The sequence below is a fragment of the Fundulus heteroclitus genome, chromosome 12 (genome assembly GCF_011125445.2).
Source record: "Fundulus heteroclitus isolate FHET01 chromosome 12, MU-UCD_Fhet_4.1, whole genome shotgun sequence".
NCBI lineage: Eukaryota > Metazoa > Chordata > Actinopteri > Cyprinodontiformes > Fundulidae > Fundulus > Fundulus heteroclitus.
The window spans coordinates 23,605,463-23,677,355 of NC_046372.1; the positions used below are offsets into that span (position 1 = coordinate 23,605,463).

Genomic DNA, 71,893 nt, shown 5'->3' on the forward strand with positions numbered 1-71,893 from the left:
CGGCCCGCCGAACAATTTAGTCCGGCCCGGTGGCTAAATGCATTATAATTATTCAAAAAAAAAATGTATTTATTTATTTATTTATTTATTTATTTATTTTTTCCCCAGTGTCCTGTCTGGCAATGTGGCAATAAGAATTGTTGTCTTAATGCCAAAAAGAGCTCATCAGACTTGACTTTCACAAGTGGAGCAGTACTGCTTTTGCCATAGTGCTCCGCTTGATTTATGAATGTGAATAGTTTAATTATGATTCATGCGGGGAATATCTCAAATGATATGGACACTACAATGGGAAAGTAGGAGAGGAAAGGAAGAACAAAAAGAAAAAACAAAAGGTGAAAGAAAGAGGAGATAAAAGGAAGAGAATGATAAAACAATTATTGAAAAAAAACATGTACTTCGTTTAATCAAAAATCTGCAGTTCCTATATTGTCCACGAGGGGCGCTGTGTTTTAATCAGCAGATGGTAGCACTGAGCTGCAGATGTGGAAAATTGATTTTAAATAATTTCTTAATTTTTATCTTTGATGTATTTTGTCATGCAGGACAGTGTTTTTAAGTTCTAAAAAATGTGAATAAATGTTTTTCAACATTGTACAATCACTGTGATCAGTTCTTATGCATAATGCACAGGTAAATGTTTAACTGAGTAAAAGTATTGTTGAAATTGCACATACTTTTCTTAAAAACACATATATTGTGTAAAAGTGAAATTAATTTAATATAAAAATCAACAACAAGTCCACTTTTATTAGTTCTATTTAATCTTGCAATGAGTTTACTCGTGTGGCTCTCTTGAGATCAGATTAAGCTGAATGCGGCCCCTCAACCAAAATGAGTTTGACACCCCTGCTCTAGGCGGCTTTCTTTCTGGTGATACGGCGGCTCCACAGGGGATCATGTTTTCTCCTTTCTTCATCATCTTTTACACCATTGACTTCAAGTCATGACACCAACAGTCATTCTTGGATGACTCGGCTTTTATGGGCTGTAGGATAGAATAGAATAGAAATACATTTATTATCCAACAGTGGGTAAATTTGGGTGCACCAGTTAATATGTGCCCTGACCTCAAGGACTTCTCCTGTGCCCTAAATCTTCTCTAAATGCTTAGACTCAATGTGCACAGCAGCTCGGTCTGAGCAGAGCGAGATGGTGTGATTCCTGAACATCCTGTTGCTCATTCACCAACTAAAGTGGACAATTCACCCGACAGGTGATGAATAAACAAAGTGATCAGTTGTATTCAGTTATGGACGCCAGAATACCGTCACTTTCATTCACCCACTGATGGGTCAATGTTACTCTACAGTTGTTGTTTTTTTTCTAATTAAGTCCTTCATCCTTCTCAGTTAATCAGCTGGTTCATGTGAAACTCCTGTGTTTGCTCCTTCGAAGATTCCTTTATATTTACTGGACTTGGCAGCGACGCGGATCCTAATTTCTTTTCTAATTGGTAGCTGCTGTCATGTGTTGGAGCGCGGCCACCTCTTAAAATAAAAAAACAAGCAAGAAAGATCCTGCAGAGGAGAACTTATAGGGACCATCTGTGAGGAGAATGAGGGGTTCCTGTTCATATAACAGCAGTGATGACAATAGCTGTAGCAACGCAGGTTACTTTAGAGCAACAAAGAAGTTCAGAGCCTGTGATGTTCGAACAAGAAAGACTTGGAACGTCTTCTCCGGCACAATAAATGTATCTGGGGCACGCTCAACCCCTGCAGATCTGAGCTTCAGGTGCAAGTCTTTTATTAAAAGGGTCAATATAACCACAGGTCTCTGATAGCAGCTGTGATTATTAACCAAACGGCTTCAACACGCCCAGAGCAGGACAAATATTCCATCATCCAATAAATTAATTTTAACAAATCCTGTTTCTTTGAGCATCTGAAGGGTTTCTAAACCTTTAAATCCCTCCTATAGTCAGTTAGTGGAGATAATGGATAATTTTCTCCCATTAAACATTTCACATTTTAAGAGTTTCTATCATTTCATCCCGTTTTTTGCACCGCGCACGTCAGGAGCTGGAAAAATGGAACCAAAAGCTGACCAATACTGGGTGTTCTGTGGTTTTTGCACAGAGGTCCGGGGAGAACTGCAGCAGGACATCCCAGGAGTTGTCCGGTAGCGAGGATCTGCAGGAGGACACCATGCATCCAAGTCTAAGATGTTTATTTCCTCCAGAGGGACAGAGAGTCCATGCTCCGCTTCAAATCTGCCGCCAGCCCTGCCTGTAACTGGTTTCTAATTGGACATAATGCTCCTGAATGCAATAACATTAATGATAGTCTCCTGTCCAGAAATTAGTAGTGTCACTTTCTTTTAAAGCCTTTGGGCTTACTCTTTCATTAAAGCTGCAGGCTGACGGGAAGTGAGCCGGTGCAGAGCTTTGCAGCTCCTTGTCAGGCAACTCTGTTTTATTGGAGCCATTTGGGTTTTTTTGCACATTAAAATGGCCCCAGAAACCTGATAACCATTACACGGAGAAGAACTGCTGGATTCTTTATGGCTATAACTGGTTGCAATTATAGAAGTGATCTCAAAGTGACTCACAGAGGGGGGTTTGTCCTTTCATGAAGAGACAATAACTCAGAAATCAGGGCTACATCTGTGGAACTTGTGTTTTTTTTTTTATTTTTAGCAGCTGCAAGAAAACATCTACAAGCATTCGCAGCATCAGTTTTTAACCAAACATGTGTTGCTTTTATGTGTATTCCCCACTGATGGCGCTTTGTAAAGTGGGGATCTGCATTTGCACAATCGTAACTCCCTCTGCGCCGATGACAAACTGCACGGCGATTTTCCTCTAAAAGCACCGTACAGCAGATCTTGCACATGTCACCAGCTGTGTTTTTGGTCTGCGGACCAAGGCGTAGATGAGTAAGCGGAGGAGGCACCTTGTAGAAGAGTCTTTAACGAGAAGATGAAGCTTACAGGCTGGCTGGGAAAACAGGAACCAGAAGCAGAAGAAAGCGGCTAGCACAGCAGATGACCTGACAACGGGTGATGGCTGGACGGACAATATATACAACATTGTAAAAAGAGCACTAAAAGTAAGCAAAATTTTCTTGAAATTTGTGGATTTTTCTTGTTTTGAGCAGCTAAATAAGACTATTTGCCAATGGAATAAGACTTTTGCACTTAAAATAAGAACAATTCATCTCCATCGTCTTATTTCAAGTGCAGGATATAAAATTATCTTATTTTAGGGGTGGAAATACTCACGAAGAGTGGCAGGTGGCACTACTTACACCGGTGAGGAGAATGAGATCTAATTAGCAGCAGCATAGGGGAACATGAGGCTCAGTCTGAATTCCCTTATTGAGCAAGGACTGTGTCAGAAGTCGGCACAGCCGCCCAAAGCTCCGTTCCATGACAGAGTTCTTACTGTTGACCTCATAAAATGTCAAGAAACATAAGATAAGATATTCTTTATTGATCTCACATTGGAGAAATTCACTTGTCACATCGGCTCAATAGTCAGTCAATAGTCAGTCAATAGTCAGGAGTAGGAAAGGGTCCATCAGTTATGTACAGTTTATCTTCCTATATACAGTGGATCAAAAAGAAAATGAGAAAAAAATAGGAATAAAAAATACAAAAGGAATCGGAGTAGGCAGATGATGTCATGTGTACTTCCCGGTTATATACACACACACACACACACACACACACACATATATATATATATATATATATATATATATATATATATATATATATATATACAAAAGCTAGAAGCTGTTATTAAGTGTTTTTGAATGGAACCTGAATTTAGAAGGAAACAGGATGATGGGAAATATCACAAAACTAGGAAGAAGCAAATCTAACTTCTAATAAATCTAGATTTCTAAATCTAGAAATAATAAAAACCATAAGCTAAAACAGTAGATTAATGCAGAACAGAAATTATTATTATTATTATTATTATTATTATTATTATTATTATTATTATTATTATTATTATTATTATTATTATAATTGTGTGTGAGTATGTGTGTCCTGTCTGGTTGTGTAGCTTTAAGAATTGTTGTCTTAATGCCAAAAATAGTCTAACAGATTTTACTTCAACAAGTGGAGAATCACTGCTTTCACCATAGTGCTCCGCTTGATTTCTACATGCAAAAAGCTTTATTAGATTTTATGCTGGGAGTATTTCATGTTCAATGGACACTGAAACAGGAAGGTAGAAGAGAAAGAAAGGAAGAGACAAACAGAATATCCTAAAGGGAAGAAAAGGTGAGAGAAAAAGAGGAGAGGAAAGGAAAAGAAAAGAGCAATATAACATCCTCTGAGTCTGCTTCTACACCTGCAAAGAGATATATAAAGAACAGCAGAACCAGCTGATAAAGTATTACAGGTACTAACAACCAATGCCTTGATACCATGACTGAAGAATATACAGGATTAATTAATAAAACATGTATAAAGTGACAGCTAAAGATAATAACAGGTGTTTTCTGTATAGAAGTGAGTCTGTAAGCACCTGTAGGTGTTTGTGAGAGTGGACTTGTGTCTGTGAGGTTTATCCATGAGAAAAATGTTAAATTCAGAACAAAAATTAAACTATAGGAAGACAAGCATAAAATAAGGATCTCCTGCAGACTCCTAAAAGTGAGGTGAAGCTTCTCCACTGTGTGCTAATGTATTCTGAGAATTAACTTTTTTTTCTTTTTTCCTACAATAAAAAGGTTCACAAGCATTTTCCTTTTCTAATTCAAGTCACTCGAGTCTTTTATCCCAAGTCTCTAATGAGACTGAACGTCCCCCCGGCATTTAAAAGCTGTCTTGTCTGCTTAGGACACTATTTCTGTACTTTATGAACTCAAAAGAATTTAGTGGCGTTAATACGTAAACAAACTTCCCTTATAGGATCATGTGGGGGCTGATGGCTGTCAACGGTCATTGGCCTCGCCCAATAGAAATCTAAAGGCCTCTGCAAGAAAACAGAAAGACAAAACGGGATGAACTAAAACTTATGCACAGATCAACACAGGAGCTCAGCCTGAAGCCTGCAGTCTCTCCAGTCTGCAACGAGATCTCCAGCTGGTATCTCCAATAAGCATGCATAAATTGGATCATGTTAAAGTGGCATGTTACGGCTCCACAAGTTTGTCTCTAATCATAAAAAGGTGTTACCTGACTCCGCCAGATAGATTTGCTCCGCATATCCATCTGGAAACCTTCCGTTGAAGTAACTTTGGGAAGGGGCGAAAATACTGGTTAGGTGATTGGCCTATGTTGGTGATAGACGGGCCAAATAAACCAATCAGATTTGTCGTGGCTCTGTTACGAGCGACGACGAAAACACAACCACAAGCCAAGCTACTCTTGCTGCTGCAGGTAAAGGCTCGTTAGCTCAGCAGAGAAATACTCTGTAATTCCGATAAAACTTGCTCGATAGCCACGCTAACGCTAGTTTCATCGGCTGAAGCCGCCATGTTCTTTAGACTGAACTGACGCTCCTCGTTGCGTCACACCTCAACCCGCCTCAAAGCCAACGCTGATTGGACGTTCGTTTGGTGAACGGCTCCAAATTTTCTTTAACGGAGAGTAGCCAGACTGATCTGCGAGTGAAATCTTGAAAGCTCGCGAGATCAGGATGGTCTCACGAGGCTAAAAAAGGTGCTGCTCCAGGCCTGAACATGGTCCACATGAACTCAGGGAGGCGAGAACAATTACGCACAACAAAAAGGTAAAAGTAAAAGTAAGTAAAACTTTCTTGATATGAGCAGGTACATAAGATGATCTGCCAATAGAATGAGTATTTTTACCTCTAGAATAAGATAATTAGATATACTGCGCTTGAAATAAGACGATGAAGCCGTTTCTATTTTAAGTGTAAAACCCTTATTCCATTTTTACTTACTTTTTGCAGTGTAGACATTTTTTCTTTCTGGCCAGAAGATTTTACACCTCGCAGGAACTCAAGAGCAGAACAGCCGGGAAGTCTGCAGTAATCCCTGCTGAATCAAACTTCTATCCAATCACACAATATTCATCTGACAGCACACAAGAAAAAGGGTTCTGCTCAGAATGTGTGGGGAACCGGCTGCAGGAACTCTGAAGGACGGAAGGATACCTTTCGCTTTTTTGCGGCCCTGGGAGACACAATAAATGACTCTGTTCCCTGGAGTATGTGTCAGCTTTGGGTCCCAGAGGAAATTAAAGAGCAGCGGTTGCTTCAGGCTGAACTCAGGTTCAGCATTCAGGTACAAATCCAATGTTTTCACTGGAGGTTTTGTGGTTCTTCTCAGAACAACAGAGCTGCAGAAGAACCCTGTCAGCAGAGTCCTGTTTGCTGGATCAGCATGTGTGATTAGGTCGCGTTTACATCTATCATACTACATCTTCCCACAGCAGACGTTTAGCTCTTATTTACTCTGAACAGGCCTGGCTCGGGATGCATCTTCACAGGAATGTCCTGTTTACAGGTGGCAGAAAATTATTTGGACCTCAACAATTATGAGAGGGATTCCAGAGAATCCTTTATCTGTGAGGCATCAGTCAAAGCTATAACGCCTAACAACCTCTCCTGTCAAACACAGGCTATAAAATCCTTAAAAAAAATAAAAACTACAACATCCAGCTTTTATAACTGTGCCAGAAATCGTTGCAGATCAAAGGTTTTGGTGTCATTGTCACAATGTAAAATAAAAATAAAGTTGATTCTTTGGATCAGAAGTACAAGAATTTTAGAAAACATTTTTTTAGAAGGAAACTGAACTGCAGTGACACTCATCTTTTCATCCATCCACTGTCTGCAGTGCACTCACTTCTCCTTGCAGGGTCGCACCGGGAAAGCGAGGTGGTGGGCTGGTGCCTCCAAAAGTTGTTGGTTCAATTCCAGGTTCCTACTGTTTTATGTCAATGTGCCCCTGGGCACTCTTGGATCTCTGTTAGTCTTTAGTTAGAAGTTGTTTTGTTTATTGTGTGTTAGTTCCACTCCCTTTGTGTTTATTAGTCTCCCTCCCTCAGCTTCCCTGCTCATATTCTACCACACCTGTTTCACATCTCCTAGCTCATTTACTTTTTCCATCCCTCCTTCAGTATTTAGGCTCCTGGTTTTTCATTGCTCCTATCTGAATTTATCCGTTACACCAATCGTTTTCCTGTCTGCGATCCATGTACTGTTTGCCCTATTCAAGACCAGTAAGTTGGTCATTCAGTAAGAATGGTCTTTCCAAAAGCCTAACATCTCAGTCTGATGGAAGATGTATGGAGTGTGCCTAAAGGCTGTCTCTGTGCCAGAAAATCTAACAATTTGCAGAACATGTAACTGGTTGGTTCTCTGGCATAGAGACAGTCTTTAGGCACAGCCTATATATATATATATATATATATATATATATATATATATATATATATATAGCCTTAGATGCTTCATAGTCATAACCAGACATTGACTAAACCTATGTGAAAGTCGATGATGATGTCATGGCAATGTAAGCTTCTGATTACACAACATTTGAATCAAACGGAGACACACCTGTGGATGACTTTTAAGGCAACACTGTTACTACTCTGCTACTCTGTATCATGGAAAAATCTAAAGACCAGACGCACAGAGAAAAATTGTAAGCCTAACTGATTCTGGTTCGTCTATAATGCCATGCTCACCTGTTCAAATAACTATATGTATATAAAAGCTATTACCATCTAACATAGAAAGTACTCCTGGGTCAATGTGAGCTTCTGTGCTTTCTGTGTCTCTGCTCTGTCTTCTCTAAGCCCCAGTGGGTGGAGGCAGATGAGCGTTCACACTGAGCCTGGTTCTGGTTCTGCTGGAGGTTCTCCTCCCTGTTAAAGGGGAGTTTTCCTCTCCACTGTCGCTTCATGCATGCTCAGTATGAGGGATTGCTGCAAAGCCATCAACAATGCAGACGACTGTCCACTGTGGCTCTACGCTCTTTCAGGAGGAGTGAATGCTGCTTGGAGAGACTTGATGCAACCTGCTGGGTTTCCTTCCTAATCTGTATAATCTGATTAAATCTGACTTTGGAAAGTGCCTTAAGATGACATGTTTCATGAATTGTCGCTATACAAATAAAATTTAATTGAATTTAATTGAATAGAAAAAGTGTAATGTCCAGCCATCTTGACGTTTGGGAACGAGCCGGGTTTTGCGTCCCAGAGTTGAAGATATTTGTGTCAAATGTGCTTATTCACTGCAAAACAGAAGCAAAAGACCCTGTGAAGAAGCTGCTGAAGCTGGTAACAGTTTCTTTAACGTCATACTCTGTATAAAGACACTGCAGCCACGGCTTTATGTTTTAAGCTTTTTATGACTTCCTCCACCAAGGAAACAATGAGACAGGCTTCCATCTTCTGGAGTCAACTGTCCCTCCAGCTTAGCAGTCTCCTGGCATCCAGCTTGCTTCTGCATATTAAAGTGGAGAAACCCATTTAGAAATCCAGTCCCTGCCCACCATGACTTAAAACAGATTTCAGACTGGAGGACGAAAAGCTGTGCAACGACTATAATAAGCAGAACAGCAGCTCATCCTAAATATTACATGCCTACCTCAAACCCACAAAGATTAAAATGCAGCTGATTTTCTGACAAACAACATTTCTAAATTACAAATAAGGCAATTCTTTGAAGGTGCATTTAATTATGTGCAAAAAATATATAACAAGTATAATGCTGCTTGTTTATTTTATTTTTTTTAAAATAAGGGTTGGGAAAATATTCAAAATATCTAAAGTTTTATAACGGTGCAGACTTTACAAATCAATAAATGTGAAAACTAGATGTAAGGAAGAAGAGTTAATGTCTATGAAAAACGAATAAGAACATTTTATCCCCACTGTCGCTGACTGTAAACAATGAAAATCTTCGCTTCATAAAGGAAAGTTTAGACAATCTGCATCTCTGTGGCCTGGTTGATTTTTAGTGTGAGCGGCTGGGCTGCTGTGCCAGATTGTTCCAGGTCACGTCGTGCGTCACGGTTTGTGTTTAATTCCTGAGATTTTTCTAATTCACTGGTATTTAAGGACCGTTTTTTCCTTCATTCAGAAGTTTGCGCTGCAGAAGTCGGCATTGAAACGGTTAAGAGTCACATGGTAGCGGGTGGTATTATCAGCCCGGGGCTGCAAAAAAAAAGTGGATGGGAGAAAAAAAACTCCAGGGAACAAAGAAATCAGAGTGTATTTAAGGGGAGGCCGCCTCGGATCCTGGAGCTGAGACTCTCTGCACCGCACCGCTGCGCCACAACCCTGCCTGCCCGCCTGCGTGTGCGCCTCCATCCAGCACGGCTCCTGACGGACGGCGCTGAGGATGCGGACCTCTCTGGCCGTGTGCTTCTGCGTGTTTGCGCTGCAGTGTTTGCAGGGCACGCTGTGTGCTCCAGTGCGCGGAGCCGGCAGGTACAAAGCGGCACCGGTGAGTTTCTGTCTCCTCTTTAACTTCCTGCAGGTTTATTTTTGCTGTTTTTATCGTGGCGCAGAATGAACCGGAGGGTAACACCGGTGCACGCATGGGGGGAAACTTTCGACTTGCTGCAGACTTTCTTTATTCAGCTGAACCCCCTCCACGCCTCACCCCCTAAACACACACGCATGCATGCGCATTCATGCGCAACAGGTTGCGGTTGTTTTAAGATTTGGAGCAGTTTGCGCTACGATTGTCGCTGTTGTATGAAACGTTAGTTTGCATTCCACCTATGTACACCTTTTGCTTAGAATAATCAGGACCAGCGTCTCTAATGTAATTAAGAACATTTTATTTTAGACCCCCCGCTCCTGATCTATCACAGTAATAAAACTCCCAAGCTGTTCAGAGCAATGACTACTATCACCATTCATTTGTTCTCCGCGTATAAGCAGAAACATGCAGAGCTGACTTTGTGGGCATCTCCAGGTATGTTGCAAATGTAGAATGATTATGGAGGCCCTAAACTGCCAAAAGTTTAAAATTGATACAGAAATAATGCCTCAACAAAGCATTTAATGTTAAAACAACAGCAATAACTAAAATAACAGGTAATTAACAAATTTTTTAGAGTTCACTATATGTCATCAATTTATAATTGCATTTTTTCTTTTCTTTCTTTTTTTAGCTTGCGATATTTTTTTTTGATTTTCACAATAACTAATTTTGTTCTTATTTTCTCTTATTTTATATATTCTAACATCACAACACTGACTGTTGGAACAGTGAAGAAAAAAAAATATTAGTTGTATGAGTCTAAGAAACTTTAGCCTGTTTTTACATTTCCTAATATTTTGATTTAACCATATGTTTTTATTTAATTTTTCCATTATATTTTAGTTATTCAGTTACTTATAAGTTATTTTATGATTTTTTTTAAAGAGACATTTATTTCTATATATTTTCTAACCCCTAAAATGGTTTTATTTTCAAAGTCACATTTTTTTAGGGTTCTTTTTGCTGTTTCTTTTTTACCTTTGCATTATTATTATTATTATTATTATTATTATTATTATTATTATTATTATTATTATTGCTCTTTTGGTTCTCCATATTACAGTAGAGTATTGTGATTTTGCTGAGCTCCACTGCAGGCTCGGCAGGAAGCTGTAATAACAGGCCTTAAAGGCATTTTGTCAACAACACCATAAAACCGAAGAGGTCCAACATTAGGAGGAGTCCTGCTGGCGGCAGTTGGTTGATTGTCAGATTAACTCATTTCTACCTTTAATCTGCTCCTAAATCACATGCTGTAGAGATTATTCTATTCTGTCATTACAGAAGTCTTCTGTGTTTTCTTTTACCCCCCATCTTCCATCAAATTACAACTTCGCTGAGTAAATATTTGAGCTCAGTTTACAGAGAGCGGATTGTCTGGTATGCAGAAGAATGTCCTGTTTACAGGTAAACAAAAACAAAACAAAAACGCTTCGTCAGAAGAAGCAGGCAGTTTGCATGCCTCAGAAGAACACAGTTGTTACTGCGAATGATTGTCATGCTGCAGAGGAACGCTTATCTATTTGATTTATTTTGCTCTGAAAAGCTCACGCTCAGCAGGGGGTGCGGCCTGCATAAAAGCTGCAAGGATCCTGACAAGAAAAGCCGTAAATTCCTCCCGGCTGGAACATCTGTCGGCCGTGGCAGAACGAGCATCGGGTGATCAGAGGGGAGAGATGAACAGGGACAGAGCAGGAACCGTCACCTGGAGCTTTTCATCTGCTGCTTTCACTGGATTTCTATCCAGGCCAGGGCGTGCCTGGACGAGCCCGACAGCGTCTGACTTTTCCGTTTGTGGGCCATCAAGTTCACAAAGTGTTTGGGAAAGATTGTTGGACCAGCGTTGGAGCGGAGATGCAGGGAGCAGCATCTGAGTTAGGCCTTTGTTGCTCTGATGCACCAGCTGTGGATGTGGCCCACTGCCCAGGGCCACATCTGGGTTGGAGAGGAATGAGCTTTCGAAGAAATATGCTCCCCAGTACGACTTTATTGTTGCTTTCCTTCATGTTCGCTCAACGAGGAGAGAGCCGGCCAACATGGAGCAGGTGCAGCATCTCATATAGTTTCATGTAGTTGTGTAAAACCCTCAAAAAAATTTAATAACCCAATCAACACATTGGTTTTTGACTCCAGGCTGATCGTCACCATCAGCCACAGATTTTAAAACCATCCTGGATGTGTTTTGGTTTGTGGCGGGGAGCATTCTCCTGCTGAAACAGTTTCCACTGCAGGGTGGACATGATCAGCAGTAGTGAGCTCCGCTTATCTGGAACAAACTTCCAGAAAATTGTAAAGGTGCGGAAAGCCTGAGTTCCTTTAAATCAAGATTAAAAACACATTTGTTTAGGATTGCCTTCAACTGTTCTAGTTAACTGAATCACCACTTCTTTGTTCTAATTTCTATCTACATTTTATTCCTACTTGATTTTATTCTGTTTTAATTTGCTATATTTTAATCATGTAAAGCACTTTGCATTGTCCCTGTACTGAATTGTGCTATATAAATAAATTTGCCTTGCCTAGTGTGCAGGTAGAGCTAGATGGTACGTCAGGTAAAACCAACATGAACAGAACAGAACCCCTGCAGAACGCTGCTGGCCTGCCATCTCCCCACAATGCATCATGGTGCCATGTGGTCCTCGGCTAAGCCACGCTCACACATCCAGCCGTCCATCCATGTAATGTCAAAGAAAACACGCCTCATCAAAGCGGGACACATTCTTCCATGGCTCTGTGGTCCAGTTCTGAAGCTCATTGTTGGAGCTTTAGGCAGCAGACGGGGGTCAGCAGGGGAACGCCGACTGGTCCACGGCTACGCAGGCCCATGTTCCACAATCTGGGATCTACTGCACTGACGGACACCTTTCAATCAGAACCAGGATTAACATCTTCAGCATTCTGCTCTACAGAAGCTCATCTAACCGCATTTAGCTCTCCACATGTGTCAGCGAGCCTTGGCCAAACCATGACCCTGTCACGCCACACCCAATGTTTTTTCCTTGGACCGTTTTTTTTTCTAGATATAGACTGCTGCAGACAGGGAAAACAACACAATAACTGCAGTTCTGGAGATGCTCTGACCCAATCGTCTCACCATTAAAAGGTCTCATCCTGCCTCAAACACGTCAACTTTGAAGACATAAAGTTCACTTGCTGCCCAACACATCCGGCTCAATAACAGGTGCCATGATGAAGAGTGTCAGTGGTCCTGTTGCTACTTTTGATCAGCGTATTTTCACATTAAAAAGCAAGTCCGGTTTATTTGTAGCACGTTTCAGCAGCAAGGCGGTTCAAAGTGCTTTACGTCATGAAAACATAAAAATATCATAAACACATCAGTCACTGGTTGTGAGACCAGAAACAAACATTAAATTCTATCAGGTGAAAACATAAATATGTCGGTCAGTGTTCCTGTTATTATGGCTGAAAGCAGATCTGAACAGGAGGTTTTCAGTCTGATTTAAAGGAACTCAGAGTTTCTGCAGATTTGCAGTTTTCTGGGAGTTTGTTCCAGATCAGTGGAGCATAGGAACTAAATGCTGCTTCTCCATGTCTGGTTCTGGTTCTGGTTCTGCAGAGCAGGCTGGAGCCAGAAGACCTGAGTGGTCTGGAGGGTTGATGCCCTGATAACAAGTCTGTGATGGATTTAGGTGCTAATTCAGGGATTTATAGACTAACAGAAGGATTTTAAAGTCTATTCTCTGAGATCCAGGGAGCCATGGAAGGACTTCAGAACCGGGTCCATGTTCTCTACGTTCTTAGTCTTAGTGGAAGGACTTCAGAACCGGGTCCATGTTCTCTACGTTCTTAGTCTTAGTGAGGACTTCAGAACCGGGTCCATGTTCTCTACGTTCTTAGTCTTAGTGGAAGGACTTCAGAACCGGGTCCATGTTCTCTACGTTCTTAGTCTTATTGGAAGGACTTCAGAACTGGGTCCATGTTCTCTACGTTCTTAGTCTTAGTGGAAGGACTTCAGAACCGGGTCCATGTTCTCTACGTTCTTAGTCTTAGTGAGGACTTCAGAACCGGGTCCATGTTCTCTACGTTCTTAGTCTTAGTGAGGACTTCAGAACCGGGTCCATGTTCTCTACGTTCTTAGTCTTAGTGAGGACTTCAGAACCGGGTCCATGTTCTCTACGTTCTTAGTCTTAGTGAGGACGCGGGCAGCAGGTTCTGGATCAGCTGCAGCTGTCTGATTGATTTTACTGGGTTGCAATAATTCCCACATTTGTGCAATTTGTGCTTGTAAAGGAAAAATATCTGTTGTTTAGCTTGAATTATAAGTTTTGACCAGAAGTGCTACACAGGAGTGGTGACAGACCAATACCAGAACAACAGCAACATCTCTTTGCAGCTGTTTAGCTCACAGAGATTGAAGTAGCACTCATAACAGAGATGATGCTGCTCAGACATCCTGGATATCAGGAAGAACAGTAAAAGAAACGGACGATTATGGATGAATCAATCAACAAAAAGCATAAAGACATTAAAAATGAATATCCAGTCAAGATGCACAGCTGCTCCTAGAGTCTTGCTGCTAATAGGGTAAGAGGCAACTCTCACCAAAATCTGCTAAAAATCATCGACTAAACCCCCATACATGAGATCCTGGATACAAGACTCTGAAATAACTTCCATCTGTAGGGAGGCTGGGCTCATCCTGAGAGACGCCATCATCTGGTTAGAGCTGCTGCTCCTCACTGATAGGAGGCATCTTAGGGGCCTCCCTATGGATGGATGGATGGATGGATGGATGGATGAGAGATGGATGGATGGATGGATGGATGGATGGACGGACGGATGGATGGATGGATGGATGGATGGATGAACGGACGGAGGGACGGACGGACGGACGGATGGATGGATGGATGGATGGATGGATGGATGAAAGATAGATGGATGAACGGACGGAGGGACGGGTGGACGAATGGACGGATGGATGGATGGATGGATGAAAGATGGATGGATGAACGAACGGAGGGACTGGCGGACGAATGGACGGATGGATGGATGAACGGATGGACGGATAAACAAAATGATGGATGGATGGACGGACGGACGGACGGACGGACGGACGGATGGATGGATGGATGGATGGATGGATGGATGGATGGATGGATGGATGGATGGACGGATGGATGGACGATGGACGGATGGACAAAATGATGGATGAACAAAATGATGGATGGATGTACGGACGGACAGACGGATGATGGATGGATGGATGGATGGACGGATGGATGGACGCATGGATGGACGGACGGACGGATGGATGGATGGATGGATGGATGGATGGATGGATGGATGGACGGATGGATGGACGGATGGACGGATGGACAAAATGATGGATGAACAAAATGATGGATGGATGTACGGACGGACAGACGGACGGACGGATGGATGGATGGATGGATGGATGGATGGATGGACGGACGGATGGATGGACGAAATGATTGATGGATGGATGGATGGATGGATGGATGGATGGATGGATGGACGGACGGATGGATGGATGGATGGATGGATGGATGGATGGACAAATGGATGGATGGATGGATGGATGGATGGATGGATGGATGGATGGATGGATGGACAAATGGATGGATGGATGGATGGACGGATGGACGAAATGATGGATGGATGTACGGACGGACAGACGGATGGATGGATGGATGGATGGATGGATGGATGGATGGATGGATGGATGGATGGATGGATGGATGGATGGATGGCACACCTGTTTACTCAAAAAGTAAACCGACCAATCACACGGCAGCAACCCAATTTTGTTTAGGCAACTAGTGGTGATGGAGACGAGTTGCTGAGGTTTAAAGTAAGCATCAAGATGAAGAAGGAAGGAGGTTAAAGTGACTTTAAACTTATTGTTGGTGCCAGTTCATAAAAACTGTTGATCCACTGAAATATTTTAACAACCATCTCTTTGGTTTATGGACAGAGAAATGATTCAATGATCTGCAGAACCGTGTCACGATCTCCAAGTGTATGTGTTTTCATTTCTTCGTCCTTTACGTTCTTCTGATCTCAATTTACGTAGTTATTTCCCCTGCTCCCTAAATGTTGCTTTATTGGTTCAGCTTCTGCTTTAGTTTCTTATGTATTTCTTGTGTTTTGTTCCCTGCATGCTCCAGATTATTATTTTCTCTCAGTTTTGACCCCCTTGGTGTCTTTATGTCTCTGTTCAGCACCTTCCCGGTTCTTAGTCTCCCCTCCTCAGCTTCCTGCTGTTCCACGTGTTCTCCTGATTACCCACGCCTGATTCTTTATCTTCATCCTGCTGCAGCCTGACATTTACTGCCATTATGTGAACAAACGAGCCTCGTTCAGGTCAAACGTCAGATCAGAACCGACAGAATGGGAGTAGGTGTTGCTAAAAATTACCTCTTGTGACAGCCAATAGAACATCATCTCTGAACACACAACATGTCAAACCTTGAAGCAGATGGACTACAGCAGCAGGAGAACACACTGGGTGCAAATCCTGTCGGCCAATAATATAAAGCCGTGGCTACAATTCACACAGGATCAAAATTAGAAAAATGTTTTCTGGTCCAATCAATTCAGATTTTATGCTGCAAAACTCAGACGGTTGGGTCAGATTGTGTCAACAGGCTCCAGTGGTTTAGAGGATTTTTTTATTGTCTCATATGCTGCAAAACAGGCCTTACTGCACAGTCTATTTTTATTACTTTCTGTTTTTATATATTTCACCTTTGTTTGAATCTGCATGTTTCGACTTGCCTCTCACTTTGCTGCTGATGCGCCTGGATTTCCTCTCTGAGGGACAATAGAAGAAATATCTATGCTATTCTATTCTTGGGACTCATTGGGCCCACCTGAGTGCTGCTTACTTTGTCCATCCGTTTATGACCCAAGTGCGCTCATCTTCTGGTGGATACTTCCAGCAGGATGGTGCACCTGGTGACCAAAAAGGTTTTATGGAGGAACCTGTCTCCAGTCAGGACGTCCTCCCCCAGCGGGGCGTCTGAATCTTTGCCAAGAAGAATTAAGGCAGTGCCTGAGAGGGTCCACCCGGGTACTAGCAAGGGGTACCTAATAAAGTGGCCAATGAGTGTAGATTTATAGGTTTAGAAGTCCTGGATTTTGTTTTGTAAAATAAGGATAGAAGAAGAAGTTGACAAAGACTCCTGGATAGGTGTGGAAACGTTTTCAGAAAGAACTGAACAAAAGTCCGTTATAAGTCTGTTTGTTGTGCCGATAGAAGAAGAAGTAATTTTTTTCCAAAACGCTGGTAGTTTACTGGCGCTGCACAGCCTTGAAGCTGGAAGGTTCAAATCCTTCAGTTCTAATCCCAGTCTGGCATCTTTCTGCTTGAAGTTGGCACGGTCTCCCTGTGCATGCATGGGTTCTCACCAGGTACTCCCATCTTCTCCTACAGTCCAAAAACATGACTGTTAAGCAGAGGTGGCTAGTAACTAGTTACATTTACTCAATTACATTTACTAGAGTAACTTTTTGAGCAAAATGTACTTTTAGGACTAGTTTTACTGCACTGCACTTTTTACTTTTACTTGAGTCATATTATTACTCAAATATCTCTACTCTTACCTGTGTAAAGTTTCTGGCTGCTCTACCTGCTGTGAGAAACTTCATGAATAAAGAACAAACTAGTTTTAACCAAAAATGCACCAGAGAGAGACACCTGGAATTTATGTTAAAGTGAGACTTCTTATTTGTACACAATCTTTGTTATTTAATGTTATTTTCTATATGCTGAGCTCACTGAACAATTTGGAGGTCAGATGAACATATAGTAAAGAGTAGATATTGTCCTTGGAAGTACTTTGCACTGTTCTAACATGCCGTATATACATTAACTGCTGTAAGTGTTGCTTTCAAGTTTAATGTTGAAAAACAATTATTTAGAGAAGTTTTTCTTCTGCCTGAATTTGTTATTCTTTGTATATATTTCACTTTTGCCTTTAAAATACCAGAATTTGCACATAACCTTATGTTTGTCTGTCAGATTACATCATTTTTAAATATTATATCGTCAGTTTTTATGATTAGTTACTCAGTACTTACTGAATACTTTTTTACTCTTGAGTAATTTCTTAGCTGACTTCTTTTTGATTTTACTTGAGTAAACAGATGTTGAAGTAGTGCTACTCTTACTAGAGTATAATGTTTGGCTACTCTGCCCACCTCTGCTGTTAGCTTGCTTGGTCTCTCCAAGTAGTCCTTGGGTGTGAGAGTGGGTGGGTGCATGGTTGTCTCTCTGTGTTGTCCTGTGATGGACTGAGGAACCGGTCCAGGTGGACCGGTTCTGTTAGCTGTGACATCATCCAGGGAAGGCAGATCATCCACTATTACCATCTAACATAGAAAGTACTCCTGGGTCAATGTGAGCTTCTGTGCTTTCTGTGTCTCTGCTCTGTCTTCTCTATGCCCCAGTGGGTGGAGGCAGATGAGCGTTCACACTGAGCCTGGTTCTGGTTCTGCTGGAGGTTCTCCTCCCTGTTAAAGGGGAGTTTTCCTCTCCACTGTCGCTTCATGCATGCTCAGTATGACGGATTGCTGCAAAGCCATCAACAATGCAGACGACTGTCCACTGTGGCTCTACGCTCTTTCAGGAGGAGTGAATGCTGCTTGGAGAGACTTGATGCAACCTGCTGCGTTTCCTTAGAGAGGAAACTTTCTCACCAACCTGGAGGATCTGATTGAATTTTACTTTGTAAAGAGCCTTGAGATGACATGTTTCATGAATTGGCGCTATATAAATAAAATTGAATTGAAATTGAATTGAATTGACTCTGCCTTTCGCCCAATGACAGCTGGAGGTACGTAGGTACCAGCTCCACCCCCACAACCCAGCAACAGTCAATTTCAACACCTGTTATGTTTTGGCAACTTTTGTGCTCCATATAAAAAAATGTGTTTCTGCAGTTTTATCCAATCACAAGTCCACCCATGGCAGAATCATGGAGCATCTTTGTCTGCGCATCAAATCTTCCAAATTTGAACCTTACGTTGCACCTGTAACGACTTTGTTTAGTCTGTCACTTTAGCCCAGAAACGTGTAATCTGCTGGTTGTTTCTTTGTTGAGTGAAGTTTGGGTGCGCAGGCCTGGACAGGCTGAGAGAGTGTGGCATTCGGGGGCCGGTGGGATTCTGTTTTCTCTGCAGCAGAGGGGGGGGGGTGGTAACAGCGAGCTGTTTGGATTCTCCCTCTGTCAATAGAGCCCGATTCCCGTGGTTTTCCCTGCCTGTTTTGTCCCGCCGTGTTGATGCCGCCGGTGCAGAGCGATTGGCGGAGGCACCGTGAGAGCAGAGGTGACGTCGGAGCCGACCCGGACTCCAGCAGAGCGGATCTGGGTCACAGCTGCGGCAGGTTGGGATTGGCTGAGAAAAAAAACCAGTGTTTGTGGCGCTGCTAAAAGGCACGTGGGCCCCTGGTTCTTAGAGTGAAGCTCGCAAATATGTAGCTGGTATTTAGCCACATTACCGGCTCATAACTTGCACTGCTGGCACCACTGGACTGGTTACAAGTCACTTCATTCAAACCCATGAATCATTCTGGGAGGTAAATGCTTTTTAGTTTAAGCATGTCTGGTTATTTGGGATGACAATATAAAGAAATGAGGACTGGATCGACACTCTGGAGCTTAAACCCTTTGGATTCTAACACAGACCCAAAATGGATCAAATGGGACTTATTTGATGAGAACTGAGGACTAATCCACAGTCTGGGTGGGTCCAGGTTGAGCGTGGACGATATTTATGACCAGGGTGTACACATGACTTACAAATCTGGAGAGGTGTGAATACTTTTGCACGTTTCTACCTGTGTGTCGACAGTTTTATGCAACCATCTGAATCCTTTGATACGTCACAAGGCAGGGCATCATGTGCTGCGGTTCAATTCCCTCAGTTTAAAAATGACTGGGCAGATTGATGTTCCTGGTTATTGTCAGCTAAAGGGGTTGTTCTCTATAGCCTGGCTGGCTAAAGTATTCACACCCATTGAGCTCACCATTACAAACACAAATCTTAATCTACTTCAGTTGCTCTGAAGAACTGAGCGAAAGTCTGCGTGAAATTTGCCTCTGAGTTAAGTCGATTGGATGAACGGCATCTCTAACATCGGTTTTCTGCCGATTCTCATTTGAATTTAGGTCCAGACTTTGACTGGGCCACTATAATACATGAATAGGCTTTGATCTAAAATAATTAAGGAGTCTATTTGGTAAAAATGATTAAAGGTTTATTCATAGAGACAACATCCAACACGTTGTTAAACCAGATGAACACAGACAAAAGAGAATTAAATAAAACGGCTTCTCAGCAAAACAAACCCAACAACAAGAAAACACAAACAGGAAGAAGCACTAAACTCAACATTTTCAGGTTTACAAAACAACAACTTAACCAAAACTAATATCTAAGTTGAGTCTTTATTTAAATTTAACAAGCTGAAAACTAGCAAGCAGACAAATGGCAGAAGGTAGAGCATCCACAATGTCCCCAAATCAATAGTGATTCAAAAAATGCTCAAACAGCACATGGGAGCAAACAGTGTTGACGGTTTAAATGCAGCTCCACTGAATGTGGCTTTCAGAGTCTTTTAAAGGGTTGAGGAAGGTCTGGATTGGTCCATGGATTCTAGAAATGGTCCACACCACAGACATGAATACGTAGACGCCGCGTCGTCGGGTGAGAGGCGTGCCGACAGAGTGGCCATCTTAGGTCAGACCAAGCTGCGCTCAGACAGAATACAAGTCCATTCAGGAAAATGTACTTTATGTTTTCAGACGCTCTGAATCCGGTGAATTCTCACCCGATTTCCAGATAAATCAGCTGACTGAAAACGTCACCCCTTTAGGGGCTACATGGGACCAATTGATTGAATTAAATGATTGTCTAACTTAATAAATAATTTCGATTTTGTATTGAAAGTAAGCAAACTTCCAGAGCTACGTCCCAGGAAGCCAGACTTTTACTCCGCTTATGGGTGCGCAAATAAAAGGACACTAGGAACCAGATCCTGGGGAATTACCTTCCATAAGTAAGATTTTATGATAGATAATTGTCATGCTTTACAGTTATAGTTTTTCAGGCATAAACACAATATGTGCTAATTGGTAGCAGTTATGGAAACAGAGAAAAGTACATTAAACACCAAAAACTAACAAAATGGTCCTAAATTACTGGATAGACATGATTTATTATACAGTTTTTGTTATGATTTTGTAATGTATTTGATTCTAAGATGCGTTAGGTTTTTTTGTTGATTTTTTTCCCCCAGATTGCGGTTTGTAATATATAATTTTTAAATGCTCTACTCTCACTTGTCTGTATATAGTTTTGCTCCTATGTAGATCAGGGCTGTTGTCTGTAGATTGGTGTCTGTGTGTATATAGCCTATACATACACACACACACACACACATATATATATATATATATATATATATATATATATATATATATATATATATATATATATATATACACACACACACACACATATATATATATTGGAAGAAAGAGAGAGATTTATGTGTGTATAATTTGTGTGTATATTAGATTAATATGTAACTGCAAAATATGTAAGTGCGTGTAAATTTTTCATCCAGTTTGACTCCAGTTTAAATAGTTTTGGTTCTGAACAAATATGTGTTATCCGTCTGAAAGGTCACGAGCATTGTGAACATATGATTAAAATGAGATCTGAGCTGCCTCCTATTCATTTTGACAGCAGCTGTCTGATCTGTGGTCTGACCCAAGATGGCCGCCCTGTAGGCACGTTGGCCTAGCGGCCGGCAGCGTCCAATGGGGCGTCTACTTATATGATGTCTATGGTCCACACAGGAGCTCAGTATGTCGGAGGCGGGTCCAATGTCCTTACAGCCAATCCCAGGCTTGTGATGCTACAGTCATTTCTGCATGATTAAATAGTGCCCTGTCTGCACTGCTGGGTGAAAAACCGACAGCCGTAACGTTTGTTTATTGAGAGAAAAGTGGAACGGAAGTCAAATTCCTTCTTTATGGGCACAAACTTTGCAAATAGGGCGGATTTGGATTCTGATTGCCTCCATCTTTACTCCTTCTGACTTACTTCTAGCTCCCTGCAGAGGGAAAGCGTCCCCCACGTTATGATGCCGCCGCCGTGTTTTATGGTGGGTTTGGTGGGAATGTGCAGGGTTAGTTTTCTGCCACACATAGCGCTTTGCATGTAGGCCTTAACGTTTATGCTCTCTGAGCAGATCTCCTTCTTCCTCACGGTTTCTGTGTCTCTTAAATGGTTTGAATCAAACTGAAAACAGAACTTCTGGTGGCTTTCTTTCAACGATGGCTTTCTTCTTGCCATTCTACCATAAAGAACAGAATATGTGCGCAACTAAAAGTTACCCTGTTAACTGTGGTTCCTCCAGACGTACCATGGTCCTCTTGGCTGCTTCTCTGAATAAAGCGACCTATAGTGATGTCCTATGACCATAAAATCACAGCAAAATCAGATATTCATCTTCAAATAAAGCAATATAAACCAAACATTTGCCCTGATAGTGTTGACATAGTCCTTTTTGAGCCTGAAAAGAACTTTGCACCAGGTCAGCAGACATAACCATCACTGTGTCATCAGCCAGCACAGCTCTGAGAAACCAAGATGGCGACAGTTGCAGCTGCTGTAACAGCCAGTGGACCGTCCTGCAATGCCTCGCAGCAAAGTCATGGTCAGAGCCCAGCCCCATTTACAGGGTTACTCTTTCTTTTTGCTCATCTGATGGACGCTGCGGAGTCGCTCGGCTCTGTTGCCTCTCCTGATTCACTCATGGCGCGCAAACGCAGTATTGTGCCTCTGCTCAGGTGGTCTTGCTATTGGAAATATACACAAAATCGCTTTCTTTATTGACAAACAGAGCAAAAACAAAATGTGAAACACTGAAATTAAATATAATAAGTCAACAGGGCATGATAATTTAATCGCAGAACCTTTGTATGCATTTAGAGTGGCGTAGAAATTCATAAACATAGTTATCTATGGTAGTTATACATCACTGTGAGCTGTATTCTCGTGTAGGGTGGTCTGCTTTGGCTACACCGAGGCTTTGTCATTGGTATACATTTATATATAAGGCTATTCTTGGTGCGCTTCTATCTTATTTATGTTCACTTCTTATGAAAAAAAGTACTGGTCATTACTCTCTTTGTTCTCAGGCTGTTGTCTTGTTTTCTGTCCCACGTGTCAGTACTGAGCTGGGTAAAAAGGCCTTTGCTTACTCTGCTCCCTTTACATGGAATTTGCTGCAAAATAACTTGAAACTTAGTAAATTTGTTCCTTTGAGTATTTTTAAGCTGAGAATGAGATTCTTTGAGTTGGACTCCCTCACATGTCAATGTTTTAATTGAGATTTCATTGTAAGTGCATATTTGGCTTTCATGTGTGTGTCTTTGTACGTATGTAATGATGTGATGTAATTTTGATGCCTATCTTGGCCAGGTCTCCTTTGCAAAAGAGATTTTTAATCTCAATGGGTATTACCTGGTTAAATAAAGGATAAATAAAATAAAAAAAATTATGTAACTACGCCTCTTTAATGCTCTCCTGGTCCAGCCTGTCAGTCCAGGTGGACGTCCATGTCCTGGTAGGTCTGCAGGTGGTCCATCCTCTCTCCAGGTGCAGATGATGGATGGATCAGAGCTCTGGGATGTTGCTGTAGAATCTGATCCTGCTGTAAACTGGACCAGAACGTCCTCCCTGACCCGTCTGCTGGGTCTCCATGATGCTGATTGTTCTCTAACGGTCTCTATCAAACCTCTGAGGCCAGAAACAGAACCAATGCATCTGCAAGGAAATACAACGACACTAAAGTGGACGAGATTTACTATTTGGGGAACTAAGGGGTAAAAGAGTAAAGGAGTTGATTTGTTTTGGAGAACTGAGATCTGGATAATCGTTCTCACACTTAAAGCCACAGGTGCAGCAAACCTGCAGCTTCATCTTTATATCTGGCATGAAACGCAGGTGTTTATCCTCTATTAAAATAACTGCTGTGCTGACCTGACCTTTGACCTCTTGTTTCATGTTTTCCATTCTGTCTGTTCAGCTGCCAATCGTAAATAACAACCAAATAACAAAAAGCGTGATTAAAGGCCAGGCTCGGTGAATGCTGAGGTGAGCTGTGATTCCCTGCGGCTTCGCCGGCATTAATCATCTCTATCAGCGATGAAATCATCAACCTGCAGGGAGACAAACAGCAGATCTGAGGTTTCAGATGTTTTCCAGGAAAGAAGCGAGCTTTAAGCAGACATCCTGGTGGTTTATATCAACTTTCTTCTACCAGGTGTTTCTGGTTTTCACCATACATCGGATCAGCAGATTAAGGGGGGGGGAAGGTAACGAGGTATTTGTTGATAAAAAAAAAAAAATTCTTGCAGATCTTTCAGATTCTTTCACATCCAGCACAGCAGATCCTCTCGTACGGTAAGCAGATTCTTTGAAGTAGAGCCCACCCTAAAGAAATGAAACCTTATCTGTCTGCAGGAGTAAACACTCAGCCATGAGTTGCTTCCTATCGCTCGGATCCGCTGATATCGGGCTGAGACTGTTAGGTATCACGTTAAAGAGAAAAAAAGCTCCCGGCTCGTCTGGGTTGTTTTATTTTTATGAAACAAACGGATCTAAACACAAACGTGGCCTGCGGTGATGTCAGCGATCTCACCAGTGTGTGAATTATTTTGCCTTTTCGTTCATTTCCTCTGTGGTGCCTCTAATTTCCTTCCTTTCCTCCCTTCGTGTGCTGCAGTCACAGATTTCCTATTGGATCTCCACAGCACATGTTGAGTGAATGCGATGCTTTCAGGTGCCGGGGCTCGTAACAAATCCATGCAATTCAGGTCATTTTTCACTAAAATTAGCAGCATGAATTCGAAATAAACATGCATTTATTTAGTGTTTACATATATTTTGTTTTCTACTTGCAATTAGATTTTAAAAAGCAATGAATTCAGTAAAAAGTCAGAGAAACGAAGCATTACTGACCTCCTCTGGGCCCGTTTATCTTGCTCCAGACTCACATGTGAAAACAACACAGATTTTAATTTGTCATTATTAGGTCAGCCATGTAGGGGCCTCAGATATTATTGTTCATGGCGGCAGGGAGACGGAGGGAGGACAGAGGAGGTTATTGCAAATCATAAAATAATTTAATTTATTTAAAGAAAATTAGAAAATAAAGGTTAGAGTTGAATATGTTCTAAAAAAAATCTTTTAAATTTATCTCAGAGTAAACGTAAAAATCTCACAGATCTTTAAAGCAAAATGTTTTAAAACCCAGAACCATCAGCTGTCTGCCATCCACACATCCCTCCGCCCGCCTCCTACCTGCTGGACCCCAGAGGCATTCCCAGGGCAGAGGTGATACGTGAGGCATGTCGACCATAATACCCTGAACCTGCTTCCTGCGGAAATTAACTACCTTAAATCCCCGCTCTCCCCCCCCAAGCCCCCCCGGCTGGTTGCTCTCTGCGTCTCCTCTCTGGTGCAGAAAAGCGCTGCTCAGGGGAAATTAATCTGAGAGCGTCGCTTCTCAACACTTCCTGTAGGAACGCAGCAGCATCAGAAAAAAAAAAAAAAATAACTGTGAGTCATGTAAAGTATTTATAATTAAGGTAAGTGATCAACCAGCATAGTCATGGTCTTCCCATCTGCTACCGTCCTTATGAACAAGGCCAGGAGCCGCCCGTGAAACTGGACACTGTCTCTCTCCCCCGTTCAGGACTTACAAGCTTCTGCGTTACATTAACACAGAGTGTATATAGCTTCTGTATATATATATATACTTAATTTTATTTTTTGTCTGCACCATCAACACCAAGTCAAATTCCTTGTAAGTGCAAACCTACTTGGCAATAAACTTAATTCTGATTCTGAATGAAGTGGAACGTAAGTCATTTATGGTTTTCAACATTTTGTTGTATAAATATAAATCTGGAAATGTGGTTCCAGCTCCTCTGAGTTAATACTTTGTAGAACCATGTTTCTCTGCAGCTCTGGTTTTCTGTCTTTTAGGGAGGGTGTCTGGAATCTTTAAACATCTGAAGGAGGACATATTTTCCCCGCTGCCTGTCTCTGCAGAAGAACAGCATCCCCACAGCATGATGTTACCACCACCATGCCTTACAGTGGGGGAGGGGAGGGGGCGGGGGGGTGATAGCGTTAGTTTTGCACGAAGGCCTAAAGGTTCAGTTTTGGTCTCGTCTGACCAGAGCATCTTCTTCCTCAGTTTGCTTGTGGCAAACTGCAGGTAGGATCTTTCGTGACTATTAGCTGTGGAACTCTGCAGCTCCTCCAGAGCCACCATGGTCCTCCTGCTTCTCTGATCAATGCTCTCCTGGTCCAGCCTGTCAGTCCAGGTGGACGTCCATGTCCTGATAGGTCTGCAGGTGGTCCATCCTCTCTCCAAGTCCACATGATGATCAGAGCTCTGGGATGTTGTGGTAGAACCTGACCCTGCAATAAACTGGACCAGATCTTTCTGCTGGACCTGCCTGCTGGGCTCGTTGGTCCTAACAGGTCCTGGAGGGAAACGAAGACCTCCCTCTCCCCAGCGACATCCTCCAGCTCATTCTGGGGGACCCCAAGGAGTTCCCAGGCCAGGGGGATATATATATATATATATATATATATATATATATATATATATATATATATATATATATATATATATATATATATATATATTAGTGCTGTCAGTTAAACGCGTTATTAACGGCGTTAACGTAAACCCATTTTAACGCCGACAATTTTTTTTGTCGCCGTTAATCGCGCGTCAAAACACACACACCGTTCCCTAATGTTTTTCTCCCCCGCCGCGCTCTCCGGACTGTGTTTCTTTTACCCTCGGCGCTTTCCGTAGTTTCAAGAGTGCTAGAAAACTGTAGCAAAACACACCCGCGCTGCGAGTGAGCGCAAAGTTTCTTTTACCCTCGGACACATGCGACTTTGGGCTTCTTTTTTCTAAAAGCGCTTCTAAATTTCATGAGTCACGGGTTGTGGTTTTTTTGGGCAGGTTTCTGAAAGTGAAATCGCTTATTAGGGCTCTAAAATAAGTGACGAAATAGGGGTTATTATGAGACCTGCCTGCACTACATTTGAGTGTATCCAGCTGAAATATCCCTCCGCCATAGGAGCCGACGGTAGTAAAGGCAGACAGAGCAACTCTGCACGTATTTTCTGCAGTTTACGGTGCAATAACCGGTGATAACTGCTGAAAGTAGATTACTTGGTGCAGAATACCATGTCTATCTTTGTTTAAGAGGCAAAAAATATACATCGGCATGAAAACAGGTATTTATTTACACATTTGTTTACACATGGTGTAAACATCAGGGCGTAATGATTGGTCATTTAGCCATTATAGTCCAGAGTTTAACATTTGGCACCAGGATGTTTTCATTCCAATTCTGAAAAGTGCTTGAAAAATAACAAAATAAAAATATTTTTTGTACAAGCATGTATTTTATTAGTGTCATTTATTGCAAAATTGCACATTAAAATGCCCAAACAGGCTATTACACTTTCAGAAATAAAAGGATAAAACATACAATTAATTTGCGATTAATCTCAAGTTAGCTATCGACATTATGCGATTAATCGTGATTAAAATTTTTAATCATTTGACAGCACTAATATATATATATACATATATATATATATATATATATATATATATATGAGGAGTTCTGGGTCTTCCCAGGGGGCTTTCCCAGCCTGGGAAACCTTCCAAAGGGAGGCATCCTGCTCAGATGTTCAAACACCTCCACTGACTCCTTTCGATGTGGAGAAGCAGCAGCTCCACTGTGAGCTTCTTGGGCTGAACCCAGCCACCCTCCTCAGGACACTGGTATTCCCACTAACTGGAAATACTTTGTGCATATTTATAAAGTGCAGCAGCACTGAATGAGTATTTGACACCCAGAGCTGCTAGCTAATGGTCCGTGCTTATCGTTCTATGTGTAGCAGGTAGTAAAGTGAGCGATGAGCAGCAGCGAGACTCCGGCGTGTTGTTGTTGAAAGCGGACCCTGTTTGGGTTTCTCGCCTCGTGGGCGGGGGTGATGGATGGGCATTGGGCTCGGTGTCGACTGGAGACGCTCTTCAGATGCAGCCGCCGTGCACCGACATGTTTTCGTGTGCAATCTGAATACCGCTGTCAGATCCTCTGAAGCGCTGTGCAGATCCTGTCATCACTGTAACCAGAAACTAGATGTGTTCATACTTGTAATGCCCCCCCCCACCCACCCCTCCATTCTTCAACCACCACACCGCCACCATCACAGGATCCTTCTCCATCCTCCAGGCCGTCAGGCTTTTTGGCGCTTTGGTGTTTTGTCTCTGACGTTCTGCCCGCTCAGCAGAAAGTGATGAGTGCGTGTGTCTTTAATCGTCTCTGTGCAGCAGTGTTGTTGTCTAGAGAAAGGTCGTAAAAACCTGTGTGTCATCTGCTGAGTTGTGGATGTGGTTCCTTTTTCATCTGAGCTTCACGCATAAACCTGTCAGAAGCACGCTGATTAAAAATTGTGAGGAGACACAAATCGGCAAATTAAACTCCTTTAAAACATTGGTTTTTTTTTGCATGCTTTGCAAAAAAACATTTCTCTGGAAAACCTGGAGTTAGAGACTTAGGCAAACTTTATTGTCATTTTGTAGACAAAATTTCGTTGCATACAGTTTACGACAATGTAATGAGATTGCAATTGAAATAAAATAATTACAATATAAAGTGCAGCAGTGATAAGAATTTACAATGCAGGAGAAAAGCAGTTTTTCTAAAAAGTGTGCAGAAGAATGTTCAAACATGTTTATAGAGCAAAGATAATGGTGCAAAAAAAGGCATTAATTTGAAAAGTTTAATATTGGCAGTGCAAAATAATAATGGTGCAAAAATGCAGTAAACGTTCAGTTGTGTACTTTTAAATTTTAATTGATTATAAAAGTTCTGCAATGTCTGCAGTGCAAAATAACGATGCAAAATGCAATTCTGTGCACGTGTGATGCAGAGTTTAGAGTTCAACAGTTCAGGCCTCCTTCAAGATTTATTGGGAATGAAGCGAGGAAAACTCTGGGGAGGTCGCACATCCATCACAGCAGCACAGAGGGAAATCTTTAGATTGACCCGTTAACAGTCATGTTTTTGGGCTATGGACATAAATTAGATTATGTATAGAGAACCGGTGCATATATGGGCAGAACATTCAAAGTCAATGCGTTGTCTGATTGGCATCTGTTTCTCTGCTGCACAGCAGAGAATTTGACTTTGAGCAGCAGCAAACCGACCAATAAAAACGGAATGCATGACGTTGATTTAAATTTTTAAAGGAGAAAATCAGTTTTGACTGCGCTGTTATTTCTTGAAAGTAGAAAATGCTGGACACAAGTGAAGTAAAATAAAATATGTAATCAAATATAATACATATAATATAATGTAAATAAAAGCAAATATTGCAACATTTCTTTGAAATTCAAGTTGATTATGGTAGTGAAAAAAACGTTTGTGCGGGAATTTGCTTTGATTTTCTTTTCATGCTTAAAAGTCAGTAAAAAGAAAAACTGGCTGTAGTTTATATTGTTACTCGGAAATAAAAACTAAGCGTATGCTGTCCTGACAGAACACCGCCTTGGATTCTAACCCAGAATCTTCTTGCTGAAAGGCATCAGCGCTACCAACACTGCAGCCAGAGGACAATCCAGTCCATCCATTGTCTGACGCCAAGTCTTTCTATGTAAACTTTGATCTGATGATTTCTCTTTAAATACTGTAATAAAAAGAGTCCAACAGCACTTTAATCATATAAAGCAGAGACGAAAGAATGCTGAATTTGAAACTTTAAATGGTTTCTAGCTTTTTGTGATTGCAATTAGCTTATATTTCACATGTTTAGCGGTAAACATCAAGGGCTTAATTACTAACACTAAAATGATTCAGGTAGTCACATAAAAGTTTAATACCAGACAAAGATAAGATGAGTGAATACAACGCTCTGTTTTCTGCTGGTGTACCGAGGATCATTTCCTCACATAAACCAGGAGTTTTTAGGATTTTCCCGGACAGCGCAGGGTTGTCCAGGTTCTGTCCATCTGTTGATGTTTTACACCAGACGTAACGAGACCTTCCAGAATGTTGCACTTTTCCCTCATCGGTCCACAGAATATTTTCCCAGAAGTTATCAAGATGATTTACAGGAAAAGTGAGACAGACCTTTGTGTTTTTTAGGACCAGCAGTGGTTCTGGCATTGGAACTCTCCCATGGAGGCCATTTTTGGCCACTCTCTCTCGTTAGTGTTGAATCATGACCTCTGACCTTAACTGGGGCGTTTAGACCTGCAGAGCTTTAGATGTTGTCCTGGGTTCTTCTGGGTTCTTCTGGATGAGTCGTCAAAGACCTTTTGGTGTCATTTTGGTCAGTCCATTCTCCACTGTTCCATGTTTTCTCCATCAGTCGTTCTTTGCATGGACCGCGGAACGCATTTCAAATTGGTCGGGCCCATCAGTCAATACTCACAATACCACTACCCATCACATACGCACGCGCCCGCATACACATAAAACACCAGCATCCCCTTAATCACGCAACTGATTTGCGTCACATGACACAAGACAAGCCAATCCATTTTTAGACACCAGAATTTATTGCTTTCTCATAGGCTGTGGTCCATGAGCATGATAAATGTGTCTGCCATGTTATAATTAAAATCGGCACCGAATTTTTATTTAACTTTTTTTTCTGACGTTCCAGCACACACGCCCCGGATTTATTTCCACTTACAATCATTATATTACAGCTAACACAATATTTACAGAATAAAAATACTTTAAAAACAAAAGTCAAACTCACCCCTGCTCTAAATATTCCCGAAAAAGTGTCTTCGTCTGTCATTATGCTGGATGAAGTCCTATCCTCAAAGCATCCACTGTGGTCAAAAGATCCCTGTGTGTGTGGGCGCACATCAAGCTATTTAGTCTTTTCTGGGTCATTGTTGATCTCAGATAAGTCTTGATACGACGGAGGGACGAGAAACACCTCTCAGCACTTGCAGTGGACACCGCCTTAAAGCTAGCTAAGCTAACGAAGCTAACGAAGTAGCGGCGGTCATAAGCAGCGCAGAGGTGGCTTGCAATTATGTGGGAAAACTTTTGTTTACATCACATGACACAATCAGCCAATACATTTTTAGGTGGGATGATTTATCGCTTTCTCATTGGAGAATGATGCTGCTGCCATAGACTACTGTGCATTTGAACAAATAGTAAAAATAATTTTATTTTATTTATATATATTATTTTACATGTTTGATCATCAAACCGGCCCTACCGTTTCCGCGGTCCGTGGTTCTTTGGACTACCAGAGCCCTAAAAATGGCTTTTTTTAATACTTCTTTCCACACTGAAAACTTTGTTTCTCTTCCATTTCTAAAATGTCTTGGGAATTGGGATCCGATGTGCACCTTTTTGAGATTGTTTATCCTGCTTCATGGTGTCAGACGGGTTCTGTTGAGATGATCAGAAGCTGATCAGGCCTGGGTGTGGCCAGGTGGTATAATCATTTAAAGGTTATTGTGTTTATCCTGGTTTTGTTTGTTTGATGATCAGAAACATTGAAACGTGACAAAAGAGGAAAAAGCAATAAATCTTTAGGGGGGTAACATGTCCTCAAGTCGCTGTGGGTGTGAAATTAGAGGAATAAGAAGAATTCCTGCCAGTGGAAGGAGAACACGTGGAGAACATTTTGGATCAGGATAATCCACTTGTTTTTGGCTTTAACCTTGAACTTTGAAGTCAGACCTGTTAGGACTGAGCGTCATTTATTTCTGTTGTGGGGTCGGACGGGTCAGCCGATCCATTTGACACCCAGTTAGGGGGGGGGGGGGGGTTCAGCTCCTTAGCCACATTTTTCTTCATCTCTGGCTTTGAAATGACGCCTGCTCCCCCGCGGTGCCCCCAGCCCTTAGAATTAGCCAGACACTTGTGAGCGTGAAAGCCGACGCCGCAGAGATTGGGATCAGGCGACGTCGGGCGGAAACGTGGGCCTTTAGGACGAGACCCGGTGACTCAAAGGTCAAACGTTCTTCCTTAACAGAGACCTCTGAAGCTTTCCAGCAAAGCCTGGCTGACGGCAGGAAAAAGACGGCAGTGTTTGTTTAACGAGGGGCTTCGTTACTTAGACTGAAGGCTAGAAGACACACCCTGGTGGTCTTTATTACTTATATAGACATGTAAAGTGCTATTTGTTTGGAATATTAGAATGAAATAACTACACTGAGAAATAGATTGAATTAAACTTTTTATTTTTCTCAGCTGGTACTGATGAAGGTATGTTCTGGGAACAAAACAAAGTGCAAGCAGTATTTAGGCTAATCTCCTAAATTATTTAAAGATTGATGTTTTAAATGTATTGTTGTAACGGTGACTTACCTCTGTGGCTCAATCTAAATGCCCTTATAGATTAAGGACTCTTTAGCCAAAGCAGAAGTGTGTCAGCGGTCGCCATGATCAGTGCTGTCTGAATAGTGAAGGCAGTGAGGAAGGAGGTAGGAAAAGGAGCCTGTATGCTTCCTGTCGCGGCTAATTTAGCCTAGGAACCTCGCAAAGTCCCTTACCGGCACTGAGAAGCCTTAAGGTATCCCACAATCCTTTGCATGACATGACGTATCAGCACAGCCCACCTCACAGAAATCAACGTAAATGTCAGGAGAGATCATGCAGGTTGTAGTTCATGTCCAGAAGGCTGTAGACCATGTTTCAGTCACGAATTTGGCACAGATTTCTGAAGCTCCTTTTCTCCCTTCCAGATTATGCAACTGAAATATATTTATTTTTTTCCAGGCTTTCTGCACATATTTAGCAGTTGCATTCCTAGCTGTGGAGGGTCCTGTGTCTTATTCTTATCTCCTTGTTAAATCTGATAAAATTGATATTTCCTGTTAAAACAGGTTAAATGCACAAACCAATGGTGATGTTTCATCTCGCTGAGGCAGTTTCCAGCTCTGATCAGGACTGTTTTTACTCGCTTTAGATAACGATTGCTGCGCCATCCAGGAGCTGAACTCAGTGCCTTTTTCTGGACGGGCATCTTCTAACCGAACTCCATGCTGTCTTTTTTTTTATTTTTTTTGCCCCTTCAGGCCAACAGGGCTGTAGATTGATGTCTTTCAGAGCTGCTTCACACCACGATAAGGCCTTTTGTTGTTGTTCTGTATGTATGTTATCAGACTCTGTTCCAGGAAGGCAGATAGCAGCTCATACACATTTCTCGCAGCACAATAACAAACCAGAAGCTTAACCACAAGCAGGTTTCCAGGGGCTGGAGACAAACCTCTCTGAGGGCTCTGTTTACAAGCTGCAACTCATTTCGCTGCGTTCATAACAACTGCAGCTAGCCGTTTAGAGCGAGCTCCGTGGACGTGAACATAAACATCCCCTCTGACATGAATACGTGCTATGTGCAGAGGAATAAGCAGCTGAAACCTGCTCTAAACAAAGAGAAACAAAGGAGCTGTAGAAGGCTGGGGGGGGGGGGGGGGTGCACGAGTTGTTTTTTTTCTGGCATTCAGACCCATCAGTCACTCCGTTTCTGCAATCTGGAGCACATTCCACGAGTCCCGCTGGGTTTGGTTCCCCATAACCTACATCAGCGACAAGGTGGAGTCCTGCGCCGTGGAGCAGCTCGTTTAAACCCAGCAAAAACAGGATTCTGGCTTCCCTCCGAGGAATATTACACTGTCCGTGCTTATTTATACGGAAGGTGATACTCTTCAGAGATCAGAGAGGTCAGCGCAGGGAAACATCAGCGCAGTGCGTCTCTTATAAATAACGTATCGCCTTACACGACCACAGAGAGAAGCTGTCACGGTGCGTGGATTCCTGCGCTGATGCTTTCATTTTGGCTCAGGTAATCTCAGACATCTGTTCTCCTGGACCGTGTTTGAGCAAAAGGTTGGCCTGTTCCACGTGTTCGGCTTTAGCTTTGCCTCCTCGTTATGGCCTTTTCTCGGTTACTTCAGCAGTAGACTCACCTGGTTTACTTATTGAGCCTCATCTGTTTATTGTGCCTGCTCGCTTTAATTTACGGCCTGTTTTGGTGCTTATCCAGGCATCAAAATGTGAATTTCTTTGCAGAGTTTTTTTCTGTTTCTGCAGGATTCTTGGTTTAGCTCCATCCTAGTAGGTTGGCCCAGATTACCCTGGACAGGTCGCTGGCTAGTGCAGGGGTCTGCAACCTGTGGCTCTAGCATGTGGCTCTTTACACCTTCAGCTTTGACTCTTAAAAATGTAGACCAAAAATGCGAGGGGGGAGAGGGATTGGTTCATGTTTCTACATGTAAAGGTAATTTAAGATTGCGAGCTTTAGGATGCATTTAATTCTGCAATATATGCATAAGATTTCCAGAAAGAAGGAAACTAATGGTGTATAAAATATTATACTATAGATGCTCCTTTATGAAGTATCTTTTTGTCAAGAGGTTGCACACAAATTGCTTTTTCATCATTTTGATGCCATTTACTATAAAAATTAAATGTCCAATTAAAGAAAATGTATTAAATCTAAACATAAAATAAAAAAATATTTTTGTTTAAATAATAGCTGTTAAACTTTAAAAAAAAAAAAGTAAAAAAATTCCCTATAGTATACTATAAAAACATGCTCTTGTTTCAAAGAGACGTGTAACTTTTGCGGCTCTAAACAAAATTTGTTTAGCTAAAATGGCTCTGCGGGTTGTAGAAGTCGCTGACCCCTGGGTTAGTGGGAGGCATCCCTGGTTGAGTCACGACAGCGGTTCTGAGAACCAATCCGGCCATTTTTAAGAACTTACACTGGCCGCAGGACCAGGTGCAGGTGGATCTGGCCTTCTGGGTACCTTCTAAACACGTCCCACGGGGAAGAGACCCCTTCTAGCTCGGGAACCCTTTGAGATCCCATGCAGCCGTAGAGTGCTGCTGGGGAGAAGGATGTCTGGTTTCCCTTCCTGAACCCGTGACTTAATATCGTATCGGCAGAAAGCAATTGATTTATCGATGTGTTCGTCCATATTTAGAAGAGTACCTGGGAGCACCACAGCGGTCTCAAACTCTGCAAGAAAATCCATAAAATAGAAAAAGTTTTTTTTCTGATACACTCTATTTCAGTGCATTTCTGAAATCATTGCCATACAGTAGTTACAAGAAATATTGAGTCCTTTTCTTTTGTGCATAATTCCCCTGAAGCTGAATTCATGCGTGTGTTTTAGAAGTATGATATGAGGACAAATCCTGATGAGGAAAAGGTCTGTGAATGAGAGTTTATGTAACAGAGCTGCTACCAGCAGACGGACAGGATCCACTGATGGAGGTAATTAGTTTCATCCCAGCACAACAAAATGATACCGTCTTCTCCCACTGGTTGTTCGCAGCGACAGCGGAAAGGGAAATGCACGTAATTTCATGATAGGAAGAGAACACCCTGCAGGTTTGTGCAGATCAGGCTTTTTTTTTCTCAGAGGGTGTGGGCCGAGGTGCCGATGGGATGGCTCCGCTCTGTAATTAGCTTCTGTGGAAATGGACGGAGTCATTTCCTTTGGATCAGCTGGGCTGGGGGGATAATGGGTCACTTAAGGACGTTAAATAGGACCAATGTACATGGCACTGAGACCTTACTGTTAGGTCATGCTGTCATTAAGCCAAATGTAGGTCAGAAGGCATAATCTCTACAGGGTGAGACGTAACGATTTCCTTTTCTTCTGCAAGAGATAAACTCATTGAACTCTGATGCAATTTAAGGTTAGCCTTTAACCAAACACAGCTCTGAGTAACGAAAACAACCCTTAGAGTCATGATGGAGCCGAGGACTCGCCTGACTCCAGGAGGATAAAACAATGCAATTCAATTTTATTTATATAGCACCAATTAACAACACGTCATCTCAAGGCTCTTTCCAAAGTCAGACTCCATCAGATCCTCCAGGTTGGTCAGAAAGTTTCCTCTCTAAGGAAACCCAGCAGGTTGCATCAAGTCTCTCCAAGCAGCATTCACTCCTCCTGAAAGAGCGTAGAGCCACAGTGGACAGTCGTCTGCATTGTTGATGGCTTTGCAGCAATCCCTCATACTGAGCATGCATGAAGCGACAGTGGAGAGGAAAACTCCCCTTTAACAGGGAGGAGAACCTCCAGCAGAACCAGAACCAGGCTCAGTGTGAACGCTCATCTGCCCCCACCCACTGGGGCTTAGAGAAGACAGAGCAGAGACACAGAAAGCTCAGAAGCTCACATTGACCCAGGAGTACTTTCTATGTTAGATGGTAATAGCGGATGATCTGTCTCCCCTGATAATGTCACAGCTAACAGAACACCAGACCAGGTGTACCTTCTATGAAGAGAAAAATGACAGAGAACAAAAAGTTAAAAGCTGAAATAACAAACAATGCAGATTGGAGAGCAGTAGGAGAACTCAGCAGAGTGAGAGAAATAGACCCTGATGTCCTCCAGCAGCCTAAGCCTATAGCAGCATAACTACAGAGGTAGCTTAGGGTAACATGAGCCACTCTAATTAGAAGCTTTGTCACAAAGGAAAGTTTTAAGATTAGTCTTAAAAGTAGACGGGGTGTCTGCCTCACGGACCAAAACTGGGAGTTGGTTCCACAGGAGAGGAGCCTGATAGCTAAAGGATCTGCCTCCCATTCTACGTTTAGAGACTCTAGGAACCACCAGCAGACCTGCAGTCTGAGAGCGAAGTGCTCTGTTAGGAACATACGGGGTAATCAGAGCTCTGATATATGATGGAACTTGATTATTAAGGGCTTTATACGTTAGAAGGAGAATTTTAAATTCTATTCTTGATTTAACAGGAAGCCAATGAAGGGAAGCTAAAATTGGAGAAATATGATCCCGCTTGTTGATTTTCATCAGAATTCTTGCTGTAGCATTTTGGATCAGCTGAAGGCTTTGAACTGCATTTTGTGGACTTCCTGATAGTAAAGAATTACAATAGTCCAGCCTTGAAGTAACAAATGCATGGACTAGTTTTTCAGCATCACCCCTGGACAGAATGTTTCTAATTTTGGCGATATTCCTGAGGTGAAAAAAGGAAACTCTGGAAACCTGTTTAATATGGGATTTAAATGACATGTCTTGGTCAAAAATAACACCAAGATTTTTTACTTTATTACCAGAGGCCAAGTTAATGCCATCCAGATTAAGTGATTGATTAAGAAGTTTATTTTTAGAGGACTCTGGTCCATAACTGAAGTACATTGTTGTTCCAGGCCTCAGAGAAGTCTCCGGACCTGAAGAAGAGGGGGAAGGCTCCTCACCCGCAGGACCTGGTGAAGGAGGCGAGTTCGTCGACCAACGCTTCGAACACATGGAACCGACCTCGCTGTGGCGTTCCGGACTCCCCCAACCAGAAGGAGGTGCGGTACCGAGGACGGAATCGCCAGAGACGCTTCGTGCTGCACGGAGGACGCTTCGACAAGACGGACCTCACCTACAAGTATTTAAAAAACGTTTATTTAAAGATGATACGACAAACCCAGTGTATCGATATGCCTAGAATGAAAACGCGCACTAGTTAGATTTAAGGCCTCAACCCTGTTATCTGAAAACACATTATAACATTAGATGGAGTCAAGATTTTAAAGACGGCCATTTAAAGGAGCCTCTTTTACTTTGATTGTTTTTACAATATTTTATTTGTGTTATAGGAAGCTCTTTAAGATTCAAATGTGAACCACATTTAGCAGAAATAACTCTTGCCAGTTGTTCTCTGACATTGTTGTGGACAGATTTTGCTTCAGTTGATTGAGGTTTGTTGGCATTTGTTTCGGCACAGATCTCTGAAGGTCCCGCCACCGGACTTTAGTCGTGTTGAGATCTGGACTTTGACTAGGCCATCGTTTCTGTGATCCAGTCTGGGCCGAGCTTCAGCTGTTGGGCAGATGGACTCACATTAGGACTCAGATAAGATAAGATAAGATAAGATAGGCTTTATTGATCTCACATTGGAGAAATTCACATGTCACATCGGCTCAGTAATCAGTAGTCATAGGAAAGAGAAGTCAAGAAGGACGAGGTGCATCAAATGTATACACAGTGTGCCCTCGTTATACCATGGATCAAAAGGAGTAGGTAAGAAAAAGAAAAAGCAAAAGGGAAAAAAAATACAAAAAGAAATAAGGCAGAGGATGTCTTCTGTACATTCACTGTGGCTTATACTATAATATGTGTATTGACACATATTCGGGTGTGGTAGCACCCAAGGATTGACACTCTAGAGCAGGGGTGTCAAACATACGGCATGAAAAAAAAAAAGTACTTCGTTTAATTGAAAATCTGCTGTTCCTATATTGTCCACGAGGGGCGCTGTGTTTTAATCAGCAGATGGTAGCACTGAGCTTCAGATGTGGAAAATTGATTTCAAACAATTTCTTAATTTTTATCTGTTTGATGTATTTTGTCATGTAGGACAGTGTTTTTAAGTTCCATAAAATGTGAATAAATGTTTTTCAACATTGTACAATCACTGTGATCACTTCTTATGCATAATGCATTTAAGTAGATGTTTAACTGAATAAAACTATTGTTGAAATTGCACATACTTTTCTTAAAAACGCTGAGGTTATTCATAATATATTGTGTAAAAGTGAAATTCATATAATATAAAAATCAACAACAAGTCCACTTTTATTAGTTTTATTTAATCTTGCAATGAGTTTACTCGTGTGGCCCTCTTGAGATCAGATTAAGCTGTATGCGGCCCCTCAACCAAAATGAGTTTGACACCCCTGCTCTAGAGGATTCTAGAGGATTGACCGCAAAGGGCCCAGATCCTTCTACTGCAGAACAAGCCCGCATCATTACCTACCACCACCGTGCTTAACAGTCCGTGTTTGGTATTCTCTAAACCTGTGGCAGTGAATTATGAGCTAATATCTTTATTTTGGTCTGTGAAGACAGTTTCTTCTTTAGCTCCTCCATACAAGCTGCATGTCCATGAGTTTTAACATTTACCTTAGTGACTGGGGCCTGTGGAGATTGAGATGGAGGTCCGGAGTGTTTTGCTGTTTCTCTGAGAATTGCATCCTCTGATCCACAGATGAATTTGCTGATGCAGCCACCGATGCTGTTTCCACCAGTAAATTATCTTTCTCTTTGTTGGATAATGCTCTTCAGATTATTTGGGAACAAAAGGTGGAGTAGTGGATAGTAAAAGTTGTCTCTCTAAGGCTGATGGCTTTACACCCTGACATTGTGTAAACACTAGGGCTGGGCAACGATTAAAATATTTAATCGCGATTAATCGCATAATTTGCCTGATTAATCATGATTAATCGCATTGTATTTACAAACTCCAAGAATGAATTCAAATGTAGTGCAAAGAGCACTTTTATTTTAATGTTCTGCTGCCATATGAACAAAAGTGTTGTAACATTTGTAGCACTTATCAGTAACACATATTTAGTGCAAAGCTCAACTTAAACATGTTAAACAAAAAATAGCAATAATAATAAATTAAAGCGTATTGCCACTGACAGGGAATTCTCTTTATGGGGAAAAAATCAACCAAAAACAGGCAATTTCTGAGGTAACAGCAGGGAGCAGCATTACCATTTTATGTTCAATACCAAAGTTTAACTTGGCAGTGGTTCCAACTAACTTGTTTCTGTCATATTCCATGCTGGAAGAACTTTAAACTGAAATGCTTGCTAACTCGATATGCTTGCGTTGCTTGCGTTTATTTGACGTTAACACGCGTTTTTTTGTTGTTGCTTTCTCGCGTGAATATAGTGAATGGCAGGGAAAAACAGGCAAAAACACATGGATACTTTGAAACGAGAAGCGACTTCACCGACGGTGTCTAAGCAGACCCGCTCCGCTCCGCACAAAACTTGTTCCGTTCGCCAACTCACCGCCTCGCCTAAGCTAATTCCTGCGGGAAACACCGCCTTCCGCATGTCGGCTTTGTTTTTTTTCCGGCCAGCACCTTTCTTCCTCTTTGAATCCGAGGTTTGGCTGACAGCGAGGTTATTGGCGCATTATCGCCACCTACTGTTCTGATTCAAACCCCTACACCGCAGCAACAGACCTTCACAAAATAAAAGCATGTGAGCAACATGCGTTAACGCGCGTTAAAGAAAATATCGCCGTTAATAGTCTAATGAGTTAACGCAAAATTAACGCGTTAACTTGCCCAGCCCTAGTAAACACATTTATGTGAGGGTGTATTCATCTCGTCTTAAGACCTTGTTGACAGCTTGATGTTTTTTGTAATCCGCCACAGAAGAAGAGGAAGACGCAGAAGGACATCAGAGGAAGGGCGTAGCAGCACCATGACGGACCATGTTCCCCTGCGCGCGTTTCTTTTTGTTGATGCAAGATTTGGGTTCTTCATTCAGAAATATGCAAGTTGGGTTATTTGGTCTCTTTAAATTGCTCTTAGGTGTGAGTGTGTGCATGCATGGCTGTCTTTTCTGGGCGTCTCTGTGTTGCCCTGTGAAAGGCTGGCGACCTGTCCAAGGTGGACCCCGCTTCTCGCCCAGTGACCTGTGAAGATAGCACCCCCCCAACCCTGCAAGGATAAGCGGCTATAGGCAGTATATGGATATAGGGTCCACTTTATTTTGTCCATGATTGTGTAATAGTGAACATGTGCAGTTTTAACCGTTGCTGTGAGCAGTGTTCTGATTAAACCCTGCAGTTTACAGACTCTGAGGTCTGCTTGTGTCCTCGCTGCTCCCGGTGCTTCCAGCTGCAGTCAGCAGATGTTTCTGAAAGTATAAAAAAAAAACTTGTTTTCTCAGGACCAAACAGCAGACAGACGGTTAAAGAGCAGAGGCGAGCCAAACAGGAGCTGCTCCAGATCAAAAACACTGAGTGACAGACTGGAGGAAAGCGGTGAAAAGATGAGAAAGCAAGATAGAGCATTCTGAAAATGAAGTCATGGACTTATGATTCCTGCAGAAAGGCGCTGGGTTTCTTTCATCTGGCGCTGTGGCACCGTCGCGGGTCGGTCGGCGTCTGCTGGCTGCTGCCTCTCTGTCTGCGTCTCCTGGGGTCCCTTTCATTGTACTCGTTCTTTAACATAACAGCATATTAAGGCACACCGAAAGAAAGCAAGATGGGGGAGGAGGAGGCAGAACCAGCCGCAGACTAATTAGATTCTGCTGGTTTTAGTCGATATAAGTGACACCTGAATGATGTGGTTGACCAGAACCACGGCAACGGCCCACCGGGACCAACTACACCCCACCCACTGCAGGCATTTTACACTGAAGCCGAGCTGTTTACCTCCCATGTTTAGTTTTATTTAGAATTGGTCACTAATTTGAGCTTTTAGAAGAAGTCTGTGCGTAAAGCGTGAAGTCATGCATGCCGGGTTTAGAGCCGTGTTTGTTTTTACTGTTTCAATGGTTGTTGAGCTGAGCTGAAAATGTTAAGGTATGCAGCTTTAGAGACGAGGCAGAAGAGGAAGTAAGACCCTGAAACACAACCTCAAGACAAACAGACGGTACAACTGCATGGAAAATTCATGCTTAAGAGAAAAAAGATGCATATTGGTTGATTTAACAGCAATTTTTCTTTTTCTGTCTCAGAAAGCCTTTCATAAACTGTGTGGTTGTCAACAGTTTTAACTGATAACTAGAGGTACAGAACATCAGAGCACAACAGCATCATGAACGCAGCAGACGGGTCAGGGAGGAAGTTCTGGTCCAGTTTACAGCAGGGTCAGGTTCTACAGCAACATCCCAGAGCTCTGATCATCATGTGGACCTGGAGAGAGGATGGACCACCTGCAGACCTACCAGGACATGGACGTCCACCTGGACTGACAGGCTGGACCAGGAGAGCATTGATCAGAGAAGCAGGAGGACCATGGTGGCTCTGGAGGAGCTGCAGAGATCCACAGCTCAGGTGGAAGAATCTGTTTACAGGACAGCTACAAAATCTGTTCTTTATGGAAGAGCGACAGGAATAAAGCCAGGAAGAAAAATGCTACAAGGGAACTTAAAAAAACATCTAGACAAGGCGCTGTAGTCACTAAAACAAAAATTAAACTTTTAGGCTTACATACAAAACACCATGTGGTAAAAGTGGGAGGCAGATCCTTTAGCTATCAGGCTCCTCTCCTGTGGAACCAACTCCCAGTTTTGGTCCGTGAGGCAGACACCCCATCTACTTTTAAGACTAATGTTAAAACTTTCCTTTGTGACAAAGCTTCTAGTCAGAGTGGCTCATGTTACCCTGAGCTATCTCTATAGTTATGCTGCTATAGGCTTAGGCTGCTGGAGGACATCAGGGTCTATTTCTCTCACTCTGCTGAGTTCTCCTACTGCTCTCCAATCTGCATTGCTTGTCGTCATTTCAACTTTTAGCTTTTTGTTCTCTGTCTTTTTCTCTTCATAGAAGGTACACCTGGTCTGGCGTTCTGTTAGCTGTGACATCATCAGGGGAGGCAGATCATCCTCTATTACCATCTAACATAGAAAGTACTCCTGGGTCAATGTGAGCTTCTGTGCTTCCTGTGTCTCTGCTCTGTCTTCTCTAAGCCCCAGTGGGTGGAGGCAGATGAGCGTTCACACTGAGCCTGGTTCTGGTTCTGCTGGAGGTTCTCCTCCCTGTTAAAGGGGAGTTTTCCTCTCCACTGTCGCTTCATTCATGCTCAGTATGAGGGATTGCTGCAAAGCCATCAACAATGCAGACGACTGTCCACTGTGGCTCTACGCTCTTTCAGGAGGAGTGAATGCTGCTTGGAGAGACTTGATGCAACCTGCTGGCTTTCCTTAGAGAGGAAACTTTCTCACCAACCTGGAGGATCTGATGGAGTCTGACTTTGGAAAGAACCTTGAGATGACGTGTATCATGAATTGCCGCTATAAAGGCAAAATTGAATTAAATTGTAATGAATCCTGTGCGCTACCTGCCGGCACGTTGCAGCTTCTCTGCTCTCCATGTCGTTCTCTCAAGCTTCCACTTGTACCTCAGCCACAAACAAATGAGTGAAGGATGCAAAAATCTGACTAATGATACTCAGGATCCTAAAAAAATGAAGGAAGTCTTGTTAAAACTAGTTATTTTCTGCATTATTCTCATCAGACAGACCGAGCCAAAAAGGGGAAACAGAGAATTATGCTTCTAAATATCAACAATTAACGTCGTCTATCGTGTTTGTTTAACCTTGACTGTCTCTATGCAACGGAGAGATTATAGCCTGACATCCTGGGGCTAAATTACATGCTGGGACGACTCCTCTGCGATTGGTCAGCCCTGCCAGCTTTTATATCACGGCTGCAGAAAAGCTGCAATTAATGCAAGCAGAGCGTGTTCTGACTGCTCCGACTTTAACCCCCGTGCTTAAAAATGTTCCCCCTGAGTTACATCACACTGGCACGTCACGAGTTAAAAACAAGACTGCCTTCAGTGCACTAACTTTTGATGTGGCTGTATCTGTCTTTACTGGAAAAAATAGTTTAGAACACTTTTTTTTACTCCTGATTAATAAAAAAACTTTAAATTTTTAGGTGTAAGTAGGATTTTTAATGTTGATTCTTATGGATCACCCCAGCTGGGTGGTTTTCCTCTGAGCTGTCAGTAGCAGCTCATCACCCCCCCCCCCCCCCCCCCCGCCCCCCCCCCCCAGATGCCATGCTTCCTGTGTTTGCATGTTGACACCTTCCCTGGTCTCCTGCAGGATCGTCCGCTTCCCCTGGCAGATGGACGAGGAGAAGGTGCGGCAGGTGTTCGCCGAGGCGGTGAAGATCTGGAGCGACGTCACACCTCTCACTTTCACCGAGGTCCGCAGAGGGGCGGCCGACATCCGCATCGACTTCTCCAGGTAAAAAACAGGAGCCAGAAAAGAGACGTTGGAGTCTTTTCTGACTTTTTACATTTTACTACAATGAATCAATCTTTCTTGCACTAAAACATCCCTTTTTAATGTTTAATTTCCTTAAATTAAAGCCCCAACTTCAGCTTCTGCAGCACAAGCGGTAAGCTAGAGGCAGATTTGTATCTGTGAATCCTGGAAAACAGGAAAGAGATGTTGAGTTTATTAATCCAGCCGTCTGCTTCCTCCTACCTGAGATCGGGCCGTCGGGGCAACAGGTCCGGCATCCCAAGGCGTTCCCAGACCAGACGGGATATATAGTCCCTCCAGTGAGTTCTGGGTCTCCTCCCAGTGGCCAAGCCTGGAAAGGGGACACCCTGGTCAGATGTCCCCTGGGCGCCTCCCTTTAAGGACTTCTTAACTGAATTAGGTTTAAACACTTTTCAATAGGGAACTATATTGGCAAAGATTGAATGACTGTGCTCCTCCAGCTCAATTGGTGACCAAACCATCAGCATCGGAGTGTTAATCAATGGAATAAATTGTCTCTAATTAAAGGGGTTTTCCAGCGACAAGACTGTTCTTTTTTTCAACAATTTAAATCAAGGTTAGGTTGATGTGAAGCATATTAAAGAAATAATTATCAGTTATTTTGCTGCCAAGTTGGTGCAACATTAATCAGAGATTGTTAATTTGATCATAGCACAAAGAATAGACAAATGTAGGAGTTAATATGCAAATCAGATCAATTCAGAGTAACTGGGCATGAAGGATAAATGCGGCACCTTGGCTGCAGCTTGATTGGAAGTCAAATTTACAGCGATAGTCCATAGATGTGTGTGCACAGCGAGGCGAAGACTGTTGGACCCAGAGGACAGAAAGGAAGACGCTTCTGTCCAGGAGAATCATCACAGAAAGACTAGAAACCCTGCAGGAAGTTCAGTGATGTGCTCAGAGTGGTTTTCTCTGATGAATCCGTCGAGAACTGCGTTGAGTTCTGCTTGGTGCCAAATCTGAGGCTTCCTGGTCCGCTTTCAAGTGTGGGGTATCCTCTTTTCAGTGGGCTTCCTCCTCATTTCTGCCAAACATCAGAAATTAGTGGGATCAATCCAGGCTAGGAGGAACATCCTGCAACAATCCCAGAGCTGTTTGGTGAAGTTCTGATGGTTTTCTGGCTCTGTGGAGCTCCGTGCCACCAGAATAAACCGATAACTGAGCTGAAAAGTTGGAGATGCGGTCTCCTGGTTAACTCCAAGGTCTAACGAGACCAGAATGGGTCTCCATCTGTCAGCGTTTGGTCCAAATCTTCATCTCCAGCATCTCACAGAGAAGACAAATCTGATCCTAAAAACCAGAGCAGAAAACCTGACTTTATTATCTGCTTCGTCAACAGCTTGAGATTTTCAACAAGACAAGGTCAAGAAAAAACATTATTTTCTGGAAATGTTTGTCAGAGTTTCCCCTTCGTCACGACCGGATCGGTACCTTTATCTCTCCGGATTTTTGAGTTTCCTGCTTTTCGGACGTTTATCTGCAACAACAAGCTCCAGGGATTCACGCTGCTGGTTCTGGTCGGTCGTGTTCGGCTCCAGCAGAGACGGACCAAGCTTTGTTTATTTGGCGTTGATCCGGTTCAGACCCAGAGTAACCGGCCTGACCGCATCAGGAGGCCCAACGAGCTGCTCCTCCTGCAGGCTTCATTTAAAACTGTCCAGCTGCTGCTTCTCTGGAAAAATCAGCAGATTCAGGGAAATTATCGCCGCATGTTGCTGTTTGCCTCGTCGCAGGTAGTGCAGGTTTCATTAAAATCCTATAAAATCGCTGCTGTTTCCAGTGTTTGTTGCTCAAACGATACATCAGCTAATACGAATGACAGCAGGGATAAAAGGGGACCTCTGTGAGTCCGATCCGTGTTCTGATCGTTCGGTGACACCGCCCAAACATTTGAACGGATAAGGATCAGATTCTGACAAACAGCTTTGCTACAGAGAGATTTACAGAGCTGCGAAGATGAACACGGAGATAATGGAGCAAGAGAGGACAAGCAGGCTCCGCTGCGCCGACACTAACGCTTTCTGGGCGACTCGTATCTGCTGACTCGGGAGTTTTAATCTCTAATCGTTTCTGTGTTTTCCCTGTTTGAATCATTTCAGTTGAAGCGTCTCGTCACGTCCCTGCAGTGTTTAAATGGAAATGTCCTTGTCTTCAGTCTGTTTTACAACTTCATGTTGAGCTCAATAGGAAATGTGTGTTTAAAAGCTTTTGGGTCATAATCACTTTTATACTGAGTTTATAGTTTGTTTCATTTTATAAAGAGATTTAAAAATGAGAAATAGATTTTTCTCTGACCGGTGGGAGTTTTTATAAAGGAAGGTTTTGTTTCTGATTTTCTGATTTTGTTTTAGCTTCTGGCACGGAGACAACCTCCCGTTTGACGGTCCAGGTGGGATTCTAGCTCACGCCTTCTTCCCAAAAACACACCGACAGGGCGACATTCACTTCGACTACGACGAGTCGTGGACTCTGGGGAACCACATGGGTGAGTTTACTTTGTGTGTGTGTTCGCTTTGGTCAACCTGCCTCCAGACTGGCTCTTGTTTTATTAAGATCAGCAAATATTTAAAATAATCACGTAATGACTGTCTGGTAGAATGTCTTATTCTGTTGATTGATATTGGCGGAGGAGTTGACGTTCATATCAGACGGAAAACTCTTCTCTCGCTAAAACAATCAAGGACTACAAGGACTTATTTTTATAATATTAAATTATTTGGTTCTATTATTTGTTTTCAGCTACTATGGAAGCTAACGACACAATTTTAATATGCTGTGTGTTTGCTAGAAGAGTTTCTTTTGCTGTGGTTTTGGACGAAGACTCATTAATTATGATATTAATTCACTTTTTGTCCAACAGTCTTTCACAGGGTTGTAGAGGAATTTTGGTCCCACTTTTCTTTCCAACATTGCTTTGTTACTTGCAGCATGGCCCAGTTTACCTTTGGCCCCTTTCCAGGAGCACCTTTTTAGCCCAGCATGGCCAGACTCTGCTCAGTTATCGTGTCACTGAACCATTTTTAAAAACTCACTGCAGCGACTGAGCTTTACAGAAAATGGAGACATTGTTGTGTTTGGTTGCTGATGAGAAGATACGGGGGGGCTGGACGGAGATACCCTAAATGAAAACGTATTCAGATAGATGTCTGAACTTATGCCCGCTCACAGCTTAAACACCTAAGCAATGGCATGAGAAACTTTAAAGAAAATAAAAACAACCAAGCCCTTGAGATCGGCAAAGGCCAGAGTGGTTGGAACAGGAAAAACTGGAAGTGGTTCAGCCAAATGGAGACTTTCTACGGGAACCGACTGGTGACCAATCAGAGGAAGAGAGTCCTTGTCTGGATGATGGTGGGTGCTTCGTGACTTTAAGCATCTTTTATGTAACTCCTCCCATCAGCGGTCAGCTGACTTTCAACAAAGATATTCTGCCGCCGTTGTCTACTGCATGAAGATAACAACATAGCTAGTAAGCATCAATGCTAACCCTGTTTGTATTTTCCCCACCGTCTCTTACCTAAATTGTCTTTGATTGTGTTTCATAACCTCTTTCTCTCTGCCAAGGGTGTTTTCTCTTTATTTGGACCCTCCAAGCTGCTCCTGCTCCCGTTCCGACCCGCAGCTCCAGTTCCAGCGCCGACAAAGCTGATGTCCAGCAAACGCAGCACTCTCCCTTCTCAAATGTCTTATTTAAGGAACGTAAACATGTATATACCTTGAGTTGTTTGCTCTGGGTTAAAGGGAAGCTTGCCCTGTTTTGCTTTTTTATAAACAGTTTGTATTGATCTGCTGTTACTAATAAAAACATTAATTACCAACGTGAATATACAACTCTATTCTTGGAAGCGCCAGAGCAAAGGAAACTTTACTCTTTAGTGACCACACTTTAACATTTAAGGGTTTCCTGATCCTGGGTCAGTGTTTATTCATGTTTTATCTATTTTTTACTGACTATTTCATGGTTTATAATACAGTTGACCATGTCAAACCAAACAAATGGAGATTTATTTAAATGTTGGACTGTTATTGTTTTTTTTTTTTCTTTTAGCATTCCATTTGTCAGAAAGTCTCTTTAATATGTATAAAACAAAAGTAGAGACATTTTCAAAAGACAGTTTTAACACCCAGTGACCGTTTACTCTTAGCCACTAATTAGCTTCCATGGAGTAATGGCTGCTCTCTTCCATAAAATGTGTAACTTAACCCCGCACCAGAGTTTTAATCTGCCCAATGCCTGGCGAACCAGGAAATGTGAGGGGGGGCAGGCATGGTCTGGACTGTTATTAAAAGCTAAAGAATTGAATGCTAAGCAAAGAAGTCGCTAACCTAAACAAATCGCTAGAAGAAGCTAAAAACTCACCATTCAAACTACAACTCTCTACAGAGGCACAAGACGGCGCTGCTGACACGTCAGTTTTCCAAATGTTGTCACAAAAACCTTTTAACTAATAGCATTATTGATTTGAAATTCAATGGAAGCTACCCTTTGAATCTTAAGAGGGCGCCACACAGAGCAGGATTTCAACAAATATGTAGTAAATCAAAATCAAATCACCAGGATATGCAGAGGCTCTGAAAACAAAAACACTGGAGGAAAGTCGGACGTTGTTTGTTGCTCAGGTAGCAAAATGTTTGTTCAGCCATCCTGAAGGTCTGCGACTACTGTTTGTAAAACCAGACACAGATAAACCCAACTGCTGGACGTCACAGTCCCCCTTTTGGACAGACGGTCCCCAGAAAAAGCTGTCCCTGGAAACGTCCCCGAGTTCAGCGTTTTTTAAAATGAGAAAAACAAAGACACACAACAAGACCTTGCACCTGGCTGCGCTGCTGTCAACGTTGCAGACAAAGTCGCAGCAGAAGAGCGGAGCTTGTCCCCCAAATTCTTCTGTAGTGTTCCAGTGTCTGGTCTGCAGGCTTCTCTGGCTTTCTTCTGTTACTTTGAGTCAGACATGAATCCATAGAGCGTGCAGCATCTTTAACAATGCGTCCTACAAACACATCACGGTACTTTGGTACCTGGTTGTAATGGCTGGTGTAGATTCTCAGTCATCCATGACAAGGCATCCAAAGTAAGGTTAAAAACCAAACCAAATGGACTTCATTTCCATGCTTGAAGATTGAAAGCAAGGCTAAGAGGTTTGTAGCTTTATAGCTGCAGGAGAGTGCTGGTATGCAGTCTTCTCCTCCTCTGTTTAGAGAGGAGAAGATTCTCAAACCATCTGTCTTCTCTCACTAAAACAGGGATGTTTTTGTCCTAAAAAGAGGGTCCTTTATGCTTAAGGTGTAGATGCACAGCTGAGTCTGCTGGCTCTCCTTTGTTGAGCGATGGATCTGTGGAGAAACTGTTTAATTTCTCCAGTTTAGAGAAATGCTCCAAAGTCCTCACTGCACTGAACTGCAGACTCCACAGCCTTCAGTTTGTGTTTGGGGGTTTTGTCCTTGGGATGGAAAAGCCTTTGTCCTGAGACTGGAAGGTGATGCCAATCGAGCGACCTAGTTTTTATAGAGTAGTTTAGTAGAGACTAATAGAAAAAGGCTATTTAGTTTACAGAATTTATGATCCGTTCCATGACGGCATAGTGCCCAACAAGCCCAAACCATCACTCCTCCTCCACCATGCTAGAGAAATGATATTATGTGCTTGTGTTGATAAACTGTATTAGATTTTCTCCAAACATGGTGCTGTCCATCGTTACTAAACATCTATATCCTGGTCTTATGTCCAAAGGACTGTTTTTTTCCACTTTATATACTATTAACTGAAACCTGATTTAAAATGTTTTTTTTTTGTTTTTAACCATTGCACATTTTGTGCTTTCAGGTTTGTGTGAATGTCCATACCTGGGAAGATTAAATAATTACAATTATTTACTCTTTGAATAATATTTCTCTATGTAGACTGATAGGCTCAAATAGTTTGAAAATGTTCTCAAACCCTTCCCAGATAGATTGGCAGCAACATTTGCTTTTTCAAGGCCGTTGCTGATGTCTTTCTGCCTTGGCTGCAACCTTTTAGATCTGCTGCTTTTCAGGAGTGATTCAGTAACTTAGATGTTTATCAAGTGATTTAACAAGCTGCACCTGGTATCAAAAATCAAGATGCTTTATGTTACGATGCAACCATAATTACATTTATGGTGAAGCACCGGATCGGGATTCACATTTAATACATAAACACAAATGAAAGACATTCCACGGAAAAACAAAGAACGAATGCTAAGCAAATAAATCGCTAAAAACGTTAAATTAAAAGCTAAGCTGTCCAGCAGAGAAGAGGGACCTATCAGGAGGGGAAATAACACAACCGTCAATAGACAATAAGACATATTAAGACAAGAATTTTATGTTCAAGTTGAATGTATCAAACAACACTTCCTTATAAGCTGATAAGTGTGCAAATACCATTAAATTATAAGATTTCAGAGAAACTAAAAGTAAGATTCTGAAAGTTAATGGCACGTATAAGCTTTTAAAGTATGTACAGTTAATTATATTTGTATAAATGGAGACGTGCATGGCCTCGAGGTACACCGTGGCTCATCTGAACCATTCAGGGTGTAAAACTGTTAGAAATGGCAAAAAGGTCCGAATCTGACTGTAAAGAGTAATAATTTAATAAACTGCACCCTTAAAACCATCCTATGATGGATGATACTGAAGTCACATTCCCTATTAGATGGCAGAGAACCTTTACATCTGTTTGTAGATCAGTTTCCTTTAAGCCTAACTATATGCTAACTCTATCTAAAGGTAAACATGTCTGACAAATGCGTCACCGAGTACAGCTGTGAGTCGGCGGGTTAAGGGACTTTTTCTTTTGTTCGACTCAGTCGGCTCAGATAGTGAAATCCCCGCCGGTCTGCTGTTGAAACCAGGTAAAAACAAACACCTGTTTCCAAGCGCAGCATGTGCATCCTCTGCCCTCCTCTCTGCAGGCACAGACCTCCTGCAGGTTGCGGCCCATGAGTTCGGCCACGTCCTGGGCCTGCAGCACTCGCGTAAGCCGAAAACCATCATGTCTGCATACTACTCCTTCTCCTACCCGCTGAGGCTGAGCGAGGACGACAAGCAAGGCATCCAGTACCTGTATGGAGCCCAGCCACAGGTCGCCCCCCCACCGCCAACCCCGGCCCCACGGGCTCCGCCTGCCAAAACCGAGACCAACGACCTTAATGTGAGTGAAGTCAGTTTACTTTTGTTCAGTTGGACCGAATATGTTTTATTTCAATTCAGAAACCATGTGAATGTATGGTGAAAGCGTCAACAATATGGATACAGATGTAAACATGTTGAACAAAGCATTACAAAGACAAAAGAGCACTTTGTTGAGATTAATGACTTTGCTCCAAGTGGCAGCGAGTACGAGGAGAAATATAGTGGTGCAGGAAAAGAACTTTGTGGTATTCCAACAGGTCAGCAAAGGTGGAGATAAAACATTATCATAACACAATGAAAAGCGAAAAATAAAAACAGCAGGACAGAAACACTGATTCAACACACTGCACAAACACACTGCACTGACCACAAAGAAAACAAATACTGGACATCTAGAGCGTGTAAATATGTTGTATGTATTTTATCACATATGAAATCACATCGATTCTTGACACAAACTGCACCCACATTAGCCTCGTGAGACCATCCTGATCTCGCGAGCTTTCAAGGTTTCACTCGCAGATCAGTCTGGCTACTCTCCGTTAAAGAAAATTTGGAGCCGTTCACCAAACGAACGTCCAATCAGTGTTGGCTTTGAGGCGGGTTGAGGTGTGACGCAACGAGAAGCGTGACAGTTCAGTCTAAAGAACATGGAGGCTTCAGCCGATGAAACTAGCGTTAGCGTGGCTATCGAGCAAGTTTTATCGGAATTACAGAATATTTCTTTGCTGAGCTAATGAGCCTTTACCTGCAGCAGCAAGAGTAGCTTGGCTTGTGGTTGTGTTTTCGTCGTCGCTCTGTTACGAGCGACGACGAATCTGATTGGTTTATTTGGCCCGTCTATCACCAACATAGGCCAATCAGCTAACCAGTATTTTCGCCCCTTCCCAAAATTACTTCAACGGAAGGTTTCCAGATGGATATGCGGAGCAAATCTATCTGGCGGAGTCAGGTAACACCCACATAGCCACAAATTCTAAGTGTTTCCCTTTGGTTCAAGTGATTTAGTTTGGTATATAGTAATCATATAATCTTCCTAAACGTATCAGGTTTGGTTTGACCCTAATGGTTTTATTTCTCACAGATCCATAACTGATAAATTACTCAGATGAATTCAAAACATTCTTTCATATTTTTTTACCTTGTCATGTTCAGCTTTGTGGCAAATATGTGATTTATGCCTATAAATCCCTCCTTGACCCCAAACCTTTGATGGTTTATTTTATTGCTATTATTATGTATAAACTGAGACACGAAACATGAGAGAGGGAGACAGGAGGAGGGATAACAAAGACAGAATAAGTGGAAGAAGAGAGGACAGAGAAACAAACAAAACATACATGCAATAATTACCAAACCAGACAGCCTCCATGGGAAAACTAGGGAGAGAAAACCGTAAACATATGGAAAGACACAAAACTATCAGAAACACAGACAGCAACAACACCGACAGCAAATATATGGAACAAAACCACCCCAAGGATCAGAAGGAAGCAGAAAGGACTGCAGGAAGCCCCGCAGACGGGCACCACGCTTTGATCCAGAGGACAACAGAGGACAGAGCCCCCGCTACCATGGAGGAATGCCCCCCTAGGAATCAGGGGTGACAGTCAACCCGACCACACTCCTGTTACCATAAATCACTGCAGTCTGGTGCAGAATCCAGGGCCCCCCATCAGAGGGCCATCCCACTACCCGAGATTACCTGCCACCCAGACACCCAGCTGGGGCAGGGCAGCAAGCGCCCCCATGGGCCCATATGGGTCACAGGTAGGCGGGGTAGCAAGGAGAGGCAAGGAGGGGGTGAGCCTCGACCCCCTTTTAGCCAGGAACAGCATGAGCGGGCCAGAGGGCACCAAGACCCAGACCAAGATCCAACCACAATCAACCAAGTGCGCTCACTCACTCGCACAAATCAGGACCCACCTCCCCCAGACCCCCCGGTACCCCAGACCCCCAGTGAAATAACCATCGTAGCCACCGACCAACTTCGCTTCATCCACAGTCACCGGTGTGTTTTTGTGTGTGCAGAACTGAAAGTGTGCTCTGTTTTATCTCCAGCCCGACGCCTGCCAGACTGACTTTGAAGCCGTGTCGATGATCCGAGGGGAGCTGTTCTTCTTCAAGTCGGGCTACGTTTGGAGGATCAGGGATCCCGGAGGATCGGCCCGCCTGGAGATCGGGTACCCGGCGCTGGCCTCCCGGCACTGGAAGGGGATCCCGAGCAAGATCGACGCCGCCTTTGAGGACAAGTCGGGGAATATCTGGTTCTTTCAAGGCGAGTATTTACGGTGATGGAGGTGAATTTATGCGTTTGTGGTTTCGTGTGATTTGCCTGTTTTTACAGAAAAAAGTTGCTTTTTGCAAGTTTTTAGCTGATCCGTGGGTTTGGTTAGATTTCGGGACACAAACCCGTAAAGACAAAGAAAAAAACAAGTACCTGGTTAATTCTCACCTTTAGAACACCTACCTCAACAGTAACTGTGCAAGAAAACAATTAAAACATACTATTCCTCTGCATATAACAACTGTCTGTTGGCCACACACATAGATTTTTATGTATTATATGTAGGAGATATTATAGGTCAGACATAGTCCGCTTTGGTACCAGCTTTGAAAACAACATTCAGAGCAGAAATAATTGGAGTAAATCTGACTTTAGGTGTATAAATATCCCACTAAGCTGACCAAAAAGCAGTATATCCTCCAGGAACAAGAATAAAACAAGAAATGCTTAAATATGGATGTGTAAATTATAAGTAATTTGTGTTAATCAAAAGTTTCTGAATATTTGTTAGGATGATTATCTAACGTTTGACGTATATAGCCACGTAATATGCTTTAGAAAATACAAAAAAACGTTTGATCATGATAAAATAAAGTTAAATACGCCAAGCCTCCATGCTGATAATGTTTTAAAGTTTCTTTTTGTGGATAAATAGCCCCAGCGCCCGGAGCGATTAGCAGATATAAACAAATGTGGCGCCATCTAGTGGCAGTATCGCAGAACCATCATAATGCCGGTTTGCTTAATTAATAAAACAGTATTAATAATGCTGGACTGAGCCTGACCCTCTGCAATGCCTCACAGTAAAGCGGCATTTTTTTACTGGATCTTGGACCTTTCTTCATTGTTTCTCTGGAAGATGCTAATAGCCGTTAGCTGCTTCCTTGTTTTAATCCCTGCTGCGCAGGCGCAGTACGTACTTCTGTTAAAATCAAAAATAAACACGAAAGGCTTTATTTACTAAAGGATTGAGCAAAAACAAACCATAAAACACCAAAATAACAACTAATACGGCAGCAGGATGTGATTATCTTTCATAAAAGCTTGCAACCGGCGTGAGCTACTGATGTATAAATTTAAAAATAAAAGTCAAATAACATCGCTATGCACCTTTAGGCTGATCATTCTGAGGGAAAATCCTGAAAAAAGTATTAAAACTTTGCCTGTGATTGTGTAAAAACTGTAAATGGTCTCAAAATGCTTATTTAGTCAATTAAAGTGAGACTCTGGAAACATTTAAAATTTGAAAAATATTTCTGCTGTTAAATATGGCTGAGCTACGGCACTGGAAACAGCTCTGGATTCTCTAATTCCTGTCACCACAGGACTATTAACGCTTTTAGGGGTATATTGTTATTTTCTGGTTCTCTTAATGAAGCTTCAGCTGCACCAACAGTGGTAAGAAAAGTGATGGATGAAACTGAAACTCAGAATTAAGTTGTTTTCTGGTCTCTGCAGGCGAATACTACTGGGTGTTTGACGCTGAGATGCACATCAGGGGCCCAGAGTCCATCAGGAGTTTAGGGTTATCCGTGCCCGGCATCCAGGCTGCGCTTCGCTGGGGTCAGGACCCAAACTACGACACCTACTTCTTCAAGTCCGGTAGCTACTGGAGGTTCAGTCCCCGGGAGGGCCGGGTCGAGTCCCCACACCCACGCAGCATGCAGCACTGGACTGGCATCCCTGAGGACGTGGACGCTGCCTTCAGGGACACCCACGGTACGAAGGAAAAACGGCTTTTCACTCCACAGTTTTCAAATGTTGCTGCACTCAACCCTTAATACTGAAAAACAATTTAAAACTGGATCAGCGGCTCATCACAAACACAGCATGTTTCCATTTTTTGTTGAAAACATCTCATTGGTGCTTTTGGGTACCGATCACCTGCTGGAGATACTTCTGCAGCCCTGAGATTTTATCCAGAAAGGTCAATTTAGTGTCTGGAAAATGTTTTGAATTTTTATCCTGTTTAAAAGCCTCAGTGTTACAGAGGGCTCATGGTTCCAAGCGCTCCAGCTAGGATCTTTGGGAGAAAAACAGGCCAACAGCATTGCTCAGAGTCTCCTGTATTATAGAGTATCTGTTAGCTTTATTTGAAAGTTAATCCCTGTCATAAACTACTCATTTAATAACTCGGCATATATATATATATATAAGAATGTCCAAGTCCTTTAATTCAAAGAAATTCTTTTGATTTTCAAGGTGTAAAGAAAAAAAATTTTCATCTGTGTCCTTACTTTTAAGTCTCATCCAATTTAAACTTTTATTATTATAAATTAGAAACAACTTTTTAAATTGGATGTCTCTGAGAGGAACTTTTATATTCGTAGGTAAATATGGTTTCCTTTCTTTGTAAACTTTGCTTTATTTCATTTTACTTATCTTTAGATAAGTAAAATTCATACTTTTTCTCCTAAAAACCTTCCATTCTCCATTTTTGTTCTTTTCCAACAAAATGCTCAACATTTGGCGTCTCTGCGTTTGGGGCCAGTGGGGCCAGGTCCCACCAGATGTCGCTGTGGAGCTCTATGTTCACAACAATCAGTGGGACAGGATTGTTCTTTGTAGAGTAATATTGTAAAAAAGACAGAATACCTTACCAATAAAATTCTGCTAAAAACATTTGTGTCTATATATCTAAGTCTGGCAGAAAACTAACAAGCTCAGCAGCTAAATCCTCCTGAGGCGCCTTGATATTGAGGCCGGTCCACCACCATTTGTTTAAATAATGAACATCTGTAATCACAGTGAGCATGCCCAGTACGCTCTCAGCAGAAAGCTGTGGGGCACAAATACTACGGCCCCAAGCTCGGATCGACCAATCAAAACACTGGAAATGCAGACGTTACGTTTACGTTCTGCCGGATAGTGTGAGACCATCTAGGCAAGGCAAATGTATTTCAGTACAAGGACAATGCAAAGTGCTTCACGTGATTAACACTGGAAAATAAAAACAGAATAAAAGCAAGTAAAAAAACAGTTGGAATAAAATGTAGGAAAATTTAAACAAAATAAAACATAGGAAAATGTAAACTAAAAGCAAATGTTAATCTAGGGTTGGTTGTCCTTGCTGGATCACTGAATGATGTGAATATTTTCTGTTGAATAAATAAACAATATGAGTTAGCTTTTATTTAGAATTTTATGTATCACAATTATATTACATTTAGCTTATGTAAAATGTCATTTCTAGTGTGTTGGTTTATGCTAATGTACATTTTAATTTAAAATTAAACAGATAAACAGATTAGACGCCACTGGTAAAAGCCTTAAACCTTAAACTTCACTCACTTTCTGCTCTTTTTTGGTTCTGCTGTACGTTCTCCTAAGCAAGCTGCCAACACACAGCTGGGATTTCATGCATCTGTTCTGCATGCTAACCATCTTCCTCATCCTCCTGTTCTTCTTCGCCTCTGCAGGCTTTGCCCACTTTATCCGAGGACGTCAGTACTGGAAGTTCGACCCTGTCGGCATGAACTCGTTGGAGGGCTACCCTCGCTACATCGGCGTGGATTTCTTCGGCTGCAGGAACGAGTGAGTCGGTGAAGAACCACGAATCCTGATTCCTTTGCTAACAAAGAGGAGTTAAAGGATAAGAACTGCAGACTCATGAGGACGAGATGATCTTTAAACCTGTTTATGCTTCACTGCATTTATTGACACTCAGATCGATTTACGCCTTCTTCTCAGGAAAAAAGAAAAACACACGTAACCTTCCCTCAGATCTGGCACTTCCTGTGCAGCTCTACTTGATTTATTTTTGCACATTTTGGTGTCACCATGAGCCTGAGACCCTGGATTCAGTCTCGCCTGAGCCGGAAACTCTTTACAAACTGTCGTACTCCGTGTGGTCAGTGTTATATGTTTCAGTTTGTGTTTTCATCAGCGATGCTCCTCAGAGCGTTTGAAGAGTGACATCAGACTTACAGCAGCTTTTAGAAACGGCTTCACCTCTAGAAGTCGGACAGTGGCTGGACGGTAATTCTTAGTCACGCCTTACAGTTTTCAGAACAAACAGAAACAGGTTAGAGAGTTTTACTCTGGGTTTGGACACCTGAAAACCAGCACAGGCAAAGGCGGTCCTTCCGGACTCTCGGTTTGGTCTTTTCAGAGTATTATTGAGGTCTTTGCAGGGTCTTGTTAAGGTATTTGGTCCTCTGGGCCACATTATAAATGAAAAATATCAGGTTTACGTGACAAAGCAGGATATTTTAGTTTTTGGACAAAGCTTTAGTTATGAAGTCCCAGTATCAGTATTTTAGAAAACTTTGCGTAGCATGGAGTCAGCAGTGGCATCTTAGCCATGACGTGAGGCCACTGCAGATAGTTTAAGCAAATTAAAGCAGGATTAGTTTAACTGTTACAATATTGTAAACATAACAATCAGAAATACTTTAATAATCACCAAAGGGAAATTCCAGTTCCAGTACAGCCATCCATCACATGCATCACCAACATCATGTCTTCCACCAGCTTTAGGTAGAAATGTGTGTAGCATCTTAATCATGATCCTGGACAAAGTTCAGCTGCCAGCACTCATACACGCGTGTGCAGTGACACACAGGTTGGTAAGCAAATAGTGGCTAAGTGCTTAAAGGCACATCTACATGTGGTGGGAAAATCAAACCAGCAACCTTTCTGATTGAGCCTGAGTCACCTTAATCTCAGTTGATCGTGTGATATCACATAAACCGGTAAAAACTGCTCTAAGGAAGCTGTCTAGGGATTGCACCGAGTCTTTGACTTTGCAGCAATCCCTCATCCTGAGCAAGCATGTGGCGACAGTGGAAAGGAAGTTAGCCTGGGTGTATCAAACATTTGCATCTCTGCTCCAGTCTGGAATAAGTTAAACTGTTGCAGTTAAACCAAAATAATACCAGGATGTTTCCTCTATCAGTTAGTCTAGAGCAGATGTGCCCAAAGTGTGGCCCCGGAGCCATTTGCGGCCCCTGTATTGATTTTATATGACCACCCACCCCCCACCAACTGCATTTCAAGAAAGATTTGCCAACTAGAACTGGTGGCTGGTGCAGATGGAGACTTTATATTTTTAATACAAATAAATGTTGGATTGAATGTTTGGTAGAAAACATTTTTCTTTTAATTACCACACTTTTTACATTCTCTTTAATTTCATAAGACAACAGCTATCCAATGACTTTTATTCTAACACAGACTTTGGAGTGTTAAAATCTGATTAAAATTCAGTTATTAGAATTGGCTAAATACAGATAGTCTAACTCAAGGCAATTTATCCGGCCCTCAAGAGCAAAAGGCACATCATGTCATAACGTAGAGGGATATATCCTTTTAAACTGTATAAAATGGCTAAAACTGTGCCTCCTGTAGCGAATGTTGAATTATTTTTTGTTAACTGTGTAGTAAAAGCATCCTGCCACATTAAAACAACCCAGAAATATATTTAAAAAAGTGCAAATTAAACAGAATAATGAGAGTTTAAAGTGTAACTCATGCCAATATAAACGTTTTTTAGCAGATAAACTGTATAAACTGGGCCTAAGGTGCTACTTTTATGTTAATGGGCACTTTTTTATATTTCTAAGTGAACTGAAATGAAATTATAGAATCAGAAGTATCATCTATACAGGACCAACCGGCCCTTTTAATGACTTCATGATGCCACAGTGGAACAATATAGAAATGAGTTTGACACCCGTGTTTAAAATGATCAGATTTTGTAGAGCAGGTAAAAAATAAGGTCACATTTATGTTATTTATTTTATTCATTTTCTGGCCCTTGAGTAATTTTGACTAGACAGTTTCGTCCCACAAGCTGAAAAGTTTGCTTTTATTAAGACTTATTGATTTCATCACAGTCATAAGTAAGTATAAAGCATCTAAAATAATGTTGGCATTCAAAGTTTAGCTTCTGGTGTTTGCACCGAGCTGTTTTAGTTTCCCGTCTCTAAAAACAAGCCTGAAAAAGACGCACGCATGTTAGAACCAGAAAACATCAGAGGGCTTTCTGCAGATCCAGCGCTGCACGTCAGGTTTCCATTTTTCCAGGATCTCTGTGTGTTTGTTTGGACCACTCTAACTGAATTCAACCTCTTCTGTTCTGTTTGTGTGATTCATGGTTTCCGAGCACCAGGAGAGCAGATAAAGTCGCCTTAAATCAGATGTTTCTCTTTTAGTCCGACATGCATGCGAAACATCTGATCCTGCAGGAGAAAACCACGGTGGATATTTATTGTTTCAGTCTTTACTGGTGGAGAAGCGCTGATTAAAAACAAACTGTAATGGCTGGTTTTAGACCTTTCTGAGTCTCTGAGAGACTTTTGAGTTACTTTTCCATGTTTTGGACGCCAGTTAGAGACTCCTGCTGCTTTTACCCCAGATCCCCTTCATGTTTGGTCCTATTTAAAGATCTATGGGTGAAAAGAAACGCTGATTTTGCTGCAGCTGCTGCAGTCTTATGTCACTCTTCTCACGTCACGGTGTTTCACAGAAGAAGCTGCAGGGCGCCACCTAGAGCCTGGAACGGGCCTGATGAAGTCCCTGCCCGTCTTGGTGCTCCGTGTCTTCAGATAAAAACCAGCGAGGTGTTCAGGAACCGCAGCGGTTCTCCACCCGAGAAAGCATTTTTTCTGGTTCCACTTCCTGCTGTTTTATTTCCTCGTCTAAAACTGAAATTAAAAGTCGATCCAAACTAAAAATGTATGAAATTCTCCTGAATCCTTATGAAGAAAAACCTCCACCTCAAACTGATCATATTTAATAATGTATTGTTATTCAGAAAGCTTCAGTTTATAATTCCGCCTCCAGTACTGTGCAAAAGTCTTGAGACATTTATCTTCTGGAAAAGATTATCTGGGGGGAAAAACACTTTGTTGGGTTTAAAATGGGATTTTTCTGCCTCTCAAACAGTAAAACATAAAAGCAGCGAATGTTTGTTTGATCAAGATGAAAGCTAATGCCTTGTCCAGTTTGGATTTTCTTTTTATCGATTTGTTTTAACTTTTCAGTCTCACTAAGGTCCCTGCAGATGTCATCACAGCGGCGCCACGCTTACAGAAAGACGCCTGAAAATGAGCCTGAATGCATGAGCAGCTTAGACACGAAACAGATTAAATGCACTGAAATGCAGGAGAGACTCTGAAATAAGGTATTAAAACAGATTCAGGAAAATAAAACCTTTTTCATAAACTTTGCAAAATAAACTGAAAAAACAAATTAATTGCTGGGTGGAAAAAAAATAGTGATCCGTTTGCGTACAACTAGATTTTCCAATGAAATTGCTTTTTCTTTCATGGCAAAATTACAAGATTTTTAGACTCTGGTTTCCAGCACTGTGACTCCATCTATGGACCAGTTTTAAAGGAGAAATATCAACCAATCCATCCAGGGCTGCTGGTGTCTATCTCCACCCTGGACACGTCGCCAGTCTATCGCCAGGGTATTTTAGAATTTCAATGTCAGCTAAAGAAATTATTAAAATTCTTTAAAAAGTCTCCATTCGCATTATCCGTCTGTTCTAGAATTGTGGTTGGGGGCCACACAAAATCAGTCCATGGGCCATAAATGGCCCACGGGCCGCACGTTGGACCACCCAGCTTTAGCGCCTGAATCAATCAATCAAAGTTTATTTATGCAGCACTTTTCAACAGTCCATATGGTGCGCAAAGTGCTTTACAAGCTAAAATGCAAACAAAGAGATGCTGAGACAAAATGGATAAAATGTAAAAATGTATAGGAAAATAACAGGATAAAAAGAGATAAAAACTAAAACAGTGCATAACAGCACAATTCACAACAATTTTAAGAGCTATGTATTAAAACTAAGACCACAAAATGAACAAAAGTTTATCCACAGTTAGGAGTGAAAGGCCTGACTGAACAGATGCTTTTAGCTGTAGTATAAAGACTCCCAGCTCAGCGATGGATTGTAGCTCTGCTGGTAAATTGTTCCACAATTTAGGAGCAAAAACAGCAAAAGTAAATATAAATTACAGCAAAAGAACCATCAGCCCATGTTTTGCACCTAGTCCTGGGAATATACAGGATTATAATCTCTGATGAGCGCAGAGTCCTGACGTGGTGGCGAACACTTAGAAATTCAGACAAATATGCTGGAGCAGCGTGATTTATGACTTTAAAAGCAAACAGCAGGACTTTAAAGTCCATCCTAATATATTAACACTAGATTTATGTTAGACATTTGAACAGAGGTCAGGCCTTAGAACCATGGGCTGCAATGTTGGAGTTGTTGGGTCAAGGTTCGGTTCCCCAAACTGTCTCTGCTTAAAGTGGACAGACGTTGTTAATGCTGTTTTCAGCTGCTGAATCATTCTGTCACAGACTTGTTGGAGTTTTTACACCAGATGACCTTCTTGACCCTGGTTGAATCCAAATAGGAGTAAATTGTGTCTTTAAGACAGGCTGCTGATAACAGTTCATGTGAAAAGCAGCAAAAGTCCAAAAATTAACTTTTAAAGCCCTCCAGAAAGCCTGAAGGTCTGTCTATCAAAGCCTCTTAAGGTTACAGGGAGAGTTTGGCTCATATGCTGGAAGATATGAAAAAAAAAAAAACAACTATTCAAGACTTTTGCACAGTAGGATTGCTGACTTTCTGAAGAATAATCTCATATTGCAGCATTTTGGCTGCACCACAGCTCTCCGCCTCTGTTCATCACGTCGTTGTTGTTTTCAGTGCAGGACGCTGACGAGTCGTTACGCTTTTTCAGACTTTGCTGTTTTCTTTACAATCTGCTGTGTTTGACTCAGTTAACCTCATTTATCAGACTGCTTCCCACATATTTATACGCAAACAGCAAAGCTTCTTATACATACATGTCTTCATCTAATATGTAGCTTGTAACCTGTAAAAATGTAGGAATTGTGTATGTTTTTTTTCCTGTTTTTCTCAGTTACTTTCAATAAATATTTTACCTTTTTACCGGAATACTGTCTAACAACAGATCTAAAGCTTGATTTTTCTTGAAATGTAAAACTCTCATTAGTCTCCTGGGAATATTGATGAAACCAGTAGTTTAATTTAAAGGCTGATTCTGCCTAATTTGTCTATCACGGTTACCAGGAAAGTGCTGTTTTTAGATTAAAATACCTCAAATGTGTACATTCAGAGAGAAAACACAAAAGCATAAACATGGCTTCAGAAAAAATGTCTTATTAGATCAGATTTTATCAACTATATAAATCTATTGATGATATAAATACAATTTCAGAGGTTACATGTTTGTATTTTTCATACTTAATGTGTCAGAACTTCAGTAGCTAAAAATGAATAAATAATGAAATCAAAAACTATTAATTTATGTTCCAGAATTGTTATAATTGACTTTAACTTATCATAACAATCTACATATTTGGTTTGACAATCAATTAATTTGCAATTTTGATAAAAAGAGAGAAAATGTGAGGTTTCCTGAAGGAAATAAACGTTCTTCCTGTCTAAACTAATTTCTCTGGATCCTGCTGAGTTAAAGGTTTGGAGTTTTATGTGGGGGACAGATGGTGGGTGGATCTGATTGGCTGTTGATGAGGAAGTGGGCGGGGCCTGGTGTGTGTATTCTGTCAGAGTGAATCAGGGCTCAGAGGGATGCAGCAGCAGCAGCGATGGCTCCCAGCCTCACTCAGGAGTATCTCCAGATCCCCGTGGTGACCCGAACCTACATGACCGCCTGCGTCCTCACCACCGTGGCTGTGGTAAGAAACAGCAACACCAGAACCAGAACCAGAAACAGAACATTTTAGCTCATGCTGTTCTGGGAGAACACACTCTTTATTACAGCTGGGTACCAAAGAGTTTCAACCGTTCATTAAAAGAAATTTTTCTATAAACTCGACTTGAACACATTTCCCTTGCTGCTGGGTTTCTAAGTCTGGTCAGTTTCTTTATCCACTTCTCTACAGAAAAAGCTTAATTTTGTAAATGACAGAATTTTCTTTCACTGCTCCATTCTGCCCCGTCTTCACGTTGTTGTCTGACTCTTCAGTTTGCTGTGGTCTGTTTGAGGGGCATTAAAGCCTCTAAGCTGCCAGGGGTCTGACTTTGATTGATAGGTATGATGAAGCCATCTGATTGGAGGAAAAATGATACAAAAAGAGCTGATTGGCCCCGAGGAGAATGTTCAAGTAGCCAATTAAAGAGCAACATGAAGTCACATGGAATGCAAACGGTTACTTACCCACCCAGCTGTCAAGCACCCTTCGCCATTAAAACATTAAAATCAGGAGGTCTGCACAGATAAATAACTTTAAATTAACCCGAAATGAAGTAGGAATGCTGAAAAATCAAAAGTCAGACACATTTCATGCGAGAATAGGTGTGATAGTTTTTATTTTGTAATTCATGTTTACTTAGGGCTGGACGATAATTCAATAATATTTATCGATGATAGAAAAAAGGGTGAATAAAAAGTTCAAAAGAATAACAGTTTTCCTTCCTTTTACATTCTGGCCTATCATGGAGGGTAATATTACAGGCATTACATCCTCCCAACCAATCACAACGACGACCCAGAAACTAAGCTCCGCCCCCTTAAAAAAGCTCAGAGAGTACGCGTTCTTTTTTCTTTTTTTAAAACTTGCAGTTTTGGTAAAAAGTTGGTAGAATAAAGGGTTGAGTTTGAATGCAGTGTTTGTGTGTTTCTAAAAATCTAAAAATAGGTTGCTAAGCAACAGCATAAAATGTCCAGGGATGCACTTAAAATATGTTTTGAATTTCTTGATGATTATCGATATCGACCCCAATATGATTTATATTTTATCGATATGCATTTTTTTCTATATTGTCCAGCCATATATTTACTGTATCTACACTTTTTTCCTGCAATGGTGATGGGGGTGCACACTAGCGCCCCCTGTTGACAAGCCACGGCTGATGAAAGATGATAATAACCAAAGCTACGTCTGCAGATTACTTCATTACATAATTTTTTTTTCCAGCAACTTCAAGTCGTCTCCCCGTTTCAGCTGTACTTCAACCCAGAGCTCATCATCAGTAGATACCAGGTACAAAAAACCCTAAATACTCCAATAAAAAGCTTCATCATCACTCTAACGCTCCGTTTTATTTCTCATATTGTTCCAGCTATGGCGCCTGATCACCAGCTTCCTCTTCTTCGGCTCACCTGGATTCGGTTTTCTGTTTAACATCATCTTCCTGTATCCTTCCCTGCAAAAACAGCGAGATACAAAAGAAAAGATGATTATGATGAGTGCAGGAAAGCTGCAGCGGAGTCCTTAGCCGAGGCCAGGTATCGGTACTGCCGCATGCTGGAGGAGGACAGCTTCAGAGGAAGAACAGCCGATTTCGTCTTTATGTTCCTGTTTGGAGGAATCCTCATAACTGTATCCTTTAAGGTTCTGGTAGAAAAGAATCAACAAGGAGCTCAATCCAGCCTCCAGTAAAAATAAACAGCGCATTCAGCTCTTTAATTCATCATTAACCACGACTTGGGCTGCACGGTGGAGCAGGTTGTCAGCACCGTCTCCTTGCTTCAAGAAGCATGTTCTCCCTGTGCATGCGTGGGTTCTCTCCGGGTACTCCGGCTTCCTCCTATACTAAAACGTGACTGCAGTTGTTTCTCGTCTGATTTATGCGTCTCTCACGTCACTATGGAGGAATTCTGGTCCTTTCTTCTTTCCAACATTGCCTTAATTCATTGAGATTTGAAGTCTTCTGTTTCTGCATGGCTGTCTTAAGGTCCCACCACAACATTTCAGTCAGGTTGAGGTCCGGACTTTGACTAGGCCATTGCAGCACCTTTTATTCTGCTGTAGATTAGCTGCTGTTTGGATCATGGTCCTGCTGTTGACCCAGTTTGGGCCAGGTTTCTGCTGTCGGACAGACGGCCTCAGTTTTGACTCTAAAATATTTTGGTACACAGAGGATTTCATGGTGGACTCAACGGGTGCGTTTCCACCAGGGTGGTTTTCTGAGAAAGCTTTTTCCCTCATTTATTTCTTCTACAGGAATCAGACAAAAGTGGGTAAAAATGATTCCTAAAACAGTCCTGCTTGGAAAGTAGTTTGTTTTTTTAATGAACTTAAGTAAAGGCGGCCAATCATAGTTTGAGGATGCAGCATTTTCTTTTATATCCCAGGTGATTGTCCTCCGCAGTTTCCATTTCCTGTTATTTCTGATATTGCCTGTTTGCAAACGTAACATCTAGACCAGGCCACCCTCGCTGGGAATCACAGTCTAATAAAACCCGCCAACCTTGGTGGGAATACTTAATTAAAAGGAAACAGACTTTCAGGAGGAAAACTATGACTCCCATCAAAGCATTTCTCAGATATTTTATCCAGTAACATTAAAATATTTTTTTGCCAATCAATGTTCTGCGATACAGGCTAAAGCGTCACAACTGAACTCCCCGGGATTGTTGACCGTCCACCACGTTTAAGTACTGAAACAAAAGCCCTGCTGTGCGTCTCTGGTTATTCTTCCCAGGAGACGTATCTCACAGGCTTTAATTATTAAATATTTGTGGATATTATAACCTTCTTATGAGCTAGAAGTGATTTTTTGACTGTTTCTGAGGCTGAAATACACCTTTAGATACGTAGCTGTTTGTGACGATTAAAGTTCTGCTTTCTTCTTTTCCGGGAAGTTCGAAGCCAGAATCGGCGCAGTTTTGTTAAAATCTGCTCCACCAACACGTTTTCACATGGTTAGAGGCGGCAGGTCCGGACTTTTATGGTTTAATCGGTTTTAAACAACCTGAGAATTAGGCTGTTTTCACGGTTCTGGTGGGGGTGGAGATCTGTGTCTCTGGATCAGAGGAGCCACTCAGAGCCAAAGGACAGGATCTACATCAACAGCCCGGTTACGAGGAATCCCTGTGGCAGCTTCTGTTGCTAACTTTTCATCTGATCTGGCAGAATGGACATTTTAAGGTGGACAGACCAGACATGGTCCAGATCCAGAACCACCAGATAAACATGTCCTTGGCGTGTTCTGAGGAGCATCTACACGTTAAAACCTTGATCAAACTGGATCGTGTGTGATTGCAGCTCGTCTCTTCTTGATGAGGCTCAGCAGTCTGGGGCCTGAAGCTTTAGTTCACATTCCAGGTTAATGATACGGTTCTGGTTCTGTTCAGCTCAGACGTCCCTCTCGACTGCCGTCAGACAGTTAATGCACGGGTTTATGGCTAATTTCTGCAGCCGTTTTATGTCTCATGGTCAGTTCTAGATGCTAGTGTGTGAAGACGCTTTCTTTTGACATAACCGGTACCGTTAACCCGTGTTGGCCTGATTCTGTTTAACGTCGGCTTGGATTTCACTTCAAAGAGCTCCTCATTGACCCAACTTCAACACCAGAGACAGAAAGGCTGCAGATCTCAGGGGAAATGATATGTAATGCTTTTATGTTACCTCAGTTGTTTAATAGACAATGAGAGTTTAGAGAAGAGCATTGCCCCCTTTAAGTTAAAGTCCAGAAACGAAACTGTTTAAACTGTTAAAGTCCAGAAAAGACCGTGTTTAGGGTTTTATTTTAGCTTAAACCTTCAGAAGAAAGAAGCATGTTAGTTGTAGTTTGATCCGTGGTTATAACTGATGGATAGATGGAAATCTCTGGCTAAACAATGATCATACAATTTTAATCATCCTGTAATGTTGCAGATTTGCTAGGTGGGGAATTACAAACATACAAAAGCCTAAAATCCAGTTTATATACAGTTTTTAACAGCCTGTTGGTAAAAACGAGGCTAAAGATCCAAATTTAAAGTGGTTCTTCAATAAGTTGTGGCACAACATTGATTCTTCGACTGAGTTTTGGATCCTTTTTATGCCTGAATTATTCAGAGACCATCTAACAAACAACAATAAAACTAACATTCCTGTGAAAATGCTCAGATACTGGACTGAATCTGGATGAAACAGCAGCTAAAGTCTAAAGAAAAACCCTGAAAGACATTTAGAAGCCCAAAGACCTGTTGATCAGAACCACTTTGAAATATTACAGGAAGGTCCGGATGAAGCGAGGGCAGGCTAAGAAGCTGAATCAAATCAGGAAGTAACTGAAATATACAAAGAGCAAATGACCCACAGTTCTGAATCAGAATCAGAATCAGAATCAAGTCTAATCGCCAAGTAGGTTTGCACTTACAAGGAATTTGACTTGGTATTGATGGTGCAGACGAAAAATAAGAATACAGTAAAATAGGAAGTAAAAGGATATATACACGGAAGCTGTATACACTCAGCAGACTGTGCGTTAATGTAACGCAGAAGCTTGTAAGTCCTGAGTATGGTGTAAGTTCTGTATAGCGTTGGTTCCATTAACCGTAAAAACCTATTTTAATATTATGAAGGTTTTGGTTGGACCGGGTTTTCTTTGTTCAGGTGAACGGGTTTTTACTGCCAGCATCGCCTTAGCTTCTGGAGCTCCACAGGGCTCAGTCCTGGCTCCATGTTTTTTATTTTCTTTTAACATTTTTTTTATTATCTAGCACCCTAACATTATTTATAACAATCACTTCTACGTCGATGACATTCAGCTCTATAAGCCTTCCCCGTGCCAACCAAACCGAGGACCAAACTTTTAGCTAAACCTTTCTATGTGCATGCATGGTTGTTGCTCTGCGTAGCTTTTGATGGACAACCTGTCCAAGATGGACCCCGCTTCTCGTCCACTGAATGCTGGAGATGGCCCCAGCCAACCTGTAAGGCGGATACTGATAATGGATAAATGGATGGTGTAAAATGTGCTTCCTCTTTGGGTTTATAAATAAAAAGCCTGTTCCTCGGTCATATTTCTAAACCGTTTGAAACAAATTATCTGGGTTTTGCTTTTCACTCATTAAAACACTTTGAGTCATAAGCTAATTAGTCACAGCTAATACTGCAGGCTTTGTAAATTAAATTAATAAGACTTTTGTTGCAACAATTTTGCCTTGGTTATGATATAATCCTTAGGATGAAGAGAAGCTGCTTTTTACATATAACATCTGGTTATAGGAACAAGTGTAGCGTTAAAGACGCTGGGTGAATGTCAGGGCATGGAGGAAATGAGGATAAAGGCAAACGTCTTTGTCCTGATGGGAGGAACAGAAGACAAAACACCAGATCTATGGTTCAACGCCCCGTATCTGGATATAAGGGCAGCCCAGACTGACTGACACAAATTTAACCTCCACTGTTGAACTTTGTTTGGTCTCCAGACCAGAAGCTCACAGTCAGTTTATGAAATGTGAGAAGAATCCCAGAGGATCTTCTCAGTCTGGCTTTAGACCCACTTCCCACAAAGATACTCCAGACAAAAAGAAAACTGCAACATTAAACTCTGGAAAACCAAATTAAAACTGCAGATCACAACATGAACATGGGATAAAAGTTGTAAAATCCTTGTTTCATTTAACTCTGACTTTAGCTGTGCAGTTTATTCAGCCGAGTAAAAGCTTGATTCTCACCGGAACGTGTCTGAAGATTAAACATCTGGTCTCTGGCTGGAGAACATTTAGCAGGAATAGCGTCCTGTCTATGTTTTACCTTCATAAATTAGAGTTATTTGTATTTAACCTGAAAGTCTGCAGCTGCTGGGTCTGTTTGCCAACATCGTCTTCCTCGGCCAGGCCTTCATCATCATGCTGGTGTACGTCTGGAGTAAAAGAAACCGGCTGATCCTCATGAACTTCTTCGGTCTCCTGCACTTCCAGGCTGCCTTCCTACCCTGGGTGCTGGCGGGATGTTCGCTGCTGCTGGGAAACCCCGTCACCGTCGACCTGCTGGGTGAGAAGCCTTCGCCCTCAGTCATCTGGTTTTAGTACTGCGAACAGAGAGAGCTTTACAGAAATCAGCCCGTTCACACAGTTAAGGCTGTTTTACCTGAAGCAGAGGGTTTCTGATGCTGGGAAGATACTTTTTGTTTTAAATAGAAACGTTCTCAGACTAAAAGACTCGACTGAAACCGTAGGGATGGATTTTGATGGTTGCTCTGCCCTCAGGCATCAGCGTCGGACACGTTTATTACTTCTTAGAGGACGTGTTTCCACACCGGCCGGGAGGAAGAAAGCTGCTGACGACACCGGAGCTGCTGTAAGAGTCAAGTTCAGCTCAATTTATCATTCGTTATCTGTTGACTTTGAATAAACTGACTCTATAAAGTGGCTTGAGATGATGTGTTGTAAACTGTTTCTACACATAAATTTGAATTGAATTATTTAAAGAAACCAAAGGATACAGCCGGCTCTGGAGGGATCTCAGAGATGGGCTGAGGAGATCTGGTTTCCAGGAGGAGCTCAACGTAGAGCCGCTGCTTCTCTGCAATGAAAGGACTCAGTAGCTTTGTTTACATGCACAGAATTTCATGATCGGATTAAAATGTATTCAGATTAAATAATCAGATTGTACCGTTTATATGGACACACAATAAATGATCAAATTCACCCCAAAAAAAACACAGAAGAAGAACTTTCGTCTTTGCTGAACTACAACAACAAAAAAGTAAACAAAGCAGTTTTATACGAGTTTGTTTATTTTCCGAGCGCCCAGGCTGGATTTTTATGATGTGCTAATTATGGTTGAAATTGAAATTTCATGGTTGACCTCTTTTAATTTTTTTGAACAGAAAGGTTTTATCGGGAGCCCCGACAGTTTTTCTTCCCGACATATTTCCACCACCCAACAACGTGGAAATATTTCACGTTTACGTCGGGCGCACATGCACACTTTGGTCAGTTTGCCACATTTGGAATAACTTGAGCCTAAATAAGTGTTTATATGAACGTTGATCAGATTATATAAACCAGCCCTCTCATTCAGCTTACAATTTAATTACGATTGAGCTTAATTTGATCACAATATTCCGATTGGCTTGTTTACATGACGCTTTTTTATTCTGATCGTCCGTTTATTCCAATTACTTTTGTCCATGTAAACGTAGCTATTGAGGTTCAGGCATCTGATCAGGATGCCCCCTGGGAGCCTCCCATTGGAGGTTTTCCAGCCACGTCCCACTGGGAGGAAGACCCAGAACTGCCAATAAAACATAAACAACTGGGTTTCTCTCCTGGACCTGTTGTCCCTGTGACCTATCTATCTATCTATCTATCTATCTATCTATCTATCTATCTATCTATCTATCTATCTATCTATCTATCTATCTATCTATCTGTCTATCTATCTATCTATCTATCTATCTATGTATCTGTCTATCTATCTATCTATCTATCTATCTATCTATCTATCTATCTATCTATCTATCCTGTGTGTATATGTTTGTAAGTTGTTTGCTGATAGAATAAGTGACCAGCGGAGATGAAGATCTGAAAGCCTCCCGTTATTCCTGCTAGTTCAGTGTTTCTTCTCTCTGCTCAGACGGATCGTGTTTGATGGACCTGGAGGACGCGACCAGCACCTCCTCCTCCAGGAGGAGCAGCAGGAAGGAGATCTACAGCCGACTGAGGAGCAGCACAGCTGAGAACTCCAGACCTGCTGAAATCAGGAGCAATCAGCGACCAGAAGATCACGACGGAGACCGAAAAGAGGACCAAACTAACTGTTTGGAGAGAAGTTCTCTCTTTACTCACAGCATAAACTACAGGTTACCAAATATTCTCACGTTAAAGGTCCCAACTTATTTTCTAAAGTATAAATTCCCTTATAATAGTATCCACATTGCTTCTCATTTGATCACATTTCATCAACAATCCTTATTTTATTTAAACACAAAGTCATGCGAAACTTAAAATGAAAGGAAAGAAACAGCATCATGGAGACCCAGGAACCCAGCAGACGGGTCCAGGAGGAAGTTCTGGTCCAGTTTACAGCAGGTTCAGGTTCTACAGCAACATCTCAGAGTTCTGATCATCATCTGGACCTGGAGAGAGGATGGACCTCCTGCAGACCTACCAGGACATGGACGTCCACCTGGACTGACAGGCTGGACCAGGAGAGCATTGATCAGAGAAGCAGGAGGACCATGGTGGCTCTGGAGGAGCTGCAGAGAACCACAGCTCAGGTGAAGAATATGTTGACAGGAGAACTATTAATCATTCACTTCACAAATGGAAGATTTTGAAGAAGAAGTCATGCAAAGTCCTGTTTAGGGTTTGCTCCATGTGGAGAATTTGGCAGATCTCCTCAGGTGAGGCTAATTTTGGCCTTTAGTCCTGCATGCAAATCACTTCAAACTGTGAAACATGGTGGTGGCAGCATCATGCTGTGGGGATGCTTTCCTTCAGGAGATTTGAGACCATAATGGAGGTTCTTTTCCAGTAGGAAAAATAACCGTAAACATGCTGCCAGAGATATTACGGTTGAGCTTAAACCGAAGCACATTCATGTGCTGGAACGGCCTAGTCAAAGTCCAGACCTAAATACCCCTGATAACCTGTGGCAAGACGTGAAAACTGAGGTTTCTTCGTCTAATCTAAGCTGGAGAAGACTCTGTGGCAAAAACAGGACATAAGGTTAAGTTTAGGGGTGTGAAGTCTCCCAGTTCATAAAGAAGTTTTCCTGTTTTTTTTTTTATAGCGTTGTACAGATTCTGTGTTTAGGTTAGAGAAACAGCTCGTTGAAGGCACTAGAAGGAAGCGTCTGGACTCGAGGGGGAAAGTTACAGCCGGGACAGAACCTGAGTCTCTGGGCTGAGCAACCTTCACATCTCTGAGAAACTCTTTTACATTCAATCTAAATAAAAATAAAAAATAAACATTTATTCAGAGCAATAAAGGAACTTGACTCTATGAAAATAAACGTTTTATTTTTTGTTTTTATGTTCAATAGATTTTCTTCAGTGTGTCTTTCATAGTTTATAGAAAATGACCAAAGTAGCTAAAAATAATCTTTACCTTTGGAAACATTGTTCAGCTCTTTAGCATTTTTGGCTAAAGGTGTTAAGAGCCACAGGTTACAGAACCGGTTCTAGGCCAACAGAACCATGGAAGGAAGCTGCAGCCAAAGGTCCATTTATGTCCTGATGTTGATGTCAAAAACTCCATAAACCCAAACCTTTGTGTTCAAAGATGATTTCAGATTAAACTGTAATCTTGTGCTAAGAACCGTAAACCAGAGGAGAACCGGAGGCCTCTGCAGCCCCACATGGAAATCCGACGGCCTGGAAAACCTCGCAGCTTCGTCTGCACACGCTGCACTTTTCCCCGCTGCCTTTGTGGCTCACGCTCTGCTCTGCCAGCAAAA

General features: G+C 42.0%; 2 protein-coding genes and 1 long non-coding RNA gene across 5 annotated transcripts; all 3 read left to right on the forward strand.

The window, feature by feature from the left end:
- Positions 1-9,103: 9,103 nt before the first annotated feature.
- Positions 9,104-58,225, forward strand: mmp11a (matrix metallopeptidase 11a). Its single transcript, XM_012852942.3, has 8 exons — positions 9,104-9,385; positions 36,704-36,930; positions 43,126-43,269; positions 45,666-45,799; positions 50,253-50,491; positions 52,534-52,750; positions 54,218-54,478; positions 56,179-58,225. The coding sequence occupies exons 1-8, from the start codon at positions 9,281-9,283 to the stop codon at positions 56,295-56,297; spliced, it is 1,446 nt and encodes a 481-aa protein (XP_012708396.2). The 5' UTR covers positions 9,104-9,280; the 3' UTR covers positions 56,298-58,225.
- LOC110366930 lies at positions 46,672-47,138 on the forward strand. The gene is made up of 2 exons (XR_002427098.2): positions 46,672-46,783; positions 46,879-47,138. It is a non-coding gene; the product is annotated as an uncharacterized LOC110366930 (long non-coding RNA).
- Positions 58,226-61,943: 3,718 nt separating the features above from the next.
- On the forward strand, positions 61,944-70,478 carry derl3 (derlin 3). 3 transcript variants are annotated; one of them, XM_036144312.1, is made up of 8 exons: positions 61,944-62,226; positions 62,319-62,446; positions 63,689-63,754; positions 63,834-63,907; positions 64,000-64,093; positions 68,287-68,482; positions 68,698-68,788; positions 70,070-70,478. In XM_036144312.1, the coding sequence occupies exons 2-8, from the start codon at positions 62,357-62,359 to the stop codon at positions 70,170-70,172; spliced, it is 714 nt and encodes a 237-aa protein (XP_036000205.1). In that variant the 5' UTR covers positions 61,944-62,226; positions 62,319-62,356; the 3' UTR covers positions 70,173-70,478. The 3 variants fall into 3 exon arrangements, with proteins under 3 accessions (XP_036000205.1, XP_012708397.2, XP_036000206.1); XM_012852943.3 differs by having other exon boundaries at positions 61,944-62,446; XM_036144313.1 differs by lacking the exon at positions 64,000-64,093 and having other exon boundaries at positions 61,944-62,446; positions 68,280-68,482.
- Positions 70,479-71,893: the final 1,415 nt, after the last annotated feature.

Excerpts from the sequence above, each read along its gene's own strand:
- mmp11a (XM_012852942.3), top strand. The coding sequence starts at position 9,281 with ATGCGGACCTCTCTGGCCGTGTGCTTCTGCGTGTTTGCGCTGCAGTGT. Across the intron at positions 43,270-45,665 it reads ATCCGCATCGACTTCTCCAG|CTTCTGGCACGGAGACAACC; the intron begins GTAAAAAACAGG and ends ATTTTGTTTTAG. Across the intron at positions 54,479-56,178 it reads TGCCTTCAGGGACACCCACG|GCTTTGCCCACTTTATCCGA; the intron begins GTACGAAGGAAA and ends TCGCCTCTGCAG.
- derl3 (XM_012852943.3), top strand. The coding sequence starts at position 62,357 with ATGGCTCCCAGCCTCACTCAGGAGTATCTCCAGATCCCCGTGGTGACC. Across the intron at positions 62,447-63,688 it reads TCCTCACCACCGTGGCTGTG|CAACTTCAAGTCGTCTCCCC; the intron begins GTAAGAAACAGC and ends TTTTTTTTCCAG. Across the intron at positions 68,483-68,697 it reads CGTCACCGTCGACCTGCTGG|GCATCAGCGTCGGACACGTT; the intron begins GTGAGAAGCCTT and ends CTCTGCCCTCAG.